The sequence below is a fragment of the Haliotis rubra genome, unplaced genomic scaffold, assembly GCF_003918875.1.
Source record: "Haliotis rubra isolate DU_JTF1 unplaced genomic scaffold, ASM391887v1 Scf2, whole genome shotgun sequence".
Classification (NCBI taxonomy): Eukaryota; Metazoa; Mollusca; class Gastropoda; order Lepetellida; family Haliotidae; genus Haliotis; species Haliotis rubra.
Window position 1 is genome coordinate 8,783,126 of NW_025766002.1, and position 72,089 is coordinate 8,855,214.

General features: G+C 38.7%; 2 protein-coding genes across 4 annotated transcripts; one reads left to right on the plus strand and one right to left on the minus strand.

The window, feature by feature from the left end:
- Nucleotides 1-24,748: 24,748 nt before the first annotated feature.
- Nucleotides 24,749-46,542, minus strand: LOC124275482. Of its 3 annotated transcripts, none has more exons than XM_046711061.1 (2): nt 46,340-46,542; nt 24,749-31,134 (listed from the first exon to the last, which is right to left on the minus strand). In XM_046711061.1, the coding sequence occupies exon 2, from the start codon at nt 31,089-31,091 to the stop codon at nt 29,472-29,474; it is 1,620 nt and encodes a 539-aa protein (XP_046567017.1). In that variant the 5' UTR covers nt 31,092-31,134; nt 46,340-46,542; the 3' UTR covers nt 24,749-29,471. The 3 variants fall into 3 exon arrangements, with proteins under 3 accessions (XP_046567017.1, XP_046567016.1, XP_046567015.1); XM_046711060.1 differs by lacking the exon at nt 46,340-46,542 and adding an exon at nt 45,793-46,030; XM_046711059.1 differs by lacking the exon at nt 46,340-46,542 and adding an exon at nt 45,649-45,753.
- A 23,423-nt stretch (nt 46,543-69,965) lies between these two features.
- Nucleotides 69,966-71,214, plus strand: LOC124275506 (putative uncharacterized protein DDB_G0288537). Its single transcript, XM_046711089.1, has 2 exons — nt 69,966-70,173; nt 70,421-71,214. Exons 1-2 carry the CDS (start codon nt 69,966-69,968, stop codon nt 71,212-71,214), a joined length of 1,002 nt encoding a protein of 333 aa, XP_046567045.1.
- Nucleotides 71,215-72,089: the final 875 nt, after the last annotated feature.

The window sequence follows — 72,089 nt, forward strand, 5'->3', positions numbered from 1 at the left end:
GTCCTGCACAATAGGTATAAATACCACTATGGGACCTACGGAGAGTTGCGTGCTGCACAATAGTAATGAATACCATTATAGGACCTACAGAGAGTTGCCTGCTGCACAATAGTAATGAATACCACTATAGGACCTACAGAGTGTTGCCTGATGAACAATAGTAATGAATACCACTATAGCACCTACAGAGAGATTCGTGCAGCACAATAATAACAAATACCACTATAGGACCTACAGAGAGTTGCATGCTGCACAATAGTACTGAATACCACTATAGGACCTACAGAGAGTTCCGTGCTGCACAATAGTAATGAATACCACTATAGGACCTACAGAGGGATGTATGCTGCACAATAATAACGAATACCACTATAGGACCTACAGAGAGTTGCCTGATGCACAATAGTAATGAATACCACTATGGGACGTACAGAGTGTTGCCTGATGCACAATAGTAGTGAATACCACTACAGGACCTACAGAGGGATGTGTGCTGCACAATAATAACGAATACCACTATAGGACCTACAGAGAGTTGCACGCTGCACAATAGTAGTGAATACCACTATAGGACCTACAGAGAGTTGCCTGATGCACTATAGTAATGAATACCACTCTAAGACCTACAGAGTGTTGCCTGATGCACAATAGTAAAGAATACCACTATGGGACCTACAGAGTGTTGCCTGATGCACAATAGTAATGAATACCACTATAGGACCTACAGAGAGTTGCCTGATGCACAATAGTAATGAATACCACCATGGGACCTACAGAGTGTTGTCTGATGCACAATAGTAATGAATACCACTATAAGACCTACAGAGGGATGCATGCTGCACAATAGTACTGAATACCACTATAGGACCTACAGAGAGTTTCCTGATGTACAATAGTAATGAATGCCACTATAGGACCTACAGAGTTTTGCCTGATGCACAATATTAATGAATACCACTATAGGACCTACAGAGGGATGTGGGCTGCACAATAATAACGAATACCACTGTAGGACCTACAGAGAGTTGCCTGATGCACAATAGTAGTGAATACCACTATAGGACCTACAGGGAGTTGCCTGATGCACAATAGTAATGAATACCACTATAGGACCTACAGAGAGTTGCGCGCTGCACAATCGTACTGAATACCACTATAGGACCTACAGAGAGTTGCCTGATGCACAATAGTAATGAATACCACTATAGGACCTACAAAGAGTTGCCTGATGCACAATAGTAATGAATACCACCATGGGACCTACAGGGAGTTGCCTTATGCACAATAGTAATGAATACAACTATAGGACCTACAGAGAGTTGCCTGATGCACAATAGTACTGAATACCACTATAGGACCTACAGAGAGTTTCCTGATGTACAATAGTAATGAATGCCACTATAGGACCTACAGAGTTTTGCCTGATGCACAATAGTAATGAATACCACTATAGGACCTACAGAGGGATGTGTGCTGCACAATAATAACGAATACCACTGTAGGACCTACAGAGAGTTGCCTGATGCACAATAGTAGTGAATACCACTATAGGACCTACAGGGAGTTGCCTGATGCACAATAGTAATGAATACCACTATAGGACCTACAGAGTGTTGCCTGATGCACAATTGTAATGAATACCACTATAGGACCTACATAGAGTTGCCTGATGCACAATAGGAATGAATACCACTATGGCACCTACAGAGTGTTGCCTGATGCACAATAGTAATGAAAACCACTATAAGACCAACAGAGAGTTGTGTGCTGCACAATAGTAATGAATGCCACTATATGACCCAGAGAGGTATGTATGCTGCACAATAGTACCGAATATCACTATAGGACCTACAGAGAGTTTCCTGATGCACAATAGTAATGAATACCACTATGGGACCTACAGGGTGTTGCCTGATGCACAATAGTAATGAATACCACTATGGGACCTACAGAGAGTTGCCTGATGCACAATAGTAATGAATACCACTATGGGACCTACAGAGGGATGTGTGCTGCACAATAATAACGAATACCACTATAGGACCTACAGAGAGTTGCACGCTGCACAATAGTACTGAATACCACTATAGGACCTACAGAGAGTTGCCTGATGCACAATAGTAATGAATACCACTATAGGACCTACAGAGTGTTGCCTGATGCACAATAGTACTGAATACCACTATAGGACCTACAGAGAGTTGCCTGATGCACAATAGTAATGAATACCGCTATAGGACCTACAGAGTGTTGCCTGATGCACAATAGTAATGAATACCACTATGGGACCTACAGAGTGTTGCCTGATGCACAATAGTAATGAATACCACTATAAGACCTACAGAGGGATGTGTGCTGCACAATAATAACGAATAACACTATAGGACCTACAGAGAGTTGCGCGCTGCACAATAGTACTGAATACCACTATAGGACCTACAGAGTGTTGCCTGATGCACAATAGTAATGAATGCCACTATGGGACCTACAGAGTGTTGCCTGATGCACAATAGTAATGAATACCACTATAGGACCTACAGAGAGTTGCCTGATGCACAATAGTAATGAATACCACTATGGGACCTACAGAGTGTTGTCTGATGCACAATAGTAATGAATACCACTATAGGACCTACAGAGGGATGTGTGCTGCACAATAATAACGAATACCACTATAGGACCTACAGAGAGTTGCGTGCTGCACAATAGTACTGAATACCACTATAGGACCTACAGAGAGTTTCCTAATGCACAATAGTACTGAATACCACTATAGGACCTACAGAGAGTTCCCTGATGCACAATAGTAATGAATACCACTATAGGACCTACAGAGAGTTGCGTGTTGCACAATAGTACTGAATACCACTATAGGACCTACAGAGAGTTGCGTGCTGCACAATAGTATTGAATACCACTCTAAGACCTATAGAGCGTTGTACGATGCAGAATAGTAATGAAAACCACTATAGTTCCTACAGATAGTTGCTTACTGCAGAATAGTACTCAATACCACTATGGGACATGGAGAGGGATGTCTGCTGCACAATAATAACGAATACCACTATAGGAGCTACAGAGGAATGTGTGATGCACACAAGTACTGAATACGACTATATTACTGAAAGAGGGATGTGTCCTTCTCAATAGTAATCAATACCACTATAGGACCTACAGTGGGATGTGTTCTGCACAATAGTAATGAATACCACTATGGGACTTACAGAGGGATGTGTACTGCACAATAGTATTGAAGACCACTATAGGACCTATAGAGCGTTGTACGATGCAGAATAGTAATGAATACCACTATGGGACTTACAGAGTGTTGTGTGGTGCACAATAGTACTATAAACCACTATAGGACCTACACGGGGATGTGTGCTGCACAATAGTAATGAATACCATCAAGGACCTACAGAGGGACGTGTGCTGCACAATAGTATTGAATACCACTATAGGACCTACAGAGTGCTGTACGATGCAGAATAGTAATGAATACCACTATGTGACTTACAGAGTGTTGTGTGCTGCACAATAGTACTATAAACCACTATAGGACCTACACGGGGATGTGTGCTGCACAATAGTAATGAATACCACTATGTCACCTACAGAGGGACGTGTGCTGCACAATAGTAATGAATACCACTATAGGACATGCAGAGAGTTGTGTGCTGCACAATAGTAATGAATACCACTATGTCACCTACAGAGGGACTAGTGCTGCACAATAGTAATGAATACCACTATAGGACCTACAGAGGGATGTGTGCTGCACAATAGTAATGAATACCACTATAGGACCTACAGAGGGATGTGTGATGCACAATAGTAATGAATACAACTATAGGACATGCAGAGAGTTGTGTGCTACGCAATATTAATGAAAACCACCGTAGAGGACTGTGTACCACACACAGAAGCTGGACCTTAGTAATGAACATCAGAACAGAAATCTGCACACCAAGTAATGAGGGAGTGAGTTTAGGTTCAGCAATTTAGACATATTCTAGCAATATCACGTAGGGGGCACCAGAAATGGGCATCACACAGTGTACCCATGTAGGGAATCGAACCCGGGTCGTCGGCGTGACGAGCGAATGCTGTAATCAGTAGCTACGCTACCCCACCGCCCAAAGTAAGTAATGAAGAACTGACTTGATATTGTCAGACACTATTGTTAATGGGGGCGATGGGTAGCCTAGTGATTAAAGCGTTCGCTCGTCACGCTGAAGACTCGGGTTCGATTCCCCACTTGGGTACAATGTGTGAAGCCCATTTCTGGTGTCCCCCTCCGTGATATTACTGGAATATTGCTAAATGCGGCGTAAAACTAAACTCACTCACTCATTGTTAAAACAGCACATGATTTATATCAATGTTGAAGTTATGCTGACTTGGTTGTTGACACAGCCCATGCGTTAATGTGGATCTCCTGCTGGCGTCTGACGTCTTGCAGATGCGATTTTCCATGTTTCTGACACCTTTGCTGTTGACACTGCTTATTAACCTGCATTTCCTTACAACATTCAGTTATGTGCATGCCAACCGTCTCCCTAACAACCTGTTCGAACAGCGTAAACACCTGCATGCGTATCTCATATACCTACATCTGCTTCAAAGATGACATATGACGACATGTATTTTCATGACGTATCCTATGTACTAACATGTACCTACATGACGTATCTCATATATCTATATGCACCTGCATGACGTATCTCATATACTGGCATCTGCCTCAAAGACATACATATCACATATGACGACATGTATTTTCATGACGTATCTCATATATCTACATGTACATGACGTATCTCATATATCTATTTGTACCTACATGACGTATCTCATATACCTACATCTGCCTCAAAGACATACATATCAAATATGACGACATGTATTTTCATGACGTATCCTATGTACCTACATGTACCTACATGACGTATCCTATATACCTACATGTACCTACATGACGTATCTCATATATCTATATGCACCTGCATGACGTATCTCATATACCTACATCTGCCTCAAAGACATACACATCACATATGACGACATGTATTTACGTGACGTATCCTATGTACCTACATGTACCTACATGACGTATCTCATATATCGATATGCACCTGCATGACGTATCTCATACACCTACATCTGCCTCAAAGACATACACATCACATATGACGACATGTATTTTCATGACGTATCCTATGTACCTACATGTACCTACATGACATATCTCATATATCTACATGTACCTAGATGACGTATCACATACACTTAAATGTTCCTGTATGACGTTTCATATAGCTCTGCATGTAAGTGCATAACTTATCTTATATACCACATGTACTTCCAAGAAGATCGATGCTCATACTGTTGATCACTGGATTGCCTGGTCCAGGCTCGATTATTTACAGACCTCCGCCATATAGCTGGAATACTGCTGATTGCGGCGTAAAACTTAACTCACTCACTCAATGACCAAGTCACTCTTTGTAAACTGAATTGATTATTCGAAATGAACAAGACGAACTGATGAAACAGCAATAATTTGATAGTTTTGACTTTAGAATTTAGTTTATTTTCTTCATGAGCAGGCGTTTGGTACAGGAACGAAATAAGCATATGAAAATAATATCCATTATTTTTGTTACAGTCAGTGTATACAATTTTCACATAGGAAGTTTACGGAACATCTAAATATTTCAGTCATTTTACAAATTGACTGACAATGATGTTCATGTTATTATCTTAACAAATCCCAAATATTTTTTGTGCTGAATATTATTACTTAGTGACTGAAAATGATCGTGTCAAAGGAAAGGCATTTGGTATTGGTTTTGGGGATATCTGTGGCTTGTAATCATAGGATTAGCGTTTAAGCTCTTATGTATTATTTTCTTTCAAATGTATAGAGAGATCTTTCAGTTAATTTGTAGAATGACTGAACTGGTAGGCATTTATCATATTGTCTAAGTAACTGACTGTATAGTGTTATGTGACAGTGTCATTCATTGTCTAGCTGTGTTTCACGGAGCGGTGGGGTAGCCTAGTGGTTCAAGTGTTTACACGTCACGCCAATGACCCGGGTTCGATTCCCAACATGGGTACAATGTTTGAAGCCATTTCTGGTGTCGAGATATTGCTGAAATATTGTTTAAAACGGTGTAAAACCATACTCACTCACTCTACATCTTTTACATTGTTTCTGTTGATATTCAGGAGAGGGCTGTGATCTGCTGGTTACTATGTTTAGACAATGAGACAAGACTGGTGCGGAAATTTCGAGTATAGGAAGAAAAGTGACATGGAAAAAAAGTCACAGATAAAAAGTCAAAATACAAATTGAATATGTATTATTAATATGTATTAGCGGGGCTGTAAAACTGAAAAAACGCTATTTAATTGTTTCTTAATTAAATCAATTACTTTGATTATGATTTGTTAATATAGCAGCTACTGGGTGGCGTCTCAAATGTTATAAAAGCACTATGACCACAATAGCTTTAATTGTGATATAGCTATATTTTTGTGTGATGATTGTCTGTATATTTACCTGATGAGAAGACATGAGACTTGGCTTCAAGAAAGAACAGGCTACAGTGAGAAACATCAGTGCTTGAATTAAGTATGTGTGATCATGATGATGTCAAATAACTTATGGAATTTAATAACATTGGTTGTTGTCACTTTTGTCCTTGACTTTTTTTCCTGTGACTTTTTTTCCCGAAATTTCCAGACTTTTCAGATTATTACATTATAGTCTGACCAGGAGAGGTTGCGAATATAAGGGTGCTAACCCTTGCCTCTCATCTCACATTACATCTCGGGTCACAAGGAGACCGGCAGTTATGTGAAGATCACTTTTCACCCGCGATACACAACCTAGGCGTAGTCTTGAAGCTTGACGATTGTTGTAGCGAGGTGAATATTACCATCACTGTCTTCACTGCTTTTACATTATACTGCCTCTGTATTTGTAGAGCCACTCTTTTTTGTACTGTCAGTGTAATACACATGTAATGGTTTGTATTGGTTTGTAACTTAATATCATTTACAATACAGCTGATCAAAAATATACCCATTTCTTTGTTATTTGTTGGTTTCACGCCGGGTTCTTTTGCAGACGTCTTTCTAGTTAACCTGTAGGTTCAACTTGTAAACCAACACGTGACAATCGTCATAACACGAATACAAAATATCTTTCTGGAAAATATGAGATCCAAGGCTATAAATTCATTATTTGCATCCTATCTATACACTTCTTAATGTTTTCACTTCCCACTTTTCTTTATCTGTGTGAACACAACACTGATTCCATCAGCTTGACTGGATGTTAACTGCCTTAGGGTGGTTTTGATATTTATAATTCCTTAAAAATATCAACGACAGTCTGTGATTATGGGTTGAATTGAAACCGGTTCATGGCACTTACCACACACAAGAAGAACTTGTATTTCTTCCAACAAGACAAATAGAACTGTCCCACTTAGTTAAAACATTTTGAAACGTCAAGCTTTTAAGGAACAGGAACTCCGTGACCACTGATACTAAAACCGGTTCATGTTGAAGATATCAAACAGTAAAATCTCGCCTGAAGCGGCGAATAGAGATGGGAGAAGAGTTTTATGGAATCAAACGAAAATGAAAACTGACTAACACAGAATCAAAGACATAATATAAAGCAATATTATCCAAATCGGCTGCCATAGAGTTATGGCCACGGATTCTGGCAGCGTTAACAATATGTCCGGAGGGACCAATCTGCTTCTCAGACATATTAGGGTCGGTTTTGCGTCACTTCTCATCCGTATTACTCGGATTTGCCTGCCCGTCAAACTTTTATAGGAATCCAGAAACGAAAATAGACTTAATTAAAGGAGAGGACAACGCAAGCCCTGAAGCTTTCGGTGACCGCGGAGAACAGACGTCTAACCAACTACATAAGGATTGGCACTAACGAGACGAAAGAATTTAACCTTTTCTGGCCAATTTATCGAGCTAGTATCGTTCTCAAAGATTACGGTCGGTCTGAAATCAATGACCAGCAACTCATTAAATCCAATAACATTTTTATCTAAGGGTTGACAAGTCAGAGGTGTCTACATGACATTTGTGTCTAGATCATATTTATACATTTGACATCTCTTCTTGATGCTTTACATTGGAGTGTCATCAGTTCTGAAGTTGATGTCTCTGCTGAACTAGACATATTTATTTAACTGAGTGACACACCTGTCTTGAACAGTATTTCACTTATGTGTAAGCGCACCAGTAAAATTGAAGAATGGCCCAATCAGATAGCTGACGTTTGCGTTTGGCGGTCTGCTCACTCATGATCATATAGGCGATATGTGACAATCATTGCAATGTGTCTACAGAGTTCTTTTCACTCATGATCATAAAGACAATGTGTGACAATCATTGTAAGGTGTCTGCATAGTACTGTTTACTCATGATCATAAAGGCGATATGTGACATCAATTGTAAGATGTCTACATAATTCTGTTCACTCATGATCATATAGGCGATGTGTGATAGTCATTGTAATGACTGCATACTTCTGTTCACTCATAATCATAAAGGCGAAGTGTGGCATTCCTTGTAAGGTGTCCCCATAGTTCTGTTCACTCATGATCATATAGACAATGTGTGACATTCCTTGTAAGATGTCTACATAATTCTCTTCACTCATAATCATAGAGGCGATGTCTCGCAATCATTGTACGGTGTCTCCCTAGTTATTTTCACTCATAATCATATAGGCGATGTGTGACAATCATTGTAAGGTGTCTGCATGGTTGTGTTCACTCATGATAATAAAGTCGATGTGTGACAATCACTGTAAGGTGTATACATAGTTCTGTTCAAACATGATCATAAAGGCAATGTGTTACAATAATTAGTTTTAGTTTAAACATATTTTATTCACAATGTGAAAAGGATCGGGGACAAGTTCTTTCAACTTATTAAACCCCTCTCCGAAGATATTTACAATAACTAATTACATCATAAGCAATTATTAGAAACAGAGACAGAGAAAGACTGAAAGATAACAGGGGGAAATGCTATAACACAAAAGGTGTATAGAGAGAAGACTACTGGAATCGTTTAGATTTGCATATATGTTGATGTACATTTTTGAATATAATTTCATTTTTATGATTTGTCAGATCTGCAATGCCGTTTAAAAAAACAGATAATGTAATCACAGAATTACTACCACATACATCTTCAATAGCTTTAAGCATGATCTTTCTATGTTGATTGTATAAAGAACATTCTAAGAAGTAGTGATGAGCATTTTCGCATGGGTTTCCACATGCGCAGGATGGATCAGTGATTAGCCCTACTCTGTACAGATCGTAACTTAATCTACTAGCTTTATGACGTAGTTGAGTATGTAATATGTTCAATTTTCTAATACCGTAAGAAAAATACAGTGGAGCTGAGTTAAATGATGTTATTATGCTCGATTTAAACTTTGATAGTGAAGTACAATTTCTTACATCTGTAGGTAAATTGTTCCACAATCTTATAGTTGATGGGAAGAACGACTCATGAGAATGTTTTATTCTTGTTCTTGGCAAGCAGATATTGCCTGATTTTCTTAGATTATATTGAATTATTTCTTTTAGGTAGATTGGACTTTTGTTGTTTTGAATATTGTAGAACAAAGACAATTTTCTTATTCTTCTACGCTCTGATAGTGCTTCCATGCCTGTTTCATAATATAGTGAATTAAAAGAAGAATATTTGGGAAGTCCTGTAATAATTCTTGCAGCTTCCATCTGGAGCCTTTCCAATTTTAAACTTAATTCTTTTCCGCAGCCATCCCAAACTTCGCATGCGTACTCAAAGTGGGGTCTTATAAAAACTGTGTAAATCTTTAGAAGTGTATTTCTGTTAAGAATATATTTAAGTTTTCTCATTGAGTAAATCATTTTAGAGGTTTTGAAACAATATTAGATACATGGGAGGACCATTTGCCGTTCGATGAAAGTATTATCCCCAAATGTTTACGATCTTCTACCGTTTTAACAATCTTATCGTCAAATAGTAAGTTAATCGAGCAAATATCATCTTTAAGTGAGAAAAGTACTGATTCTGTCTTATTTGGGTTGTATGATATCAACCACTTGTTTGGCCAGTCGTTTAACCTTCTGAGATTTATGTTTAATGAGGTTTCTATTCTGTTAAGATTTCCCGAAGCCTTGCCTAATGATGTGTCATCTGCAAATAGTCGCGTTATGCATTCTAAGTCATCAGCAATATCATTCACATAAACAATGAATAAAAACGGACCCAACACTGATCCTTGTGGGACGCCAGCTTGGAGTAACCTTGGTTTAGACAGGGCTCCATTAACAAAGACCTTTTGATAGCGATTACATATGTAATTACATAACCACTCTAACAATCTACCTTTAATACCATACATTTCCAATTTATGTATAAGCCCTCCGTGCCAAACACGATCAAAAGCCTTCGAAACATCACAAAAGACCATACAATATTGGTCCTTATCATCTAGAGCTCGGCATATTTGATGATATATTTCAATTAATTGATGGACAGGTGAACTCCCAGCTTGAAAACCAGCTTGGTATTTGTACAATAACTTGTTCTCGTTGAAATAGTTAGATATATGCTTGAATACAACTCTTTCAGACAGTTTACCGACACAACTTATAAGAGATATCGGTCCGTAGTTTGATGCTTTAGTTTTGTCACCTTTCTTGAATACAGGCATTACATGTGTTAATTTCCATTCTGATGGATACACACCTTTTCGTAATGACAATTCAAAAAGCAAACATAATGGCGCACTTATTGAATGAGCAGTTTCTTTTAAAAGCTTATGACTTATTCTGTCGGGACCCGCAGCTTTATTCAGTGGCAAACATTTAATTATATCTGTAATTTCCTGTTTAGTCACTGATATAAATTCTAAAGTGGATTTTGTACGTCTATCAAATTGAGGGGGAGCCATATTCTCGTCATTTATAATTACACAGGAGATCGAGGTAAAGTAGTTATTTAAAAATTCAGCTTTATCAATATCTGAGAAAAGCGACGGGTCATCATCATTAGGATATTGTTTGAGAGGGGGAATGCAAGTTGCTGTACCTGAATGTTTTACAACATATCGCACCATTTTCCAGTAGGAGGGTTTATTTTTAAAGTGTAATTCAGTGATTAAATCATCAAAATTGGAATAACAATTCTCTTTTGCATGGTATTTTATGTTGTTAACTTTATTTCTCTGTTTCTTATACAATCGAATATCTCTTTCACTGTTTGTTCTTTTTGCTTTCTTTCTCATTCTATCCCGTTTTCTGCATTCCCGTCTCAACTCAGTATCGAACCAAGGCTTATCATCAGGACGAATCGTTACAGTTTTAGAATGTACACATGAACTAAATTATCCTATGAAAACATCGTGAAAGATTTTACATGCATCATCAACACATTCACAGTTGTTAAAAATATCAAACCAATGAGTATTTTCGATAAGATTGTTAATTTTATCGTATTTACCAGTTTTGTAACTCCATACTTGTATAGTAAAACACATTTTGGTGGTGACATTTATGTCTAACGAAATATAAGTTCCCCTATGATCACCAACTTTCTTATCCAATTCAAAAACACCGCTGTCTCGAACAGATATGTCCTCACTTACTATCACAGGATCTATTGGCGTAGCAGTGGTTCTAGTCACTCTAGTAGGTTCTTTAATAACATTGTATAGATTTTTTCGTTCCATTAAGTCCACACTATTTAATTGTTTACTTGACAGCAAATTTTCGTTTATATCTCCAACAATCGTTATCTTACAGGATGCATCTAAGGCATCTAAACGTTGCCAGAATGTATAGTTATACTCAGGTCTGTATACAACACATAATATTAAAGGTTTTTGTGGAAGAAATAGCTTGATCCAAATCGTTTCGTCATAAATATTTTCTAAATCTACCATCCTTTCAAAGGCAAGTTGTTTACTTACATATATCATGACCCCTCCCCCCGAAAGCATTTCTATCTTTTCTGACCGGTTCGTGAAAATTATCCCATAAAAGATCAATGTTGTTTACAGTCTCATCCAGGTGTGTTTCGGTAAAACAGACAATGTGATAGTCAGAGAGAACTTCACTCAAATAATTCAACTTGTTGCGCACACTTCGTGTATTTAAGTGAAATATATCAAGTGCTTGTTCAGAGTCATGGTTCAGTGGGCCTGGATTGGACTCCACGTCCCCTGCAAGCAGTAGCAACAATAGGAGGACCATAGCTATGTTGGCATTATGTAACTGACATTGTAGAAAGCAACGAAATGTATACACACAGCACGTATTGCATTCAGTTTTGAACAAGCTTAACAACTTTCCAAATTCGTTACAAATGAACCATGGAAAAAACATTGTATGACACATTGACGGGAGTGGATTTCTTAAGTGATTACAAGAGTTACATGAAATAATACAATTGAAACTTCCTATCGCCACACGGTATTGTATTAGATCATTACCCACATGGCAAATGTTGACAACAATATGTAGTAAAGTATCCATGTGACACACATGATAGGAAGACTGGATATAAATAGAATAATTACATTTTTCTGTACACGATTCATCACTTCTATATTTTAACCGGCAATGCAGATGTGACTTCAGGTAAGAGTTAGGGTATAGCAGAAGTGTTTTGTAGACAGGATATAACATTGGAGGTACTATGGATAAACAAATAACAAGGAGCAAGAAGACAAAAGAAGTGAGTATCTATACAAGAGGAATATAAACAGATAACGACAACATCATTGGACTTAAAACATCTCCCGTTGTGTGGACAATATTTACAGATTTTGTTATGAATTGAGATATACTCATAATTGTATCAGTATAAACAGCTTATCTGGGAAACTGAATATTACAAACGTTTATACTTATCCAGGTCAGTTTCACATGTGATCACTCGGACTGTACCGTCCTTGTTACCGTCCCCCGAAGTTCACGTATGTGTATTCTCCCGTCGTGTGTCCAGGTTGAATCGATTTTGCGTTTAGTTTTCAGATCTCTTACTGTTTTAAAAAGTTTGCTTCTGTGCTGGGTTAAGACCTCGTTAATAGTTCTGTTCACTAATAATCATAAAGGTGATAGGTGACAATCATTGTAAGGTGTCCGCATAGTTCTGTTCACTCATAATCGTAACAGCAATGTGTGACAATCATTGTGAGGTGTCCGCATTGTTCTGATCAATCATGACCTTAGAGGCGATGTGTAACAATCATTGTAAGGTGTCCGCATAGTTCTGTTCACTCATGATCATCAAGGCGATGTGTGACAAATCTTTGTAAGGTGTCCGCATAGTTCTCTCCACTCATGATCATAAAGGCGATGTGTGGCAAATCATTGTAACGTGTCTATACAGTTCTGTTCACTCATGATCATAAAGGCGAATGTGTGACAAATCTTTGTAAAGTGTCCGCATAGATCTGTTCACTCATGATCATAAAGGCGATGTGTGACAATCATTGCAAGGTGACCACATAGTTCTGTTCACCCATGATCTTAAAGGTGATGGTTGACAATAATTGTAAGGTGTCAGCATAGCTCTGTTCACTCATCATCGTACAGGCGATGTGTGCCCATCATTGTAAGGTGTCCGCATATTTCTGTTCACTCATGATCGAAAACGCGGTGTGTGACAATTCTTTGTAAGGTGTCCGGATAGTTCTGTTCACTAGTGATCATAAAGGTGATGGGTGACAATCAATGTAATGTGTCCGCATAAATATTCCTTGTAAGATGTCTACAATATTCCCTTCACTCGTAATCATAGAGGCGATGTCTCGCAATCATTGTAAGGTGTCTCCCTAGGTCTTTTCACTCATGATCATAAAGGCGAATAGGTGATGTGTGACAATCTGTGTAAGGTGTCCCAAAAATTCTGTCCATTCATGATCATATAGGCGATGTGTGACAATCATTGTAAGGTGTCTGCATGGTTGTGTTCACTCATGATCATAAAGTCGAATAGGCAATGTGTAACAATCATTGTAAAGCGTCTACATAGCTATGTTCACTCATGATCATATGTGGGATGAATCTTTGTAGGTGAATAGGTGATGGTGACAAATCGATGTGTGTTCAGTCATGATCACAACTCTTTGTAAAGGGTTCGCATAGTTCTGTACACTCATGATCATAAAGGTGATGTGTGACAGTCATTGTGAGGTGTCCGCATAGTTTCTGTTCACTCATGATCACAAAGGTGATGGTTGACAATCATTGTAAGGTGTCTACATTGTTCTGTTCAATCATCATATAAAAGGCGATGTGTCACAAATCATTGTGAGGTGTCCGCATAATTCTGTTCACTCATGATCATATAGGCGATGTGTAACAATAATTCCAAGGTGTCTGCATAGTTCTTTTCACTCGTGATCATTTGTAGATGTGTGGCAATCATTGGAAGGTGTTCGCATACTTCTGTTCACTCATGATCATAAAGGCGATGTGTGACTAATCATTCTAAGGTGTCTGTATAGTTCTGTTCACTGATGATCATAAAGGCGATGTGTGACAATTCTTTGTAAAGGGTCCGCATAGTTCTGTACACTCATGATCATAAAGGTGATGTGTGACAGTCATTGTGAGGTGTCCGCATAGTTTCTGTTCACTCATCATCACAAAGGTGATGGTTGACAATCATTGTAAGGTGTCAGCATAGTTCTGTTCACTCGTCATCGTAAAGGTGATGTGTGCACATCATTGTAATGTGTCCGCATAGTTCTATTCACTCATGATCATAAAGGCCATGTGGGACAAATCTTTGTAAAGTGATCTCATAGTTCTGTTCACTTATGAACATAAAGGCCATGAGGGACAATCATTGTAAAGTGTCCGCATAGTTCTGTTCTATAATGATCCTAAAGGCGATGTGTCACAATCATTGTGAGTTGTCTTTTTCTGTTCACTCATCATCGTAAAGGCAATGTGTGACAATCATTGTATGGTGTCCGCATAGTTCTGTTCGCTCATGATCATATAGCCGATGTGTTACAAATCATTGTAAGATGTATGCATTGTTCTGTTCACTCATGATAATAAAGGCGATGTGGGACAATCATTGTAAAGTGTCCACATACTTCTGTTCACTCATGTTCATAAAGGTTATAGGTGACAACTCTTTGTAAGGTGTCCGCATAGTTCTGTTCATTCATGATCATAAGGGTGATAGGTGACAATCATTGTAATGTGTTCGCATAGTTCTGTTCATTCATGATCATATAGGCGATGTGTGACAATCATTGTTAAGTGTCTACATAGTTCTGTTCACTAATGATCACAAAGGCGGTGTGTGACAAATCTTCGCAAAGTGTCCGTATATTTCTGTTCACTCATAATCATTAAGGTAATGGGTGACAATCAATGCAATGTGTCTGCATAGTTCTGTTCACTCATGATCATATAGCCGATGTGTGACAAATCATTGTAAGAAGTCTGCATAGTTCTATACACTCATGATCATAAAGGCCATGTGTGACTAATCATTTTAATGTGTCTATACAGTTCTCTTCACTTATGATCATAAAGGCGATGTGCGAGGTGTCTTCATATTTCCCTTCACTCATGATCAAGAAGGCGATGTGTGACAAATCATTGTGAGGTGTTTCCGTAGTTCTGTTCACTCATGATCATAAAGGCGATGTTTGACAAATCATTGTAAGGTGTCTTCATAGTTCTGTTCACTCAAGATAATACAGGCGATGTGTGACAGTCATTGTAAGGTGTCCGCATAGTTCTGTTTAATCATCATCGTAAAGGTCATTTGTGACAATCATTATCAGGTGTCCGCTTAGTTCTGTTCACTCATGATCATATAGGCGATGTGTGACAATCATTGTAAGATGTCTGCATAGTTCTGTTCACTCATGATCATAAAGGGCGAAACGCGATGTGTGACAATCATTGTAAGGCGTCTAAAATGTTCTGTTCACTCATGATCATATAAGTGATGTGTGACAATCAGTGTAAGGTGTCTACATAGTTCTGTTCACACATAATCATAAAGGCAATGTGTCACAAATCATTGTAAGGTGTCTTCATGGTTCTATTCACTCATCATCATATAGGTGATGTCTGACATTCCTTCTAAGGTGTCCGCATAGTTCTGCTAACTCATCATCATATAGGTGATGTGTGACAATCATTAAAGGTGTCCGCATAGGTGTCACTCACATAGTTCTGTTCACTCATGTCCGCATTATATATAAAGGCGATGTGTGTGACAATCATTGTAAGGTGTCCGCATAGTTCTGTTCCTCTCATAATCGAGGGCGATGTCTGACAATTATGATAAGGTGTCTCCCTTGTTCTGTTGACTCATGATCATACAGGCGATGTGTGCCAATCATTGTAAGGTGTCTGCTTAGTTCTGTTCACTCATGATCATAAAGGCGATGTGGGACAACTATTGTAAGGCGTCCGCATAGTTCTGTTCACTGATGATCAAATAGCCGACGTATGACAAATCATTGTAAGATGTCTGCATAGTTCTGTGCAGTCAAGATAATAAAGACGATCTGTGACAATCATTGTAAAGCGTCCACAAAGTTTTGTTCACTCATGATCATATAGGTGATGTGTGACAATCATTGTAAGGTGTCCGCATAGTTCTGTTCACTCATGATCATAAAGGCGATGTGTGACAATCATTGTAAGGTGTCCGCATAGTTCTGTTCACTCATGATCATAAAGGCGATGTGTCACAATCATTATAATGTATCTGCATATTTCTGTTCACTCATGATCATATATGCGATGTGTGACAATCATTGTGAGGTGTCTGTACAGTTCTGTTCACTCATGATCATAAAGGCGATGTGTGACAATCATTGTAAGGTGTCCGCATAGTTCTATTCATTCATGATCATAAAGGTGATGTGTGACAATCATTGTAAGGTGTCTTCATAGTTCTGTTCACTCATGATCATAAAGGCGATGTGTGACAAATCATTGTAAGGTGTCCGGATAGTTCTGTTCACTCATGATCATAAAGGTGATGTGTGACAATCATTGTAAGGTGTCTGCATAGTTCTGTTCACTCATGATCATAAAGGCGATGTGTGACAATCATTGTAAGGTGTCCACATAGTTTTGTTCACTCATGATCATATAGGCGATGTGTCATTCAATGTTCACTCATTGATAAGGTGTCCAATCATAGTTCTGTTCACTCATGATCATAAAGGCGATGAGGGACAACCATTGTAAGGTGTCTACATAGTTCTGTTCACATATGATCATAAAGGCGATGTGTGACAAATCATTGTAAGGTGTCTTCATAGTTCTGTTCACTCATCATCATATAGGCGATGTGGGACATTCCTTGTATGGTGTACGTATAATTCTGTTCCCTCATCATCATATAGGCGATGTTTCCCAATCATTGTAAGGTGTCTGCTTGGTTCTGTTCACTCATGATCATAAAGGCGATGTGGGACAACAAATGTAAGATGTCCAAATAGTTCTGTTCACTCATAATCATAGAGGCGATGTCTGACAATCATTATAAGGTGTCTCCCTAGTTCTGTTCACTCATGATCATATAGGCGATGTGTGACTAATCATTCTAAGGTGTCTGCATAGTTCTATTCACTCATGATCATAAAGGCGATGTGGGACAACCATTGTAAGGTGTCTGCATAGTTCTGTTCACTCATGATCATAAAGTAGATGTGGGACAACCATTTTAAGATGTCCAAAGAGTTTTATTAATTCATGATCATGAAGGCGATGTGTGACAATCAATGTAAAGTGTCCACATAATTCTGTTCACTGATGATCATATTGCCGACGTGTGACAAATCATTGTAAGATGTCTGCATAGTTCTGTTCACTTATCATCATAAAGGCGATGTGGGACAATCATTGTCAGGTGTCCACATAGTTTTATTCACTCATGATGATGAAGGCGATGTGTGACAATCATTGCAAGGTGTCTTCATATTTCTATTCACTCATCATCATATAGGCGATGTGTGACATTCCTTGTAAGATGTCTGCATAGGTCTGTTCACTCATGATCATATAGGTGATGTGTGACAATCATTATAAGGTGTCTCCCTAGATCTGTTCACTCATGATCATATAGGCGATGAGTGCCAATCATTGTAAGGTGTCTGTATATTTCTATTAACTCATGATCATACAGGCGATGAGTGCCAATCATTGTAAGGTGTCTGCATAGTTCTTTTCACTCATGATCATATAGGTGATGTGGGACAATAATTGTAAGATGTCTGCATATATATGTTCACTCATGATCATAGAGGTCAAGAGGGTATGTGTGACAATCATTGTAAGGCGTCTACCTAGTTCTGTTCACTCATGATCATATAGGTGATGTGGGACAATAATTGTAAGATGTCTATGTGTTCACATGATCATCATTGTGACAATCATTGTAAGGTGTCTTCATAGTTCTGTTCACTCATGATCATCATAGGCGATGTCTGACAAATCATTGTAAGGTGTCTTCATAGTTCTGTTCACTCATTATCACATAGGCGATGTCTGACAATCCTTGTAAGGTGTCCGCATAGTTCTGTTCACTCATGATCATATAGGTGATGTGTGACAATCATTGTAAGGTGTCCGCATAGTTCTGTTCCTCATAATCATATATGCGATGTCTGACAATCATTAAATGGTGTCTCCCTTGTTCTGTTCACTCATGATCAAATAGGCGTTGTGTTATAATCATTGTAAGGTGTCTGTAAATTTCTGTTCACTCATGATCATAAAGTGCGATGTGGACAATCATTGTAAAGTTGTCCACATAGTTCTGTTCACTCATTATCATAAAGTTGATGGGTGACAATCATTGTAAGGTATCCACATAATTCTGTTCACTCATGATCATATTGGCGATGTGTGACAATCATTGTGAGGTGTCTGTACAGTTCTGTTCACTCATGATCATAAAGGCGATGTGTGACTCTCATTGCAAGGTGTCCGCATAGTTTTATTCATTCATGATCAGGAAGGTGATGTGTGACAATCATTGTAAGGTGTCTTCAGAGTTCTGTTCACTCATGATCATGAAGGCGATGTGTGACAAATCTATATATGGTGTCCGGATAGTTCTATTCATTCATGATAATAAAGGTGATGGGTGACAATCATTGTAAGGTGTCTTCATAGTTCTGTTCACTCATGATCATGAAGGCGATGTGTGACAAATCATTGTAAGGTGTCCACATAATTTTGTTCACTAACGATCATATAGGTGATGTGTGGCAATCATTCTAAGGTGTCCGCATAGTTCTGTTCAATAATGATCAAAAAGGCGATGTGACAAATCTTTGTAAGGTGTCCGTATAGTTCTGTTCACTCATGATCATAAAATGCGATGTGTGACAATCATTGTAAGTTGTCCGCATAGTTCTGTCCACTCACCATTGTAAAGGCAATGTGTCACAATCATTATAACGTGTCTGCATATTTCTGTTCACTCATAATCATAGAGGCGATGTCTGACAATCATTATAAGGTGTCTCCCTTGTTCCGTTCACTCATGATCATATAGGCGATGTTTAACAATCATTGTAAGGTGTCTGCTTGGTTCTGTTCACTCATGATCATAAAGGCGATGTGGGACAACCATTGTAAGGTGTCTCCCTAGTTCTGTTCGCTCACGGTCATACAGGCAATGTGTGGCAATCATTGTAAAGCGTCCACATAGTTCTGTTCACTCATGATCATATACGTGATGTGTGGCAATCATTGGAAGGTGTCTGCATGGTTCTGTTTACTCATGACCATAAAGGCGATGTGGGACAATCATTGTAAGATGTCCACATAGTTTTATTCACTCATGATCATAAAGGCGATGGGTGACTCTCATTGCAAGGTGTCTGTATAGTTCTGTTCTCTCATGATCATACAGGCGAAGTGTGACAATCATTGTACGATGTCTGCATATTTATCTTCATCTCATGATCATAATTGCGAATAGGCAATGTGTGACAATCATTGAAGGCGTCCACATAGTTCTGTTCACTCATGATCGTAAAGGTGATGGTTGACAATCATTCAAAGGTGTCCGCATAGTTCTGTTCACTCATGACCAATTAAACGATGTGTTACTATCATTGTAAGATGTCTGCATATTTATGTTCACTCATGATCATAAAGGCCAAGAGGCAATGTGTGACACTCATTGTAAGGCGTCTACATAGTTCTGTTCACTCATAATGATATAAGTGATGTGTGACAATCATTGTAAGGTGTCTACATAGTTCTGTTCACATATGATCATAAAGGCGATGTGTCACAAATCATTGTAAGGTGTCTTCATAGTTCTGTTCACTCATCATCATATAGGCGATGTGGGACATTCCTTGTATGGTGTACGTATAATTCTGTTCCCTCATCATCATATAGGCGATGTTTCCCAATCATTGTAAGGTGTCTGCTTGGTTCTGTTCACTCATGATCATAAAGGCGATGTGGGACAACAATTGTAACATATCCAAATAGTTTTGTTCACACATGATCATAGAGGCGATGTCTGACAATCATTATAAGGTGTCTCCCTAGTTCTGTTCACTCATGATCATATAGGCGATGTGTGACTAGTCATTCTAAGGTGTCTGCATAGTTCTATTCACTCATGATCATAAAGGAGATGTGGGACAACCATTGTAAGATGTCCAAAGAGTTTTATTAATTCATGATCATGAAGGCGATGTGTGACAATCAATGTAAAGTGTCTACATAGTTCTTTTCATTCATGATAATATCGGTGATCGGTGACAATCATTGTAAAGCGTCCACATAGTTCTGTTCACTTATCATCATAAAGGCGATGTGGGACAATCATTGTAAGGTGTCCACATAGTTTTATTCACTCATGATGATGAAGGCGATGTGTGACAATCATTGCAAGGTGTCTTCATATTTCTATTCACTCATCATCATATAGGCGATGTGTGACATTCCTTGTAAGATGTCCGCATAGGTCTGTTCACTCATGATCATATAGGTGATGTGGGACAATCATTGTAAGATGTCTGCATATTTATGTTCACTCATGATCATAGTGACAATCATTGTAGGGTGTCTGTATGTGTGACAATCATTGTAAAGGCGTCTGTCTAGTAATCATTCTGTTCACTCATGATCATATAGGTGATGTGGGACAATCATTGTAAGATGTCTGCATATTTATGTTCACTCATGATCATAGAGGTCAAGAGGGTATGTGTGACAATCATTGTAAGGCGTCTACCTAGTTCTGTTCACTCATGATCATCAAGACGATGTGTCACAAATCATTGTAAGGTGTCTTCATAGTTCTGTTCACTCATCATCACATAGGCGATGTCTGACATTCCTTGTAAGGTGTCCGCATAGTTCTGTTCACTCATGATCATATAGGTGATGTGTGACAATCATTGTAAGGTGTCCGCATAGTTCTGTTCCCTCATAATCATATATGCGATGTCTGACAATCATTAAATGGTGTCTCCCTTGTTCTGTTCACTCATGATCAAATAGACGTTGTGTTATAATCATTGTAAGGTGTCTTCATAGTTCTGTTCACTCATCATCACATAGGCGATGTGTGACAAATCTTTGTAAGGTGTCCACATAGTTCTGTTCACTCATGATCATAAAGGTGATGGTTGACAATCAATGTAAGGTGTCCGCATAGTTCTGTTCACTCATCATCATATAGGCGATGTGTGACAATCATTGTAAGATGTCTGCATAGGTCTGTTCACTCGTGATCATAAAGCGATGTGTGACAATCATTGTAAGATGTCTGCATAGGTTTATACACTTATGGGTTTTTTTGCCTAATGTAACAGCTATATATCACTATTCGTGTTGATGGTTGCTTCAGCAAATATGGTATGACTGCTGCATCTAACCACTATTGGAATTTGGTAACGGATACTTATGACAAATTCACGACATATGTTGTAATTTGTTGCGTATGATCTATACACATGACACATGAGCGATATGTATCTAGTTTGTATTGAACGTGGTTGTTAATATTCAATACTCATGACATAGCCAAGGCATGTGGCTATATTTATTAATGGCTGCATAGACCTGCACTCATCATACAACAGCGGTCGAAGTGATCATTCTAGCCGAGGCTATTCTTTCATTATGCTATTTGAGTGCGTTGAACGGGGTTTCAGATGTATTATGGTGTATGAACTCTCAGTTGGCAATCCATATATTTGAAACCCACACACGTATCCCTGTGAAGAACACCACGAGAAGGGTATGTGCACGTACACCAAAGGGACGCAACTCTGCAAATCGGTTTCTTTGAGGACATCACTGACCATCACGTGTCGTTGAAACTTGAAATCAAACTGAATGACTGTGAGACACTGTTCAAATAAAGGATAACATAAGATCTGATCCCCAGAAAAGAAATGCGCACAGCGTCATGTATTTCCCTAATCTTATTTGTTGGAAAATGATGATTCATAACGAATAGCAGTTGTGACAGTTCTGACACCCAAATCCCTTGCCACAAATCATCTTATGACGCCATGCAATATACATTGTATAGTTTTTTCCAGATTTATTTTTTAATTGGGAAAGTCTTATATTTTAGCTCCTCGATATATCTTTACTGGATAGAATATTGATCTTCAGTCACCCAAGAAGCGACTAACGGGATTGGGTGGTCAGGCTCGCTGACTTGGTTGACACATGTCATCGGTTCCCAATTGCGCAGATAGATGCTCATGCTGTTGATCACTGGCTCGTCTGGTCCAGACTCGATTATGTACAGACCGCCGCCATATAGCTGGAATATTGCTGAGTGCGGTGTAAAACTAAACTTACTCACTCACTCTTTACTGGACAGACGCATTCGCAACCACTACCATTAACAACCGTAATACACTCATCCGACCATCCATCGACCCACTCAGTCAGTGTGTCGAATCTGCCATCAGTACTAATAACTACATGTATATGAGATTGTAACTTCAGAATCAATATTACTGCTCGTAGTGTACGTGTCAAATGGGAGATTTTGCATTATGCATACATAAAGTGTTGGTTTTGGAAATTCAGCATAATGCTCCGATATATATTATTAATATCTAAAGTGTACACTGATGAATTCTTCACAAAGAGGTTGGTTAATTCAGAAACGAAATTATGTTTTGGGCAACAGGTAACAGGTTTCTAATAAAAAGTATCGAAAAGAAGATGATGTTGTGTATGCTTTTTTCCAGTGAACACTGTTCGGACAGAGACATGAAATGACTTTCTTTCACTTTTATATTTATTGTTTAGGACTTGGCAGAATCTTGTGTTGTCAACAGTCACATGTCCAGCTCTAGTCAATATCATAAATGTGTTATTATATATACATTCATCAAGGCTTCTCTGATATATTCAGCATGGTGTACTATTCGTGTAAAGGCTTCTCTGATATACTCAGCAAATGGATAGATGAGTGAGTAAACCAGGTGTCAAGACGTGTTAATGCTTCCCTGATATATTCAGCATGGTGTACATTCAAGAATAGGCTTCTCTGAATGTACTCAGTAATGGATTAGATGACTGACTACACCAGGTGTCAAGACCTGACGAGGATTCTCTCAAATAGTCAGCATGGTGTCCATTCGGTATAGGCTTCTCTGATATACTCAGCAATGGATGACTGACTACACCAGGTGTCAACACGTGTCAAGGCTTCTCTTATATAGTCAGCATGGTGTCCATTCGGGTATAGGCTTCTCTGATTTACTCAGCAATGGATGACTGACTAAACCAGGTGTCAACACGTGTCAAGGCTTCTCTTATATAGTCAGCATGGTGTCCATTCGGGTATAGGCTTCTCTGATTTACTCAGCAATGGATGACTGACTAAACCAGGTGTCAACACGTGTCAAGGCTTCTCTGACATATTCAGCAATGGAATACGGATTACATTTAGTGTCCATACGTGTTGTTGCAGAGAAGCTTGTCAGATATTTGAATAGTATTGACTGGAAGAATTGGGAACATGATGTCTTCCACACACGCATGCGCACACGCCCACACACCTTGCCCATGCAACATACGTCCGTAACAAAACAACCACGAAGTAAAGGCGGGCGTTGATGTCCAATGAATTATATGTGGCCACAGTTATGAGCAATATGTGTAAGGTTTCATAACCACATGTACACCTGTTGCTCAGTGGAGGGCACTGGCTTCACAGTGCTGTCAAACCAGGCTGTTGTTCTTCCTCCGCATTATTCGCTCAACGGCGTCGTCATTTCACGTTTACAGCCGTCAATTAACGATATTTGCAATATCACGTAGCAATCATCCCATTTGATGGCTTGTGGTTTTCGCAATGTACACACCAGTGAAGGGAACATAAATGGCAACATCTTGACATAAAACACTTCAACCTCGGCTCCGTTTTCAAGCGTTAGCTAGGTCCCACAATACACGTGTAAAATGCATTTTGTCACGTGAGTAAATTGACTCAAATACCCAAAAGAAAGGCACTTTCAAGACAATTAATGTTTCCTTATTGGTGCATGAGATGTAAGATAATAGCACGCTGAACGAATAATAACGCATTGTACTCAAATGGGGAACAAAAATAAAGTCCTCGATCTGGAAAAGACCTCATACATCACTTGTCAGCTCTTGCTCCAGAAATAAGTAAGAACAGAACAGGTACGTGGACGACAAAAATATTTTATTTGCGCGACCAAATGATGAGATGGGTAAACGCATGTGAAGTGTATTTGTACTCGAGGTAGATAGAAGACATAGCTCCCTGAAAGGGAGGGGCTTAGACAGGCAAACCCCATGTGCTCAATACACACCAGGATAAACTTACATGTTTGGACTACCTACATAAAGGTAAAGTTATATACAAACATAAAGGTAGGAATTATCTAAGATAATTGGTACACTGCTGTGAAAGGTCATCCCTAACATCAGCTGGTCACCAACACTACTTTTTAAATGTCCAAGATAACGTTGTTCGCTAACTTTGGAATGAAATCATTCTTTTTTAAATAAATTAGACCGATTTGCAGAAACAAACCAATGAGGTGATTTGTGTTACACAATGTCAATAATATCAATATTTAACAAATATTTTAGTTAATAGCAAGATTACCCGTCTCACAAATATATAATATAGATAACACAGCATGAAAATATGAATTTCCAATGAAATGAAAACAGTTGGAAAAAGGCGGCAACCTGAAACGTTGTATGATTCCAGAATATTTCCACTCGATTTCCTTATAGGAAAATCCACCTCTTCTGTGAATACAAGTAACATACCTATCAAAATATGGCAAATTCTGAACAGAGAGCACGTCTTATTCATATATGAACCCGTTTTGTAGATCATTATACATATTTACTCTACTTTGACATAAAGAAATAAACCATCAATACAGAAACTACATTCTACTGGAGATGTAATAATTCACACACGTCTAGCTGAACCTAATTACACAAATCACGACATACATGCATATGAAATATGAATGTAAATTAGGCAAAAACATCTGATCAATTATATGACAAAACACTACAACTATGCAAGCAAGTTTCTTTTCAAAGCTGACTGTTATATTACGACCGTAACGAGCTACATTTTCTATCATACATTGTCTTAGTAATTGTCCAGCATTTGTATTGTAATCTGTCAATGTAAAAATTGTTGAAAGAAGAATTCCATTGCTGACTTTGTCAAACAGGAATAAACAAAAACATAGATGGCAATTAAAACATGATATTATTTGTGGTATATTTATAAAAAATAAAAGAATTAGTTTGGATTTTTTTGTAAAAACGAACACCCGAGTAGCACTGTAGCTAAGCTAAAAACATTAACAATCAGTATGTCTCACAAATATAGTACTATTACCATGCATTTAACAATCAAATGACAAAAACCTATCAGGAAATAGTTTACTTTAACAACCATGTTCACGGAGCAAAATGTTCTAAACAATATATTTCCACTCATATTACTCCAGAAGAATGCATGACCACAATTCCATATGATATTTTGAACGAATGTTTATGTATATAGCACTTTCTAAAATGGAAACAATAAATTCGTAAAATAGTAACCGCAATCGTCACATACCACACGCAACATGATGTTAGCATCCACAATATGTCACTACCTTACTTTTCAAATCATGGTAGACAATGATAAATCTCATTGATTAAGATATCATATGGAAGAAAATAATATGACACTTGGAATTTGAACTAGGAGAACGATGCACGCTCCCATCCAGGCACTAAGAGATGACGCGATCTATGGCACCAGAGTAAAAACGAAACAGCACTTAAAATGCAAATTAAGGCAACGATAACCCAAATCATTACAGATGGAACGTATGTATATGCTAAAAGAACAAAACCTGATTTGAGGTCGTCTACCACTTCAACAACGGCATATTGAAACCCACAAGGCATTTTGTATTGAGTCGCTCATAAAGGCATGTATGTTCACATGCACAAAACATGTACGTGTTTACCAGAAAACAGAGAAACACGTCTACAGTCAATAGGAACACGCAACTGAAATTACCAGGAACTAAATATCTTGAACATAATGTGATACCACCTTCCTGGTCAGGAATTATCTAATGCATTGATGTGGAAGCTGAATAAATGTCCTGGATAGCATACATTCCAGTTTTGCAGTTTCCTTATGTGCTTACTTGATAGAAAACAAACAGAAAGGTCTCCTGATAATAACGGTCGAATGGAATAAAATCAGACTGATATTTAAGCATGGGTAGTGAATGTATATAAAACAAGCTTTCTTAAATATCAAATTCAACAATATCTGTAAAAGGAGACATTACAAATAACAAAACATTTGCTTTAAGAAGGCATAACTATGTATAAATTTGCACCACAGTTGCCAGGAGTCCTCCATACCGGAGTAAGTAAGAGGTAAAAAATAATAAAGTGAGATAATGTGCTTGCTATGTACAAATTGGCCTTCTTTGGTTCTCAACCATTCTATCTTTAGCATGACATGATACTGTGGATTAATTTCAAATATTTGCTTGAATCAAGATGTTTTGAAATTATGAATGTCCAAATCGTGATAAATAAGATTACATTTCTTGGAAATGACAACGATTGAGAACCATGAATGTCTGACCTGAACAGTGAAAAACATACAGTGAAGAAACATTTGAAACACAAATATGTTTGGGCTATGAGTTACGCAGGGGAGACGTGGAGAAATCAATATTTCAGCTTATTAACAGTTACTAACTACGTCGGGATATTTGTAGCATAGATACATGAATAATCTTTCGATATTAGTGCCAAAATAACATTGTACATACAGACGGATTGATCGGACAGACAATGGTTTATCTCTCGTAAATAATATGATTTACGTTTAATTTATGAAGAAACTGAAATGAGAACAGATAGTTCCACATACTGTCATTTAGTATTATTTTTGTAACAACTCTTCTTTTCTAATCGTTTTGTTTCGATGCTATATTTAATACTACCTCACAAATGATGTTACGTAGTTGTGGTGAACTGATTTAATGCCCGTTGATGTAAATTATGTCTACGTGTGTCTGGGACATTCTTGGTGCTCATAGGAACACTTATTTATGATACAATCGCAACTATTACTAGCTTCTCCATAATTATTAAACATGCCTTAAACTACTGGCAACTTGAGAGATCGTCCCCGATGGTATCTGCTGCTGCAGAACACTAATCTGAACGAGAACAGGTGTTTTTAGTTGGCATTGACCATAAGCTATCCATCTGCCATGCCCAGCATAACCGTAAACAGTTCCGTATATTAAATGAGGTAGTTTTTAATATGAAAACAATAACAACATATGAAAGTATCTTGAAAACAAAACAAAATATTCATCTGGGTTAGCCCTGCATTCTTTTGAATCGTGGGGATGGGAATGAATATTTTTCCAAGTTTCACTGAAATTGGAACATCATTCCTTTGTAGGTTTGTTTCTGAGATGAAACAATTGACTCGAGTGGATGATTAAATATGCTGAAATATGTTCCCTGTGCATGTACTGACGCCTTGAATATTACGTAGGTTCCTTATATTCATGCCAAAGTACTAAACCTTCCACTGAAGACGTGATGCATACGATACACACATAATTGTCCCATCATTACCAGACTATCCGACAAATACACGTTACATCAAACAGGAAACAAAAATAACCCATGGTTGTGGATTGGTCAAAACATGACACACGATACAGATATGAAACCTGAGTTATCCATACGCGAGAAATATTGTACAAAGGTTAATGCAATAGTTGCACAGACGCCACCCGTGTTTGGTAAACAATGCCTGGTGTGAAAGAGGTAGCAAAATATGTTTTAAAATGCTTTCATCTGAGATTTCTTCCGTGTGTTGTGTTCTGTTCAAGATCTTTTGAAAGATACTTTTTATGTCTGAGACACAGATTATGTAATGTCGTTTTCATTATGAATCCAATGTTGATATTGTATTGTACCACTTGGGAGGTCTCGTCTTTGATCAATAAATAACCAACTAGGCAGGCGTATTACCTGATTAATTACATATATATCGACAACCTTAAACAACGATTCCAAATGGTTATTTTGGCGATGAACCATCTACCTGAATATGATTAATTATGGCATATGAACATAAACATCTATGTATATATTTGTGCATTACCAGTTGCCATATCCTATCGACACATTTGCCAAGACACACTCAACGATGAAGGGGCAATACATAATACACTGTTTCAACTGACTACTCGCCTAGAACAAAGACAGAAAAGATGTTTAAGAATCTAGTGATCCAACCCACCAATGATACAGTCGTGTGAAAACTATCGATAAATATATTTCTAATAACCTGATTTAAGTCCAATGTCAGTGAATATTTGGATTACCCCTTCATCAAATACCGTTATTATCGCAGTGCAACATACATGTGAATACACTTCAAAGCACAATGTAGATGTAACACTTTTTTCCTGAGAAATCGGGGACCTGATTTGTGGAGCCCTGTTTTCAGGAACAGAGGACACCATAAGTTCACAAGCTTCTACACAGCTTCGTAGTTCATAACAATGTCATTGAAGTTGAGCATAACGGACCTGGGAGTGACGACACGGACATTTTCAGCTCCAGAGCACAGCTGAATTCACAGGTACTTCCAAACGGAATTTGAAGTTCGCACCTCGGACCTTTAGGATTCCAAGGAACAGGATGTTAGTCATGTCCAAGTTCAAAATACACAGACACGTTCACATACCAAAAAGGGCGTGCATACAGGAGTTGCTGGTGACAACGGCTCATGGTGCTCAGGTAGAACTGTCACAACGATTTTGAAGCGCAAGAAATGCTCAATGTTGATTGAATATAAGTTGTTTAAGAGCTTGATGAAGTGTCCGGTGGATTAGTGGGGTGTTGTTGTTTAATTACATGTTCCACCTTTTTCTTTTCAATAAGATCCCTGAGCTGTTTCACTTCTTCTGTCAATCCGTCCATTTCATCCCTGAGCTTGTTGTTTTCTCCTTCGAGGTAATCTGATTTGGCTTCACGAAGTCTTGTTAGAGCCTTTCGGTTTTCACGACATTTTCGTGCAGCTTCGTTGTTGCGGCGGCGTCTCTCCAGATATTTTGGATCAAGCATTTTAGGATCGCCATCTCCGGAAACCGATGCTCTTCGTGCCATTCTAGAACTGTAGTCGCGAGCTTTCTTAACAAGAGGTAGCGGGTTTGCTTGAGCCAGAGCTATTTCCGAAAGTTGAGCGAGGCCATCCATGTACGGATGCGTGGAATATGGTGAAGAATTGCTAGATGGCGTGTAGAACTCTTTGTGTCTAAGCTTTAAAGGTAATGTTGTCGGGGGGCTTCTGGAATCAGCAGAGTAATGCATGCGGTTGGGTAACATCATATCTTTGCCAGTCGTGTTGACTGTGAGTTGGAGAGGTTCGTCCATGGCATCATCACTTGTGTAGCTGTTGCTGTTGGAATCCATCCATGTATCGGCCTGAGAATCCTGATCATGCAAATGATGTTGATATTCCCCTCTGATCGGCATCTCTGGAGAATGTGGAGGAGCAGTAGCAGATGGACCGCTCATACAAGCATTGATGGGCCTGTCTCTTTCTTCGCCGGGCTCCTTCTTTACAGCAACCTGGTGATATAGAGAAGCTGATCGTGATGCTACTGTTGATGCTGGGACTGGATCTTGAGGCTCGGAATTCATTCGTTCATCTGACCTAGCTCTATAGGGGTTCATTTCGTGATTCATTCTACTGTGAGCTTCAGACGATGGCATGAGGTAGTAAGGGAACGCTGCACCATTGGTGTATGGTATGCCCTGTACAGGAACAGACATGGGAACTGCCCCAGCCACTGCAAGCAACGGCGGGGGCGAAGTATATATGGTTGCCTGACTCAGAGCGTCAGGATGAGGAGCATGAGGTTTGGTTGTCACATTTTCTCCGGGTCGTGCAAGAGGAACCATTCCTGGTGGTGGAGCAGACGTTACCGAGGTATCGGATTGTTCGTCATCCGACAGGGTAAAACATTTGTCCAGTGGAACCCCGAACTTCTTTTTTACTGCAATGAGTTCCTTCCTGAGTAAACGGTTCTCATCATTAAGGTCACATATCTTGTTCTCCAGTGCAAAATCGTGCAAACGGCGTTTCTCGCGAGATCGACGAGCAGCCTCGTTGTTTTTCCGACGTTTCTCCCAATAGCAGTTGTCTTTCCTATTTTCTGGAATGAACTCTCTCTGTTTCCTTGAAGGTATATAGGATTTGTCCGTGTTAGGGCTCCCAGGTGAACTCGACAAATAATCTTCACTCCTACTTTGGAAATCATTATGGTGCATGCTTGACATATGAGGTAAACTTTGACCGTTGTATTGTGAGGTAGCCGTGTCATCCGCATTCGTGTTATTACCACTGAAGTCTTGTTCTGAAGGTGAGGTAGACATTCTTGGTTGCTTGTGACGGGCTTCACCCTCCGTGTACATCATCAACCCCAGTTCAACCAGCTTTCTTTCACGAAAAGGCCCAAACCTGCAAAAACGAAACATGCCTCTTTAGGAAATAATACACCACAGCAAAAATATGTATGCCTACATCAATATTCATAACACAAAAAAGGAACTTGAATGAAGAATATTTAATCTGAGTAGAGATTTGCCATTCAACATACTCCATCATTATTACAGACCCTCTCAAACGATGCTGAAGGCATAACACGTGGGGTGTTGTTTGTGTGAGAAGATCCTTCTCTGGGTCATTTGTGATTCGTTTCTTCTAAACAAATATGTCCACTGTGTCTAAGACACTGACAGAATGAGCGATGTCAACGGATATAGGACACCCGAATTGCATTATACCAACAACCATGTAATTGTCTTTTGTTCCCCGGAGCCATATGTTTTACTCACCATAAAATACAAAGTGTTTAATGTATATAGGCTGCGGCGGGCAGTGTTACCGTCAATGTGCTACTGCAATAAGTTGCTATGCAGAAAGACAATGTATCATATGAGAACAATCCTCAACAGATGTTGCCAAAAATCAGTATATCAGATTTTTATTGTGATTTTCAGATATATTCCTTAAATAACCACGCAAAAATATAACTATTATTCGATTGGTGAGTGTGTGTGTGTGTGGTGGGGACAGTTGGGAGCTCGGATGTTTGACCTCGTGTAGTGTTATTTATCATAATAAGGCTTGCAGCCTATATATTACCTTTCAAAAGACAGACAAATGTTCTTGTTGCTCAAATGCTATACATTTTTAATAAGTTACTTTTCAAAGCCCTGTTACACCCACTCACTCACTCACTCTTGAAATGAACATAAATGCAATCCATTAAAAACCCAATGCACCACAATGATGACACTGATTTCATAATGTGTTCTCTGTTTTCTAGATGATGGCGTTGAATGAATAACAAGTTGGCTGGTCAATAACACCGTATTGAAATGCAATTTCAACATCCAGTAATAATACTACTGAGTGAACGGGATGTTTATATAACGATGTTTCGTCACAGTAGTTACATAAACTGATCCGGAATCGGAACTGCGCAGGAATTCTTAGGAGCACAATAGGCATTTACACACAATACGGGCGGCCGTCTTTCATGCTGCTTGCATTCAACTATCCATTGATTCACCTGAAGATGTGTAAAAAATGTACGTCTATGTCAAAAAGCTATATAATCCATTGTATTAACTATTGAAACCATTTACATCAAACTCCTGGTGACCAAAGCAGCGATCGTTAACTGAGGTTTGTTATTGTTCGTCAAATTCTATTCCCCGTTTCCTTGCTCGCTGGGCAGTGCGGCTATCTCACACTACCATCGATCGACCTAGCAGCGCTATCAAGGTGAAGGACATCCTGCTGTTACTCCGTTCCATAATGCCACTTTGAGGGCCTCCACCGGTAAAAAAAAATATGCATGAAGAAAGCCCCCGTAAGCTCATTAAAACGTCACGCACCAAAAACTGACGCTTTGCGGAGATATAAAAAAAACTCAAAATGTAATCATTATGCAAGCTGCAAGATGAGAAAGGTCTGATTACTAACTGGTATAAATGTCAGTTTAGGCTTCTCCCCCTCGTTTTGACCCCGCTCTTATGCGCTGTGACTCAAACTGTTTACGTCAAAAGCGGTCACGGCGACCTGTTCTGGGTTTTTATGTCACAGAGTAAGCGTTGCGAAGTACTTGGCAACGTATCAAGCCCCCTTTTGGGACGATACTGGGTAATTCTGCATTACATAAACCCATTCTGCGGTGGATATTTTGGCAATTTGTTTTATATAATAACGTCTTATCAACATGGTATGTTCCACTTTAATAAATTTGCGGATTTCGGAAACTGCGCATTATTAAACATGCCTAAGGGAAGACGTAGAGATTAAACCTAACTAACTTGACAGACAGATAACTATGGACATACCTCATCCCAATACATTATTCACAGAGAAATCGAAAAATTGTGTCCGTTTATAATAAGGCAGTGTACATATCAATTGTTTGAACGTACAATATCCTTTCGTACAACACCTACAGCATAATGCACCTAACATGGCACGGTAACCAGTTACCACTATAATTGCTTATCATAGTATTTGTAATTAAACGTTCCTATTCGAATAAATAGATATACTCATACAAATCCTTGCAAAGCAATAGTGATATAAAGGCTTCATATTCCACAACACCTTATGATCTCTAAGATTATATACAGTTTCCAGCCTCTGCCAAGACAAAATCGTATGTTGTACGTATCTTTGTAGCGTATCGGTGAGTGCATATACAGAACTACACCTACATTTAGTCCCAGAAATATAGTTATATATACAAAAAATATAGTTATATATAAAAATAAAATATGGTTATACATAAAACATATAGTTATATATAAAAATAAAATATAGTAATTCATAAATAAAATATGGTTATACATAAATAAAATATGGTTATACATAAAAAATATATATAGTTATATATAAAAATAAAAACAATATATTTGTCAACAAAACAAATCTAAATGAAGCCCAGAAAAGTGCTTATTTTCTGGAGCTGAAATAATCCAGACTTGCCAAATTATTCCAGACTTGAGCTGGACTCAAGTTCTTTTCAGTATCTAGGGTCAGGAAGACAGACTAATACAGACTTAAGGAATGAGGACACTTTTTATGGATATACAATTTCTTTCTTCTGTACAGGCGACATTTCGACATAGATTCTAATGTCGTTGCGATTCTAATGCTTGACAACGGTATAAATGTCAGTTTAGGCTTGTATTGTATTGCATTTCCATAACAGAAATTGTCCTTATTCTTCATCTTCTCAACTTCTAGAATGTAAATCAAAGAAGTAATACAGACTTACCATCAAACATTATCTCTACTCAAACATACAGTTTCACGACTCAAAGTAGTGATGTATTGAGTACCAACATTGACACATACATAAATATATCGCCTGACTTATGTTGACAATTTACATGGTATCTAATGCAAGACAGAGCTGATTTGAATGGAGATCTCAGGGTCACGTCGAGCTATTGACCACTAGTTTCCAAGTTTCACCAGATGGACCAGATTCGTGTATACACGTGGATCAAGGTGGGTCACTGTGGTGCAGCGAACATACCATTAATCGGGTGAAATTAGACGTTCTAATTTCTAGGGTTTGGTACCCGCCCCACACTAAGGAAGTGACTTTGTCCGATATAAAATAGTTTGGTTCACCCAATACAGACTGGCTGCCCAGGAGGGTGAGATATGACTATTAACTTTACAGTCAGATTGGGTTGAATACTCCTCAGTGAGTTGAGAATGAAAATCGAATTACGTTGATCCATCGGCCAGGTAATAATACTACTGCATAGTTTAGTGTGTGGATTTGGCGCATAATAAATACGTACATTATTATCCGCGCCCATCTTAATGCAGCTGTCACACATTGGCATTTATTCAATAACATAAAGTTGTTATGTTTACAACATCGCACCGGAAACTAAGATATGCGCATATCTACAACTTGTTTACAACGCTTCTGGCCTCCATTTCACACGTCCAGTATGTGTGAATGCCCCTCAGTGCGAGGCGTGTACTCGCCTTGGATGTGCGCACGGATAGGAGATATTGAATTCTGAACAACAACAAACCAACACAAGCTGAGACGTGAACGTTTCAACGCTTCAATAACATAAACAATTCAGAGGTTTCGCTGTACGTAAAGGTTATTTACACAAATTTACCCAAAGAGGTATATCTGTTGGGCTTCGAGCATATCTATTGACAGATGATGAAGACTGTCTTTTTCAGTATACTATTTCGAAGTGTGTTTTTGTTGATTTTTGTAAGATTTGTCGTGTTTGTACGTGTTTGCATCGAGAAAAACGTTAACATTAAGTGAGTGAGTTTAGTTTTACGCCTCTTTTAGCAATCTTTCAGAAATACCACGGCGGGGGACACCAGAAATGGTCTTCACACATTGTACCAGTGGTTGGGAATTGAACCCCGGTCTTCAGCAGGACGAGCGAACGGTTTAACCACTAGGCTGCCCCACCGCCCAATTGACTTCCATCATGAGCAATACATGCATACTAACACGCCTACCTTGACCCAAAGAATTATTGTTCGTAGAAAAGTGTATTCATTAGGCTATGCATCAAATACATGGGCAATATACCCCACACACCACCACCACCACCTCTTTCACCAGGGTGTACAACGTGTGTCAGCATCCGGTGACATTTAATATAGAAATGACCGGTTGTTATTTCGCAAACAGCTGTCTTAATACAGGAACCAAATTGTACTTTCCACATTGGTTAATGTGTTCATTAGAAGCGTCTATGAAAGATGACAAAGTATGCACATAACCTCTCTGATTTCAATTTGATTTGTCTACCCAAACACGACACTAATTCGGGTGATCTTATTCCAACACATTCTCGCGCTTATTGAAGCATCGTAACTACCAATGCCCATATGTAATGACACCTAGGATATTGTTAACGTGAACACAGACAGGCTTAGTTCAGCGTTGTGTGAAACCGCCTGGGTTTTGTAGGATATGAATGGCGCTTATTATCGGGGTCTGAATGATTAAATGTTCCTTAATAATCTGCCCCAACCAATAGTATATGTTGGGCTTGTTTTGAGTGATTTCTTCTCTTTTTGCATTTTTTTGCAAATAAAGTATTTCCTTTTCAAATAAGAAAGTATTTTGTATTTAATAATACGTTAGGGTCTCATTGGTCATTCATTTAGGCATTTTACACGCCCACCAGGAATATCTTTTACGTTTTATCCTGTTAAAACTATTTTCTCTACGGGTTTCCGCCAAGTATGATTTGTCTAGGATCTTATGGTTATGAAATAGCTACTTTGCTCATGACATCCCTGATATACGTATATCATTCATCCAACTTTTTGTGCTGAACATTGCCTTAACGAACTTTTTGTGCTGAACATTGCATTAACGAACTTTTTGTGCTGAACATTGCATTAACGTAACGTGTGATGCTCTGTGATCTTATCATTTCCTTAATCGAGAAATAATACTTGTCATATTGCATCTTTAGTTTCCAAAACATAACATCACAAACCATTCACCACGAAATGGAAAATGTAATCGTAAATAATGATAACTATAACGAAATAATAATCTCATAAGCAACCTTAGCTTGGATGAACAGACTTAGCATAATGGAACGGGAAGGTGCATGAAAGATAGACTTGAAGACCACATATGACAGTAATTTCATTTTGTTTCAATTTGGCAGAAAGCTGATACACGCATTGTAACGGATATAGCCTTATTAACAATAAGAATAACTATCGAAAACATTAAAAAGATTTGACATGGAGTTAACTGATTCCACGCACACATTCGCCGCGAAAAGAAAACGGGTGAACTTGTCACCTGCAGTAAGAGTTGTTCAATGATAAGATGACAGAACATACCTGGAGTAACATACAAACAGATCACATCTCACCAGGGTATTTTCAATGGATTGATCTGTTATCCCACAATAATAGACATGCCTGCCTAAACCCATACAGAGAGTAGGAGAGACAGCTCTAAGAGCAATGCAACTTTTTCTTGGGTTTGAGAATTTCATAAAACATTTCATTTCATATCATTTTCACGATAACAAGCATTCATGCAAATGAACTTTATATTTGATTAAAATGTTAACACTATTTTCACTACGTGTTTCCTCCTTGCATGACTTGTCTTATGTTCATAAGTAACTACTTTGTTCGCGATATCTCCTGTAATGCAAGACATAAGAAACAGGAAATTGTTGAAAGGATACATAAAAAAGATGACAAGTGTTTTTTAGGGTACGAGATGGGATGTTAACAATAATAAATGAGTTCTGAGCTACCGTTAGTATTTGCGAGTCGATTGCATATTGTAACATCAAAGCATATCTGTGGCATTGCTGGTCACCATTAAATTAGATATAAAATAGACAAAAAGTGTCGCGTTACATACCGACAGGTTGGTCAACATTAACCCTACGAAATATAAAAAACACTGGTTGAAAACATACAGATGATTCATCTTTTTTCACGTGTGGTACAAACAAGTATTACCTTGTCGTCCGATTACTACAACTGCGCACATCTCTACCTTGTTTTCGTAAATTGGAATTTCCAGTTTGCCACATAAACAGGATGGGTTTAACATGTTACAGAAGCTGGAGTACTTCACAGAAACTGCAGAGTTAAAGCAGTAGGATACACGAGTTTGTTCATGGTACTGACGTTTTCTATTTACAATTATTACTACAAAAGCACACGTTTTATCACATATGAATACTTCATCAGACAAAGAGACAATGATATTCATTAAACGTGTTCAATACTTATCATATATAATTAATCGTAGTAGTTTAATTAATATCAGAAGGAAAATATTATACAAAGTTCACCGAAGCATAATAATACGTACGGGAGGCACGAGTCATCAATATGCAAATGCTGATGTTGATCACATACATTTGGAGGTGTTCATAGTGTTGGATCGCTGAGCGTACATGTTTCCAGAATACTAATTGTGTAACAAGGAAACACTTGCCACATGCTGGCGGTGTAAATTTGCATTGTCATTTTGCCAGCATTTCACGTACACGTATCGTAGGTGATCATGATATATGCACTTATGGAAGATTACCTGTTGATGCCAAGCGTGAGCATATGTTTAGTTGGCGATTTAAAAGTGACATCACGTTCTGTATTTAAATACACCAAATATCCCATCCCGACCCATGCTACTCTGGCATTATATATACGTATTTTCACCCAGTCAACCTTGTTCTGACGTGACCTGTTAAGGTGACGTAAAACCATGCTCATCACTTTACGGTTCAAACTTTGTAATTATACAACACATACAATAGGCTACTGGCGACATAAGATTATATATCTAATTGTGCCATTATCATTACGATTATAATTAAGTAAATTACTGATTGAAATAAATAAATGAAGCAAAAAGAGTTCAGATGACCCTGGCAGGTAAGGTAAGGCTCATAACCACCACATGTTACCTTGTCCTCTACACCCTTTTTCAAATATTATTATTATTGTCATAATAGTATTCACCATTGTGCCCCCAGGCTTACCACAGGTGTTTCATCATCAAATAATAGATTTCAATATCTGTTTTGCAACAACATCTATTTTCGATATATTATGTGCATATTTATTCATAATAAAGTAATATATAACCGTTATAAAAGTACAGTTATCAAATAATATACACATTTGTGGAGCCTATTACACCCAATAAAACGATACACATATATCGATCGATGTGCCCAGATAGTGGATCTGGGTGATGGTGATTTATCAATGGCACAATCTAAACATGGAAGGTTAATTTACAAGTGCTCCGTAATGTTCAGCAAATAATCGAATAACAGTAACAGGTGGGTGATCAATTAGATGGCAAAGCTGTTGTCATTCATTCACCTGACAAGTTTACCAGTTTTTCCGGTTTTCGATTCTGGAATGGTGTAGATGTAATTAGGTTGTGATAACTGACTTGAGGCATGGACTGAATGGTGAGTTTAATTTTACGCCGCTTTTAGCAATATTCCAGCAATATCACGGCGGGGGGACACCAGAAATGGGCTTCACACATTGTACCCATGTGAGGAATCGAACCCGGGTCTTCGGCGTGATGGGCGAACGCATTAACCACTAGGCTACCCCATTGCCCCAATCAGCATTTAATGTTTGAACCCCGTGTTAATGTCAACATGCATATGTTAACTATCAGTAAATTGTCACTGAACTTTCTACACTCGTGACTCAATATACCTTATCACTGGGATAGAATTGTGCAATCTTGTGTAGACACCAGGCAGACCAGAGGCGACTTACTCCATCGGGTCGTCAAGCTTGGTTGATCCCAATTGCGCAGATCGATGTCCAAGATACCAATCACTAATTCACTAGGCTGCCTGGTCGATTATTAATAGTTAATATTAGTCAATTATATTAGTTTTGCAAACTAACACTGGCCCAAACCAACACAATGATCATTAGTTGGAGGCTTAATATTTCATGAAAACAGAACTTTCTCGACTGAACGATAATTCAAATTTGGAATATTTATTTGAAAAATGCATTGGTTTGAGATTTCCGCCCACGTTCTCACATTCAGGTACCTGGTATATCACTGAATACCCACGCACCGACATTTCATGAAGTGAATAATATTCCATGATGCTAATATTCTGTAACAGCTGGGCAAAAAATACAGCATCTGTGCATTGTGTATGGCTTACTTTTATATCCAACAGAACAAAAATAAGCAAAAACTGAACGGTAAAATACTCATAACGCAATAGGGAAACTAGGACGTTTTCCCAAGTATATATTTCCGGAAAAAGATACAATTTCTACAACTTGGTAGATTTCTGATGATATTCTTTACAAGTCGGCATGTATCTTCAGGCACACGGGGGAGAGATGCAACTGATCATGGCCCCGTTCCACAAGGCTTCGACTGTGTTAAACCCTTGTCAATCAGTGGGGGACACAATAGTCTTAATGCTAAAGTCACTTTGTGGAATATGGTCCCGACACCCGTTTCACAATCTTAACGCAACGGCTATCTTAAGCCAATGGTAAAGATTAGATTTACACTCATCTTACTTCTAAGATCTTTGTGGGTCACTGCCAAGGTATTCGACGTTTGTACCACTGTGATGAAACACACTAGCACGTTAAGGGCGGTGGGGTAGCCGTGTGGTTAAATCGTTCGCTCTTCACGCCGAAGACCCGGGTTCGATTCCCCACATGGGTACAATGTGTGGAGCCCATTTCTGGTGTCCCCCGCCGTGATATTACTCGAATATTGCTAAAAAGCGGCGTAAAACCCAACTCACTCACAAGCACATAATAATGCTGACAAACAGAGGATACAAACCAGAGAACATATAAGATTCGAACCACCGATCATAAGATCCTGGTACGCCAACGGGACGTTATTCTCTTGCACTCGAAAGTTTTCAAAAGCTAGTATATCAAGGAGACAGGCGGTGGTTGATATGGTTCGGTGTAGGTTGTGTCCAAACGTGGGCTTCGATGGTGTTAATACAGTGTTACACAACACCTGTTTTCGCTTATCGATATTCGAGGACAAGGGGCAGTAAAACACCATCACAATGTGAATTTCGTTCAATGAACGTAGTACACCAACGGTTAATGAACCCCGATAAACATTTTCGTTCCTTATTCCTCATGGCGTAAGGAAATAGCGCATGTATTGAAATCTCCATTTTGCTTGTTTGAACTTGAATAAGAGATGAATTGAATTTAACTTTGAAAAGAGCATACATAATATATTCAAATTGATTCGATCCTGGAGACACACATAATAGTGCATATGGGCCATATGTGGTCAGGTCAACAGCTTGGGAAGCCATAAAGTCATGAAGACTTTATCCTTATGATTTTGTTATCGATCGTGTCATGAGCATAATCTATGTTTTATGTAATCGAAACCCGGGGGACATTTAATAATAAGTCGACCTCGTTTGCATGTGGTGTTGGTGTGATTCTCCCAATCTTCGTCTTCCTTTGCTGAGTAATGCACTCTAAAAAGCTAGTTCATTCCGCATGAAAACCCCTCGTTTCTTTAGAAATATAAAGTTGAACACTGACAAAAAGAGTTATACAATAGTTTAGTTTACAAAATCAGCGTGCGTAACCGTGGGAGCGATTAGTTGCCCGTGACACGTTACGGTGTCACTAAGGCACGCATACTTATATTACAGAAACAAAATCTGCTAATATTTTATGCATTTTGTCACTAAGTACATTTTATTTGTTGTTGTACTGTTGTTGTTTTTAAGAAGGAAACATCAAATGTTTCATTTTATTGAACACAAGGTCTGAAGACCTATCAAAAATACTTTATTCCATCAGTACAAGGGATATAATGTGAGATACAGCTGTAAAATAGCACGCAAAAAAACGTTTCCATAGGTACTGATTCTAGTAATGGAAGGATAACGTTGATAGTCGGATTTGGTTCTCAAAAGGGGATTTGTCGGCGAAATCAATAGTCGTGTAGCTGGAGTAAACGCGAATCAAATGGTACTTATTGATTTTCTTAGCTAACCCCATGGCTCTGTGACAATATGTGTATGACACTATATTTATTTGATCTTATTTTCCAGTCATGCATGACAGGGTACTAAAACTTGTTCTATGATTTATTCCTCCGTTAATGCTTCATGAGGTTTCGGTAATCTCCCAACAAGGAGTCGTAATGATCTGGCCATATCCTGCCCGTTGTGTGATAGATATTGAACAGTGCAATATTAAAATGGTAGGTATGTCCATTACGCTCTAAGTATACGTACTGTTTGAACTCCTATATTCTTTTGTGCCTCATAATTCTATCATGGCCCATCCCACCATTACATCACTCTACAAAACCCCACCATCAATAAACTACATGAACCTGCGTTAGCGCTACACAGTTCATATCTAAGTACATTTCTCAGTGATTCATCTGGTTTTTTATCATTATTATTTCATGAGTACTTTTGTATCCATTACATTGTAACTAAACCACTGTGACTTCAACGTGATCAATATTAATTTACTATCCCATACTAAACGATAGAATTAAAACAAAGATGTTGATAATTAATGACAATACCTCTCGCGTATGTAAGTTTAATCCAAAATCAAGCTCGGATAACAGCGAACCTCTTATTCAAACGTCTCCACTGCCTCCATTGACGACCTTGGAACTAAACAGTACAAGAATGTACAATAATGACAATTAGTATCTATAAGTGTCATTATATTTATTATATAGGGATTATATTTTTAAAGCTTGCATTCATCACAGCGATAGCTATAGAATGTTCGCTAAATGTATAATACGTATCACCTTTGACCGTGAGGTAATTTCTGCACATTATAAAAATGGAATAACCCATAACATTTCTTTGTGTTAAGATATGCATTCATGCCATAATGTAACAGTACCGTTTACCATAATAATCTTTATCAATGTATTTTCTTAGACTCCTATGACATCGTTCTGTACATCTCTTTTCATACCATACATATTCATGAGGAAATTGTGTAAAATTATTGTTCAAAGCTTCGGGGTGGTTCTATTTAACAATTTCACACATATGGAGATCGTATATTATTTGTCAAATTGTTATCGGAATATTTCAACCAATACTAAGACAATCGGCACTCATTCAAGCGGCGTACCCAGTTTTCGTGACTAGGACAGGCATGTATTTATATCAGAATACGTTGCGTAAACACCACTTAAATAAAGATAACAAAGACAACAAACACTTAGTACCCACGCTGGGACATGAATATGTGTGCACCGTCACTGGTACGTCTTGCGAAGTGATTGGGCCATTGAAGTTGAAACTTAAGAACTGACTCTCAAGAAACAATGGTTATCGTGATTCGATTTTTCTTCACTTGTGACATGAAACGTTTTGTGAGTGTGTTACTTTCTTCCTGCGCCCGAGTAATGAGACTCTGGTTACATGTTCAAACTACACATTATACGTATTTCATATATGTTTACATATACATCACAATTAATTGTAAATGTACCTAACACGCATGAAATGGTTTATTCATGGGGGATAATGTTTTATATAATATGTGTAACATATACAGAGCTATTGATTATGCTGTACAAAAAGTAGGATACGTATATTTCAAGATACACGAGAGTGGAAGTAATGTATTATAGACATTTATCATATGCTCACTTATTTCCCCATCCGTTCATTATTTGCAGGAGTAAAGTCATCTGTGAAACATATGTTTGATTCTGTAAATTACACTCAGTAATAATTCATATATACCACGTACAATGACAGCGAAAACAAGGGTGTCCAAATGACATGCTTAATAATGTATTAGACATTTAACTGATATCGTCATGAAACAGCGATCGTATTTGTTGCGGAATGTCTAGCTTACATGCACGTGAAACCTAAAGAAATAAGTAATGATATTGGTGTTGTCGACGTCACATGCTTGTGGTGGTTCTAGTTTATCAAAGTCTTCTTAACGTGAACCAGAAACTGAGTGTATTACTTGAAAACGTAGAATCCATGTTGTATTGGTCTGGTTACAAACGCAGGAAGAGCATCATTTGATTGTGAAATGAATACTCCTCATATACTCATGCCAATAATGGTTGTCACCCCCCTCCCCACCCCAACCCAACACACACCTCACACCCCCACCCCACACACCCTCTCCAATTAAAAAGATTGAAGGGGGTGACAACCATCATTGGCATGAGTATATAATTGCCTCCTTGCTACCTCTGTACGGTTTACTGATAATAGATTACACGTGAAGATAACTGCTGACATGTGGGATTCACGCAACATTACATGAACATGATAAGGCATCCCTTATGTCTTATGAACACTATCAGCAATGGATCATGCTGGTTCTCTATTACTACATTATTACAATCGTGAATATTAATGGACATGTCGAGTAAAATGACTGTTTCCTACAATCAAAACTGAATTCGTATGTTTCGTGAAATTCAAAGCCAATCTGTTCACATCTATTTACATGGGATGTGTCCATGGTATTCACGACAAACATGACATTACATATGAAATTGAACTGAGTGTTGGCCGAGAACATAGAACCTTCTTTTATATGGACAACAAGCGTAACAGTGTTGGTTACAACTTGTTCAACTAACACATACAAGTAAACGCGCGTGATCGTTATTCTAACCAAAGTCCTTTGCATGTCCCTTTTCGTAATAAGCAAATATCAGCTTTCATGTTGTGACCAGCATATCACGCTAACCATGGCTATTGCGTATGAGAGCGCCCTATCAACAAGTCATGACATGTTTTGTAATGTTTAACTTGAGATTTACTGCGACCGATTAAATAACACGTATAAGCTTGATGGCTAGATTGAAAGGATGTAATAATATTCAGGTTGCCTGAAGTAGGGCGGACGAAGTTCCACCCAACCATGAACGTGAAAAAGGTGTGCACACATTTCTGCATGTGAGAAGATCGATTGTGCTCTTTCACTGAACCATGCCTGAACGGTTGAGGGCAACAGCCGTCGACCACAGATAATCGTTGCAGTTAGTTACCTGCCCATAAATCTATAGATGTTTACTATAATGTCATTAATGTGGTTTCTCAAACAACTATTTTTGTTTGGGTATTTTCTGTTTCTTTTTTATACAAACTGGCAGACACGTTGTCCTGGGACTAGTTTTAGACTTGGGATATTATTTGTTCAGGTATATTTTAAGATTTCATACCGATGTGACAAGTACATTCTTAATAAAGTATTTCAACAGCACACATGTCAATCTCAGTGTTTATGTGAAAGGGAGGTATTTTGCACGTTACTACTGCAGTACCTGGTGAGGTATATGGGTGTGGCAAAATATTTTACATGCCATGTATTTGAACAACAATATATCAGGGACATTACCCGAATAAGAATATCAGTAAGGTTCTGAAAGACATTGACTTCAAGTTCGTAAGTTCGGATCCAGGTTAACGCGAGCGCGGGAGTGTTGACCACGATAAAGGGGTTCCATCAATTTCCTCTTGACTGAAGCTACTCGGGGTCATTGGTAGGTCACAACTTGTTTTTTACAAGGATCACTTACATTTGACAAGCGTGTCTTACCTTTGCACGCGGTCACATGTTAGGGTTTGCCGGAAACAATATTCGTTGAAACAATCACTACTTTTCATAACCGTAATCAGAAAATAAACATCACATAGTTTCTTACATATTACATTACAAATTTCGCAGGGTGTAAGTTTATTAATACAATATTGCCAGAAAGTAAAATTTGGTGTAAAAATCATTGAAGAAGAAAGGGCACTGTAAAATTGTTAATTCGAAAATGACATCAGTTGCGTATACCCAGAAATAGGTTTCTTGAATACAAATGGCCATTTTAAAAACTAAGCTGAGAGGTAAAACTATGGAAGATAACTATTCGCGCTATGCCAGTGTCCGTGAAAATGGTATGCATTCTGTCCGCATAAAATGCGACATGTGCTCCATTGCAGTTACATAAACGCACCGTTGACAGCAACCAATAGTTGTTTGCAACCAAAACCTAATTCTTTATGAAAATACCCTTTTCTGTGATTCCCAAGGCCTCTTGTGTAACAAGTGGGGTTTTTTTCTTCTTTTTCTCATTTTGGGGCATGTTATGTTGATAAGCGTTCATTTGGGACTGTCAGAGAATAATTTCATCGGTCATTACAAACGTAATATGTGAATACTTCTTTACATGTTCTAATTTCTACCAACACCATTGTTTACATCCATAATGTATTGGTATATTAAAGTCGAAACTTTCAAAACATAAAACCAAAAACAGATAATGAAGAAAATTTTCAAAAAACACGAGTGAAAATCAACAAAACAACAAATACAACAAAAGGAACGAGGTATGCAATCATCAACCAAAAAACATCGAATCAACTGAGTATAATGTATACATACCCCACATCAACAGGAACCAGTTTACGTGGTTTAGCGTTTTTCCGCTTTAAAACGGGCATTTCAATCAAGATTAACTGTGAGGAAACTGGTAAACGTTCTTGAAAACAACCATTCACAAGGCGACGGTACTACTAACTGACTTACCGATGGTGTTGCGTAAGACGGAGACACCCCCAGTCCAGCATACTTGAGTGGTTGCGTAATTGTAAGCCAAGCCTTGTGTAAGGGTGATGATAAACAAACTAAATATGTGGCAGTGCACTTATGCAACAAAAAGTGCAAGAGTGTTGCCTCATATATGTAATCACATCAACAAGATGAAGAGATGTCCACTATGCTTCGGCTACAGCAACAGTCAGTACATGTTCAATGTCCAAGCACTACTGGTTGGTGTGAGCCCCGCACGCTAATGTCTATCACTAGCTCTCAAGCTTGTGTGACCCCGATATGCGGCCATACTAAAAATAGGCCATGAGCGGGTTACGGTTAATACATGCAATCGCAGCTAATGGACACATGCTGAAACCAATAAACGTTTAGAAAGACTAAACAGACTATATAAGTAACATACCAAATGAAACTAGGGTTGAGTTTGGTCAGAAACAGGCCTTAGCCGTGATCACAGCCTATCGCGGAGGTCGATCGTGCCAATGGACACAAAGGATATCTCTGTGAAAAAAACTCTACTCACGTTTATCTTTGCCACAAGCTTATGCCGGTTGATGGACATTGTCTTGTGCATACCGAGCCTGGACAAGGACTTCAGTTACATCATTTTGACTTCATTTTGTGTCGGCCACTCGAGGTCATACTGAAAATAGTGAGTTATGTAACATGCCCGCACATATAGGCCCCGGTATACTTCAAGCCTGGTCACGTGGTACCATGAACTCACATGACCTGATAGTGCTGTATGGTGGCAACACGGGGACTGTTCAGAGAGCAACTGTATTCAAATTACCCTAGGTAATGTCCAAGGCAGCTGTGGTCAGTGATTCTCACGCTTAGATGGTCATCCGTGAGGGCTTTGTGGTAAAAATAGCCCTTGACCTGAGCGTGTCCTCAGAATACCAGGTGCTTTCGGCCACCGGTGGCTATTATTTGCTAGGTCGCTGTATGTTATATAACACGTAGTAATACTACACATGAAGCCATGATAACAAGGTTACCGGGGCTAAACAGGGTCAGCTCTTGCAAGTAGCTGATCAGTCATTAGTCCTTACAGAGCTTGTTATATGGCATGTGGTAATGCAGATAAGTTACTTAAATAAACGGAAAACAAATTACGTATGGAGAGAATTGTGATGACGCGCACAGATAATTTATAATAGCATTTGCTTTATTATTGAAGATTATCTCTTGATTGCAAATATGTTTTGCAACGATAATATATATGCAAAAATATCAATTTAAAAATCTTTATGTATACCTTTTTAAAAGAAACATGCATGCCAGATGTCACCCCCGTCAGCTGCATTGATGGTTGTGCTTTAAGTCAACTTACAATTTATGGAGTGCATCATGATACAATGAATGTGTGCGGAAAAAAATATGGCCTTGGTGATGCAATCACATACTTTTTCCTCTATATCTCGATATATGACAAAACTATAAACCATGTGATATGTTACTATCTCAATAAACAAAAGATTCAGCGAAACACGCCCACATCAGTCCCAAGACTCTTTGTTTTGCTTCTCAGCTTAGATACATTGTGCACGTTGCGATAGCACTGTAACAATTCGGTCAACAGAGGTCGTGGTGGATTTTACCATTGACCTCGTGACGTCATCACTCGTGTGAGCATGCGTGAAACTGCCGCGTTGAACTGCCATCTTGTGTCCAACAACATTGATCGAGGTTGAGTCACGAGAGCTTCACAAGCTGTGTAAAGCTCGACTGCTTCCAGAAGACTCTAAGTTTGGTTCAGTCGTATTTCTTTTTCAATCCATTTCATGCGAGCGCTGTACTTCTCTTGGCCAGGCAAATTTTGTTTACGCTCTAAAGCTCATTGAGTTTACTCGTTTAGAGGCAATTGACCTGTTACTATGGGTAACGTACCGCAGATACGGATGGGTAAAAGAGGATATGGACCAAATAGAAATATCACTGTTAAATACATAAGTCAGAATACTGCGGCTGAATGGAAATAGCTTGTGTGTTTGTCACAGCAGTAGAGAACGAATAGGTCAACGATTTTACACATTCAGCGTGTTGTTTTTCACGACTGTGTTAAGGTTTGTTTACTCAGAAAATTTACTCTGGCCGGCTGCTTGAATTTTCATACCATATGATTAACTTGTTGCAGCATGAATGTTAGACTAAGGCTTAGTCTCTGAATAAATATAATTTTGATAGTAACAAACAAGCCCATTTATATTGAAAAGGAGCCCTAGGGAGACCAGAGATTCAGGAACCTGAGGAAATCTAGACTTGCTTCATTTAGGGCTTTAGCACTGCAGAGAAGGGCTTGGTAGTAGGGAAATTAATGTGGTTCAGGGACTGTGAGACAGACTACATGAATGTGAGCAAGCGGAGTATCACTGTAATCATAACTAGTTGCATCATAAAAAACTAACAAATGTGTAGGTTGTAGTCTGTATGTCCAAACGCTATATTGTCTGCCAGATTAAATACTCTAACTAGTTCTTAGTCCGAATATTTCATATCTTAAACAACAAGAAAAAATGAAACATACAACTTTATGGATGACAACTTCTTGTTTATTGCATCTGCTCTATGCAATAATCAATAAGTTATCATTCATAAAGTTGTATGTTAAGACATACAACTTTATGGATGACAACTTATTTGTTTATTGCATATGCTCTATGCAATAATCAATAAGCTGTCATTCATAAAGTTGTATGCATCATTATTTACGCACCGACCTCCAGAATCACTATCAAACAATTAAGAAACAAATAAATCGAACCGCGATATGGCATACCGTGAATACATTGCCACAGGTGAATATACATTTGCGCAACAGTGTTAATAGAATTACCCACGCTGAATGATGGTATGAAATTATGTGCTTATTTGATGCTTAATGCGACCAACGTATTGACGAATCTGATCGCATAATATGACAGTCATAATAAATATGCCAATATGTTCGTTTAATTTCTTGTTTATAATCTCCATAACTGATGACGCAGCTGTCGGGAAGCACGTTATATCTGATATTGTACATCAAGTGCAAACCATATTTATTGTTACTTAACAAAATCATGTCCGTTTATGCAATATACATATATATGGAGTTGCATCACAATACGTGAGTGAGTATGGTTTTACGCCGCTTTTAGCATATTCCAGCAATATCACAGTGGGAGATACCAAAAATGGGCTTCATACATTGTACTCATATGGGGATTCGAACCCCGGTCTTCAGCGTGACGAGCGGGCGCTTTAACCCCTGCAGCACAATACGAGTCGCAGTAATATAGTAAACCTGTTTACAACTATACAGAAATATGTACGTCATTTCATATATATGAGGGCTGTAAGAAAAAGACGTTCCGTTTTCAGGTATTGTCCTGTAAAAATATTCTCAGATGATAGAATTAATAGTTTAACGGAGATCACAAATTGTACATTAGTATTTATAACTCAATGCATGTCGGTGGTGCACATTATTATTTTTTCGATATGTATGATTAAAGAAAAGGGATATATGTAATTATATCTACATAAATGGAATATTCTTGGGCTGACTGACTGACTGACTGAGTTTGGTTTTACGCCGCTTTTAGCAATATTCCAGCTACATCACGGTGGAGGACACCAGAAATGGGCTTCACACGGAATATTCTTGGAACAATTTGTTGACACGAAACAGCCTCCAGAGCTTAGATTATTTCTGTTTCTTTAAGGCACTGATTCAAAGTTTAAAACAACTCAATGTGCTTAAAACAGGATTTCCTATGTGAGTGAGATAAAACATATGTTCGTTTTTGATAATATATGAATGCACATTATCGATATATGAGTTTCGTGACCTTTTGCGTTTAATAGTTATTTGGGGCTGATAAAGTGAATTGCTTTATCGTATGGTTGGATCAGGATTATATCGCCTATAAATTTATCATACGTGATGACACGAATAACCTCACTGCAGACTCTCTGCTGAAACGGCCGAAGAACTGCCGTCCACTTTGGCAGAAACGAATAATTATCACTGAAGTAAGCTTTGAACAAGATTTGACGACGAACACAAAAAAATCACATTTAACGATATTTACCTTTAAAAAACGTAACCTGTATAAAATATGGCCGTGATAATATTATCCCCATACGAAGTAACCCCATATATAACTGACCTTAGAGTAAATTTCACAGCGTTGACATCAATGAACACTTTCTGTTGGAAATCATATTATCTCCTTTATGTCAGAATGACTCGAAAACTGCCACACTTTATAGACTGGATGCATATGCAAATTTGATACAGTGATAGTTTATCTGAAGAGTTAAATTTATGTAATTCACTAAATGCATGTGAAACAATTAAATGTAGCTTCTTGTAATACAATCCTCTAATAACGCAAAACAGTTGATGTAACTTACGTCCGCTGTGCCAAAGTGGGCCTGTTGCTTGCAGTGAAATTCTGTGCCGTGATTCTGTAAACTCCCAATGTTGACTGAAGAGTTTTCTTCATTTCTCGGTTTATATGCACATAGAGATACGACTTTGACGCAGTTAAGAGTTACGTGTGATCAAGTATCACTGCGTGTATAGTTTTCCTGGTGTTCTTTGTTGTTCACACCTTCTGCCCTGTTCACTGTGAAAACACTGTAGACAAACTATTAGAAAGTCATACAAATTGTCCTTAAAGTCATTTGGTAAAAGCGAGAGCCAACCATGTGAAATTGAAATCAACACATTATATAACCATTTTAAAAACGTGAATACTGATGTACATAATGACAATAGAGACATGAGTGATGTAAGTCCAATTGACATGTCCGTGTTATTTAACCTTGTTCAAAATAAGCAAGGTCAGATGATTACATAAAGCCTTTTTGAAAAAAACAAAGGTAGCCAAGTCGACCCCGATAACTACTGGGAAATGTCCATTGTCAAGTGACTTACAGCTGGCTTTCGGAAATAATATTCCACAATAGATAATATATATATTTTTAATTTCTGATAGATATCTTCCAAAATACGAAGGGGAAACTGTTTTTCATCGATTTTAGTAAATCATTTTATACTGTTTTGCGTAGTCTATGTTTAGCGCAATGGCCTCTGGCAAAGTATGATTAGGAATAATATTAGTGGAAAATTATCGTATTATCTATGACATGTTTAAAAATATATTGCATTGTACATGATGGGATTGAATCCCTTTCTTTTCTTGTGATATTGGTGTGAGACAGGGTGAAAATATGTCACCGTTACTATTTGATCTGTATCTGAATGACCTGGAATCTTTGTTTGCGGAACATAAATTTCTTAGCTTGAAGTCCACTAAAAGTATGTTTGGAGATCATATAGGGTTGTACATTAAGTTGTTTTTATTGTTGTTTGCAGAAGTTATTGTAATATTTGCCGAAACAAATGATGATGTTCAGCATGCATTGAATATTTTCTCAGAATACTGCAAAAAATGGAAGCTGAAAACTAAGGCTGTAATATTTTCTGGAGGAAGTTGTAAAACATCTTCCCTTTTCAAACTTGATCATTAAAATATTGAGGTTGTAAAAGAATGCATTTATCTTGGTATTTTGTTTATCAATAATGGACGTTTTTGTAAAGGTATTAAACGATTACATGTCCAAGCATCCAGAGCCATGTATGCAGTATTGAGAAAAATAAGAATGTTAGAGGTGCCACTAAACTGCCAGTTAAAACTGTTTGATCAGCTTGTACAACCCATATTACCGTATGCTTCAGAAGTTTGGGAATATGAAAATATGCAATTCATAGAACGTATACCCTGAAGTCAACCTGTCCTAATTAGAGGTTTAGCCTACTTACGGCAATAGAAAATATCCTACGGGATACTGGCTTATATCATGTGTGGATGTCACAGTATATTGTTTCTCCAAATGCTATAAAAGCCACTGTTAAAATGATTCTTATTGATCAGTTTTATCAATCTTGGAATGCAACAGTAAATGCTTCCTCAAAAGGTAAATATTACAAACTTTGTAAAGAAAAACCACATCTAGATTCTTATTTTCTGGAACTATCTCCAAACCTTAGAATATGGTACACCCGCTGTAGAACAGTTAGTCATACAGTACCCATACAAACTGGAAAATGGACTGGAGTTGTCAGATCTGACAGCCATTATGTAATTAAGCAGAGGGTGACGAATACCACTTCCTTTTAACATGCCCAAGTTGAGCAACCCTAAGAAAAACATATCTACCTAACTCTTTCTGTAATAATCACATCATACCTCCATTCGTGGATTTCACAAATGTTGCAAAATCTGAGAGTTGCTTAACTTAGGGTTTTCCTCCCACATTAAGTGAGTGAGTGGGTTGGGTTTAAACGCCGCTTTTAGCCATATTCCAGCAATATCACGGCGGTGGACACCAGAAATGGGCTTAACACGTTGTACCCATGTGGGAAATCGAACCTGGGCCTTCGGCGTGACGAGCGAACGCTTTAACCACCAGGCTACCCCACCGCCCGTGACGCGTACTGAGATGCAATAATGTTTCCATTCAGTCGAAAAGCATGTCCAAATCCACTGACCCAAACAATAATAGATTTTCATTCAGATTTTTTAAAATGACGATACAAAGGTTTATGGACCTTTTTGTCAGTGGTTTCATACAATGGATGAATTGTTTCATACAGCATATACCTGGTTCCAATGCTTAACTGTGGCATAAAGTAAACATACTGAAATTCATTTCATTTTGCAATCCCGAAGTCAAGCAAACTCAAGTCAGTGTATGTTATTATTGGCGATTCTCATAAATATGGAAGCTTATATCTTTCTCATATATTTTTGGAAGGGGCTTCAAAAGATATGGGGGTGGGGAATTGCCACCCGTGACCCCCCGGATCTTCCGCCTATGGTTTTATATTGAGTCCTGGGATCGTTGATGTGCACAGCTGAAGGTATGACACTGTAAATAGTTGAAGAGTGTGACGCAGTTTTTGTATACATAATCAATAAGATTCATCAATCTTTGACGTTTGATCGAGAGACAATGCACCGGAAACGATATATCCAGTCTATAGATTGTATCACAGGACACTTATCGCCAAGCCATAATAGCTATAAGGTCATGACCATTTGGACAGGCAGATGGTCCGTATTTTCGTCTTTCTGTCACCATTTCCACATAGTCCATCTGCAGTGATTGTAGAACGAGGCGCGAGATACAGATGCATGCTGTTTGTCCTTTGCCCCACCTGCGCATCTCATCCGTCGTGAAACATGATCATGCTCATCCGCCATAAAAAATAAACCCCAGCGCAAGGTCATGCTTGGGTCAAGCATTCATCAGCGCGGTCAGCCGCCCCAGAGAAAAAGTGTTTTATTACACTGTGGCAGATCTGCAGATCTGACCTCGATGACAGGTTTTAGGATATTTCGCTTGTATCTCCAATAGTTTACTGGCTGCCATCCTTACTGTCCACACAGCTTGTTTTTTTCAACGAAATTAGTCACATGACAAACTCAAAGGAATTGACAAAAACTATCAGTTACCATGGCAACATTATCTGATTTCATTCTGATTTCATTATATTTCACAAACGCCAGAGTCTTCCCTGAGCAACACAAGATTTATGACCTTGAAATGAGAGCAGTTTAATAAACGCTGTCTCATTTCTTTGTATTAAGAACTGTTCCAGATAAACTTTTGCTCTTCATTTATAAGAGTAGAATATTGATGTAAAACACAATCTTGTCTGATTTTATTTTCTTTCGTTATATTTATCAAACGACGCAGTCTCTTCTGCTAAACACAAGATTTATTACCTTGAAAATTATACTGTCCCGTATCATCGCATAAAAGGGTAAAAAAAATAAAGTTTTGTTCTTCAATAACCAGACCAAGACGGTTGATGTAAATGTACTCTGTACTGATATAACCAATGTTACCTCAAACATGCAACTGTACATGTGCAATACAATATACAAGATATTCATTGCGTAAACGTTCCATATAGAAACAGTGACAATATTGTATAAACCACATAAATGAGATTCATAATAAGTAAGGGCAACAATACATTTACTAATACAAATATATAATGACCAAGGATTACCTAGGGATCTAGATTTGTTTGAAGTTGTATATATAATATCAGATTATTTCAATGTTATCCAGGTCACTATTTGTAAAAAGGAGGCCAAATTTGTCTGTTTTGGCCAGGTTTTGAATGCAATTAATTTGAGAGAAAGGGAATGAAATAAGGTCTGTCTTACATTTGAACATTTACAACACGACATGAAATATTGTTCTTAATCTTCAAGGTCTGAGCATTGATCACAGGGACGGTATTCCAAAGGTTAGGTGGTTTTGTTCTTCTACCCAGGTCATTTATAGTGTGTACATTTTGATTGGAGGTCTTTAATTACATAGAAGGAAGTTAGATCACTTTCCTCGCTGTTAATCTTAGGAGGCCACTGTGTTCATAGTATCATCCAATTTTATGTTTGGCAATAGTTATTGATTCATTGAAAGCTTGTTTTAAAACAGTAGTGGGAGATTATAAAATATGTTTGTAGGATTGAACAATGGATATATTTTCTTTAAATAATAGCGGAAACAATCCAAGCTTTGCCCTCCATGCGTTGCAGAGAAACCCCCAGAATGCGGTTGCAAATTTGTTTGTAAATTTTCAGGAGAAAGAGTATCTAAGCGTAGAACTTATCAGAACAGAGTCAATTAAGTGGCAGTGTGTCAGGAGAGCCCCAATGGCTTCGAATCACTGAATTAAAAAAATGAAATATTAGAAATAATACCAAATATGCATGATGCAAGACGAATTATAAACCGAAAGTCAACACAAGTTACAGTTGCATTAAACGTTATACCCTGAATAAAATCTTTGCTCACCCACAGAGTCGGTTCCACAATAGTCCCTACGAAATCAACGTCACGGTACATTTGATACCTTTTGTTAACCAAACAACATTCGTGCTGCATTCAAATTTAAAATATTTTTCTGTTTAAATATGCACCTTCAAAAAACACTTTTTTGCTACGGAGCTGAAAAGAGAATACGCCGAAGAAACACCATTAACTCACAAAGATGTAAAAAGACCAGCATTTGTCAAAGATGGTATGGTTGCTATTAACAATTAATTGTCCTTCTTAATGGTCTCCTGTGATAAAATGTCAAACTTGCCCACCAGACTTCCAAAACAGAAATCAATATAACCTTTTTCAAAATTGATAAGTTTGTCTTTCCTTTAATAGTTTTTATCCAGTTCAAGTATGTCAGGTTTAAACTAATCATGATGTCTAGGGCCCAGCCAACCTAAGAAATTTCCATATCATATTTCATATTTATGCCATGTATGAGTTCTATCAACACGTGACACACGCGGGTAATGAAACACTCGCAATAAATCATGAACGAAAGACTTTGCAAATAACGTGTTCTGCATTGCATTGGCAGAAGATGTTGCTTAATGATTTTTTTCCACGTCATATTGTCGAATAACCTTAGCCCAGTAGCGTTCAGATGCTATGAATTCTTGTTTTATTCATTCCAGATAATATCGAAACGACAATTGCTAACAATCACACATGAAGGTTATATATGTTACAGTCAGATTGTGAAATCAGTCATTTCGTGAAATGACTATAACTTTCAGTCATTTCGTGAAATAACTAAGAGGGTCAGCCATTCATCTATCCCTACTGCTCGTTCTCTTTTTTCCTGGGTTATCCTTGGCATGGTCTCTGTGTGACTTTATGTGCAGTGATATTGCAGTGTTGGACAGGCCATTTATACTGATTTTTCGCACGATCTTTCCCATGTATCCCACTAAGACATCTGTTTCGTGTTTCTGAGAGTCGGGGCCACAAAATGCGTTTTGGCGATTTGTTTCGTGCATCACGAACATTGGCAATCGTCATCAAGCACATTTACATCAAATTTGATGGAAACGTCCAAACCTATTTATATAGCCAATAGCGAAATGGCTGATCCTCTTAGTCATTTCACGAAATGACTGATTTCACAATCTGACTGTAACATATACATTAATGACATATATGCTACTCAACTGAATGTATACATATAAAGTCATTACTGATATACCGGGTATGAAATACCATTATATTCTCAGAATGTAGGCTTCCAGAATGTACCTCACTACAAGATGTTAATTTTCACATGATGGTAGATTGTTCCGCATATTTCTCCTCCATTACTGATACTGCAACATAAAACTATATCTCGCGACAATATAACAGATACACCAAGCACATTGTTTTTCAATATGTTAGTTTATTCGTTTTATTACAATTAATCGATTTCAATTGTTTTTTGTAATGCGTATGCCTTGTCGTAATAACTTCACAGAAGCATTGCTCCGATGATACTTCAGAACATTTAAACAAGAAGGTGTGAGGAGAGAAATTAATTTTAAGAATTCACGACTCGAAATATGTCTGATGGCATCAAAGCATATAAGGAAATGCCTCTGAGAACGTAATGTGTTGATTCGACTTCGTAACAAACTGAAATACCGATAAGCCATCATCAAACTGTGTGTCTAAACATCTGGAGGACTGAAGCTATGTAGTCTCACAGTCCCTGAACCACATTATTTTCCCTACAGCCTAGCCCTCCCTGCAGTGCTAAAGCTCTAAATGAAGCAAGTCTGGCTTTGTCCAGGTTCTGAATCTCTGGTCTCCCTGGGGCTCCTTTTCAATTTAAATGGGTTTATTTGTTGCAATCAAAATGATATATATTCAGAGACTAAGCGTTAGTCTGGAAGTTACATTGTAGTACTCTGTGTGCACATATGCTACCGGTAGGACAGTGTATGTTCGGCCTTTTCGTGAACACCCGGTGTCATTGATTTTTAAAGATCCATTCATATAAATTTCATAGCTATTTTCCCTTTACACCAAACGAAATTTGTTTCTGTAGATCGTCAAGACCGGGTACCCTTTGGCACGGGCATTCGATTCTATTTTACAATTACACAGCACTATGACGAGGGAATATTAGCTTGTTATTATATACTGAAATTGGCATTCTTTGGTGATTGTATGCATTATTTATTATTCCGCGGGATATTATTGTAACGTGATGCGCGCTTTTGAACACTGTAGACAAGTTCAGTAGACGATTCTTATCACTACATAGCCAGAAAAAATGTCAACGTCACAGAACTGTACGCCGAAACCAATAAATAAAGGAGAATAATAGTTTCTATTATTATATTCTGGGAGAGTATAAGGATACAAGATGATCTTTCTCTTCCGTTGTGAAATTTTTATTAACTTCCTTTATCTACTTTTAGCTGAGAATGTATAAATAAAATAGAACAAAAAATCCCTTGTCCAAATAGTACTGCATGGAACAAGCAGTTGTTTAAGTCTCCGACTGTACTATAAATCTCCAAATTTCGAATTCAGAATCATGATGTCATTAGAACAACATCAAGCGCTGGGACATATATCCGAATTTTGCGCTTATATACACGTTTACGCTAAAGGTAAATATGTTGTCATGACAAGTCCGAATAATCATTAGGTAGACCATTTTTCTAGTTTTTGAATCCTGATTACTGCTGCATCGCTGGTATTGGCACCTAAACTGACTAACCTGTAAATGCAGCTGCCAATATATGTTAGGCAGCAGAGACGACGACGTCGTATTACAAGAAATACCTTCGAATACATAAGGCCTTTCCACAGCCACAAGACCAGCATTTATATTTTATGTGTTTCTCATCGCCCGAACGATCCTTCTAATTTTATTCCCGACCCCACAATTTATTTTTCCCATCCAACACCGCCGACTCGAACCTAAAACGTACCGCCTCGTCATATAAAATGTTTATCTTATAACCAGTCGCTGCCACAAGTCCAAAGAACGGGAGAATTTCGAATATGAATTACCATAGATGAGAATCAAGAACATTATTGAGATAATTTTGTCTTTATTACGGTTTTTTTGGTGCTTTTTTTCCCCGACCGACCGACCGGCCGACCCATGTTCATAATTTGGTGGCTACGTGAAACACATACAAAAAAAAGATGCCCTAAGGAACTTCACTTCATTTTCACCCGTTTTCAATGGTCATTTAATAAACAATGGAAATGTCTTCTACGTATATACCATGAAACCCTTTTAAATGCTTTACTGTGGTCTAAATGCTACACTGAGACGTTATGACCGACAGAGATCATTTTGTTGCAATGTGACTATTGCAGGCATAAACTATACACTTCTATTTAGCTTCATTATGGTTACAATACATTGAATCGTGTTTCTCAAGCATGAAGGGTCAATGACACCTAACTGTAGGGAAACATCAAGGTCTTTCGTGTGACTTTACCAAGATAGAAGACACGTGTTTTCCGATCTTACATCCTCATGTCTATATTCTTGCCCACTGGTATAAACTGAGATGATGTTAGTCATGGATTCATGGCATTATAGCAGGAGACTGTTTATGAGTTCTCAAGCTGAGATGTGCATATTGTTGCACCGATACATTTTGACTTGAAAACCTTAGCCCTATGTTATGTATGTTAGTATGAAGATCAAATACATAAGAACTAAAATGGAGGCCATCCTACATCTATGAAAAAGCCGTTCGTCGCTTGCCTTTGATATTTTACAGAGACGGTTGATTGTATTGTAATATGCTGCAGTTTATTAGATATGGTTACATGGCTATAGATGCAATATTATTGTGGTTTGCATGATAGGGCGGTTTATACCTATGGTGCATGTATTACTCCGCAGAAGTATCTCTCAAACTCAAAAATATTATACCAAATGTACAAAATGTTAAAATGCACTCTGAGGTGCACCATGTATCATCTGCTTATGAAGAATGGAATATGTGTGTGTGTGTGTGTGTGTGTGTGTGTGTGTGTGTGTGTGTGTGCATTTTTATCAACCCTGCTAAATGATCAAAGGAAACCTTTTTCCAAGAACTCCAATATTATATACTCCATTTACGTTGAAAATGTCAATTTCGCCCATGACAGATGTACAGACTACCACGTCTGGAACCCGACATTTCCGGACCAATAAAAACCACCTTTATTAAGGAAATGTAACACCAGGGATTGAGTTCCATTACAACGTATCCAGACAGGATATGATGTGTCTTGGCGACATGTTCATGATACGATGGGAAACAATTTGTTGATCTGTTGATCTCGAACCTGTTGCGTCTCAAATGTTTCAGTGATAATTGCAATTCGTTTTGTGTACATGTGTCATGTAAGCGCCATGTTGTGTCATTTATGTGCAAATTGATTTGGAAGAACAGTGTTTTAGCTGGAAAATGTTGCATTTATAGTGCAAGATGAAAAGAATGGGTTCGCAAAAATGCAGCATGCGCTACCGAGGCAGACAAACAGGCGACCACCTGAGGTAAAAGCGTTTTCCTGTCAATAATGACCAGTCACGTGATACCAGCTGCTGGCTAACACAAGCAAAGGCTATCCCGAGATGACCCGCGATAACCTCTGCGATTGCGGCTGGGGGTTGTAACCGATTGCGCATGATCAGAAATCATCATGACAAGGGAGGTAACAGCTGCTGTGTTCAATATCTGGACCCACTCTCCCATGACCTTAACTGACCGCCGGTCAGCGGCAAGCAGCGTGTCTATTTCAACACCGTGGTCAAACGGTGAGCCACGAATAAAGGTTCCCTTGTGTTATTTCTGGTACATCCCCGCTTGGCGAAGGCGGGATTGTGAAAGTCGGCGGTCGCTAATTTGAGAAACGACCAATTAACGTTGAATTATTGATCACAGTGACTGACCATCTTTGAGATGTTTCTGCAAAGGACAAAGGTAGCAATTCCTCAGATGTACATGCCTCTTGTCAACATTTACTGCCAATGGCAAGTTATTGACATAAAAATTGACGCGGGGTGCATTTGTAACAATGCACATCCGGGAAATTGTTTGGGAAAACACAGAACTATGACACTAGTGATAGATAATGGGACTGAATGTATACAGATGTCAACGACAAAACGTTCGTGTTTATATCTAAAGTTAAAGATGAAGGTACTATACTGCCGTTGTGCAACCATACAACTAGTTGTTAATACAAAGCTGATGGTTTACTACAGCCAATTTTCACATCAATTTTAGATAAATTACTTCCGGATGTAAACGAGTTTAATTTCACTCCAGAAAAGGGAAGAATGAGCGAGGGAGTTTAGTTTTACGCCGCATCCTTCGATATTCCAGCAATATGGCGGCGGTCTGTAAATAATTTAATCTGGACCAGACAATCCAGTGATCAAAAGCATGAGCATCTACAACTCAATTGGGAGACGATGACATATCAGCGAGCCTGATCACCCCATCCCGTTAGTCGCCTCTTAAGACAAGCATGGGTTACTGAAGATCAAGTCTACCCCGGATCTTCACGGATCAGAAAATGGAAGAAGCAATCAAAGTACTTAAAAAATAAGTATAAGATGTTTTTACATGTGTTGGTTTACAGATCCATTGACGGTAAAAATCAGACAAGTAGAATTCTCAATTGAGTTTCTTTTTCTATCATTTTTCTGCTTCCCTATTTAGCAACAACATATTGCTCTCCTGTATGTCTCGACACAAGATAATTAACTCAAAATGATGTCATGTTTATACAATTGTTTATAATCTTCATTGAATCAAAAGCTTTCCATATCTTGCGGCCACTTGTTTGCACACAAAATAAAATAAAATTTGAAAATGTTTCTTCTAGTTATTATTTTTCTTTGTATCACATATCAATTTCTGAAGACCCGTGAAGATCCGGGGTAGAATAGGTCTTCAGCAACCCAAGCTTGCCACAAAAGGCGACTATACTTGTCGTAAGAGGCGACTAACGGGATCCGGTGGTCAGGCTCGCTGACTTGGTTGACACATGTCATCGGTTCCCAATTTTGCAGATTGATGTTCATGCTGTTGATCACTGGATTGTCTTGTCCAGACTCGATTATTTACAGACCGCCGTCATATAGCTGGAATATTGCTGAGTGCGGCGTAAAACTAAACTCACTCACTCACTCACTTTCTGAATGTATACGCTGTTTGTGTTCTTACATGTTCTGTGTATATGGTACAACTGAACATTTGAATTACTTATGAATACCTGTACCACGTATATGCAGCTTCGAAATGTATGATGATTGTATGATGCACACATACCTTTGGAAATAATATCATATAAAAAAAAAATTCTTCTCTCGAACAATTGTCAGAGATAAAAAGTCCGTAAACAAATTTGAGATTTCTCAGCTCATCGAAACTCTCCAAACACTCCAAGACAACGTCACCTTGTCAGGAAACAGGTTGTGCTTGCGTCCAAGTGTTGTTTTGTAGGTTTGTGTGAGGGTGAGTTGGGCGTTATCAACACTCAAGCTATGAAACTTCTTCTCACACAATGTTCCCATAAGGCGAAGCAAACTACGAGGTTAAACATCCACGCCCCACACACTAACACCACACACACACACACACACACACTAACACACGCCCACCCCCACCCCCACCCAAGGCACCCCCACGTCCCCTCCCCAACGCAGACCACCACCACCACTACCCCCACCCACCAACGTTGGCCACCACGACCACACACACACACTTCACCACCACTACCAAACACATCCCGACACGTCCCAAAATGGCTGTCCAGATTCCAGGAGCCAAATGGCTTCCGTCGTGTAGCAAATGTTCTCCTTGTTTTATTTTCATAGGATCCATCGATTGTGTCCATGCACTGATCCAGCGATTGTGTCCATGTACTGGTCGATCGATTGTGGTTATGTACTGATCTGTAGATTGTGTCCATGTACTGATCTGTAGATTGTGTCAATGTACTGATCTGTAGATTGTGTCCATGTACTGATCCATCCATTGTGGCCGTGTACTGATCCATCGATTGTGTCCATGTACTGATCTGTAGATTGTGGCCATGTACTGAACTGTAGATTTTTGCCATGTACTGATACATCAATTGTGTCCATCTACTGATCTATAGATTGTGTCCATGTTCTGATCTATAGATTGTGTCCATGTACTGAGCTATAGATTGTGTCCATGTACTGATCTGTAGATTGTGTCAATGTACTGATCTGTAGATTGTGTCCATGTACTGATCCATCCATTGTGGCCGTGTACTGATCCATCGATTGTGCCCATGTACTGATCTGTAGATTGTGTCCATGTACTGATCTGTAGATTGTGTCCATGTACTGATCTGTAGATTGTGTCCATGTACTGATCCATCCATTGTGGCCGTGTACTGATCTATAGATTGTGTCCATGTACTGAGCTATAGATTGTGGCCATGTACTGAACTGTAGACTGTGGCCATGTATTGATCCATCAATTGTGTCCATCTCCTGATCTATAGATTGAGTCTATGTACTGATCCATCGATTGTGGCCATGTACTGATACATCGATTGTGGCCATGTACTGATCTGTACATTGTATCTATGTACTGATCTATAAATTGTGGTAATGTACTAAACTGTAGATTATGTCCATGTACTGATCGATCGATTGTGTCCATGTACTGATCTATAAATTGTGTCTATGCACTGATCTGTAGATTGTGGCCATGTACTGATCCATCAATTGTGTCCATCTACTGATCTATAGATTGTGTCCATGTACTGATCTGTAGATTGTGGCCGTGTACTGATCAATAGATTGTGTCCATATACTGAACTGTAGATTGTGGCCATGTACTGATCCATCAATTGTGTCCATGTACTGACACCCACGCCCACACACTAACACCACACACACACTAACACTAACACCACCCACTACTACCCCCACACACACACACGCCCACCCCACCCCAAGGCACCCCCACGTCCCCTCCCCAACGCAGACCACCACCACCACTACCCCCCACCCACCAACGTTGGCCACCACGACCACACACACACACTTCACCACCACTACCAAACACATCCCGACACGTCCCAAAATGGTTGTCCAGATTCCAGGAGCCAAATGGCTTCCGTCGTGTAGCAAATGTTCTCCTTGTTTTATTTTCATAGGATCCATCGATTGTGTCCATGCACTGATCCAGCGATTGTGGTCATGTACTGAACTGTAGATTGTTTCCATGTAATGATCGATCGATTGTGTCCATGCACTGATCAAGCGATTGTGTCCATGTACTGGTCGATCGATTGTGGTTATGTACTGATCATTAGATTGTGTCAATGTACTGATCCATCCATTGTGGCCGCGTACTGATCCATCGATTGTGTCCATGTACTGATCTATCGATTGTGTCCATGTACTGATCCATCAATTGTGTCCATCTACTGATCTATAGATTGTGTCCATGTTCTGATCTATAGATTGTGTCCATGTACTGGTCTGTAGATTGTGGCCATGTACTGAACTGTAGATTGTGGCCATGTACTGTTCCATCAATTGTGCCCATCTACTGATCTATAGATTGTGTCCATGTTCTGATCTGTAGATTGTGTCCATGTACTGATCTGTAGATTGTGTCCATGAACTGATCTATAAATTGTGTCTATGTACTGATCTGTAGATTGTGTCCATGTACTGATCTGTAGATTGCGTCCATGTACTGATCTATAAATTGTGTCCATGTACTGAGCTATAGATTGTGGCCATGTACTGAACTGTAGACTGTGGCCATGTATTGATCCATCAATTGTGTCCATCTCCTGATCTATAGATTGTGTCTATGTACTGATCCATCGATTGTGGCCATGTACTGATACATCGATTGTGGCCATGTACTGATGTGTACATTGTATCTATGTACTGATCTATAAATTGTGGTAATGTACTAAACTGTAGATTGTGTCCATGTACTGATCTATAAATTGTGTCTATGCACTGATCTGTAGTTTGTGGCCATGTACTGATCCATCAGTTGTGTCCATCTACTGATCTATAGATTGTGTCCATGTACTGATCAATAGATTGTGTCCATATACGGAACTGTAGATTGTGTCCATGTACTGATTCATCAATTGTGTCCATGTACTGATCTATAGATTGTGGCCATGTGCTGATCTGTAGATCGTGTCCATGTTCTGATCTTCAGATTGTGTCTATGTACTGATCCATAGATTGTGGCCATGTACTAGTCTACAGATTGTGTCGACGTACTGATCTGTTGATTGTGGCCATCTACTGATCCATCGATTGTGGCCATGTACTGATCTATAGATTGTGGCCATGTACTGATCTGTAGATTGTGTCCACGTACTGATCCGTAGATTGTGTCCATGTACTGATCTGTAGATTGTGTCCATGTACTGATCTATAAATTGTGTCTATGTACTGATCTATAGATTGTGGCCATGTACTGATCTGTAGATTGCGTCCATGTACTGATCTATAAATTGTGTCCATGTACTGAGCTATAGATTGTGGCCATGTACTGAACTGTAGACTGTGGCCATGTATTGATCCATCAATTGTGTCCATCTCCTGATCTATAGATTGTGTCTATGTACTGATCCATCGATTGTGGCCATGTACTGATACATCGATTGTGGCCATGTACTGATCTGTACATTGTATCTATGTACTGATCTATAAATTGTGGTAATGTACTAAACTGTAGATTGTGTCCATGTACTGATCGATCGATTGTGTCCATGTACTGATCTATAAATTGTGTCTATGTACTGATCTGTAGATTGTGGCCATGTACTGATCCATCAATTGTGTCCATCTACTGATCTATAGATTGTGTCCATGTACTGATCTGTAGATTGTGGCCGTGTACTGATCAATAGATTGTGTCCATATACTGAACTGTAGATTGTGGCCATGTACTGATCCATCAATTGTGTCCATGTACTGATATATAGATTGTGTCCATGTACTGATCTATCGATTGTGTCCATGTACTGATCCATCAATTGTGTCCATCTACTGATCTATAGATTGTGTCCATGTTCTGATCTATAGATTGTGTCCATGTACTGGTCTGTAGATTGTGGCCATGTACTGAACTGTAGATTGTGGCCATGTACTGTTCCATCAATTGTGCCCATCTACTGATCTATAGATTGTGTCCATGTTCTGATCTGTAGATTGTGTCCATGTACTGATCTGTAGATTGTGTCCATGAACTGATCTATAAATTGTGTCTATGTACTGATCTGTAGATTGTGTCCATGTACTGATCTGTAGATTGCGTCCATGTACTGATCTATAAATTGTGTCCATGTACTGAGCTATAGATTGTGGCCATGTACTGAACTGTAGACTGTGGCCATGTATTGATCCATCAATTGTGTCCATCTCCTGATCTATAGATTGTGTCTATGTACTGATCCATCGATTGTGGCCATGTACTGATACATCGATTGTGGCCATGTACTGATGTGTACATTGTATCTATGTACTGATCTATAAATTGTGGTAATGTACTAAACTGTAGATTGTGTCCATGTACTGATCTATAAATTGTGTCTATGCACTGATCTGTAGATTGTGGCCATGTACTGATCCATCAGTTGTGTCCATCTACTGATCTATAGATTGTGTCCATGTACTGATCAATAGATTGTGTCCATATACGGAACTGTAGATTGTGTCCATGTACTGATTCATCAATTGTGTCCATGTACTGATCTATAGATTGTGGCAATGTGCTGATCTGTAGATCGTGTCCATGTTCTGATCTTCAGATTGTGTCTATGTACTGATCCATAGATTGTGGCCATGTACTAGTCTACAGATTGTGTCCACGTACTGATCTGTTGATTGTGGCCATCTACTGATCCATCGATTGTGTCCATCTACTGATCTATAGATTGTGTCCATGTACTGATCTGTAGATTGTGGCCGTGTACTGATCAATAGATTGTGTCCATATACTGAACTGTAGATTGTGGCCATGTACTGATCCATCAATTGTGTCCATGTACTGATATATAGATTGTGTCCATGTACTGATCTGTAGATTGTGGCCGTGTACTGATCAAGAGATTCTGTCCATGTACGGATCCATCGATTGTGTCCATGTACTGATCTATAAATTGTGTCCATGTACTGATCTGTAGATTGCGTCTATACACTGTTCTATAGATTGTGTCCATGTACTGATCTATAAATTTTGTCTATGTACTGATCTGTAGATTGTGTCCATGTACTGATCTGTACATTGCGTCTATGTACTGATCTATAGATTGTGTCTATGTACTGAACTGTAGATTGTGGCCATGTACTGATCCATCAATTGTGTCTATGTACTGATACATCGATTGTGACCATGTACTGATCTATAGATTCTGAGTATATACTGATCTGTAGATTGTGGCCGTGTACTGATCCATCGATGGTGGCCATGTACTGATCTATAGATTGTGTCTATGTACTGATCTGTAGATCGTGTCCATGTTCTGATCTGTAGATTGTGTCTATATACTGATCCATCGATTGTGGCCATGTACTAGTCTATAGATTGTGGCCATGTACTGAACTGTAGATTGTTGCCATGTACTGTTCCATCGATTGCGGCCAAGTACTGATCTATAGATTGTGGCCATGTACTGATCTGTATATTGTGTCCATATACTGATCCATCGATTGTGTCCATGTACTGATCTGTAGATTGTGGCCATGTGCTGATCCGTCGATGGTGGCCATGTACTGATCTATAGATTGTGTCTATGTACTGATCTGTAGATCGTGTCCATGTTCTGATCTTCAGATTGTGTCCATGTTCTGATCTTCAGATTGTGTCTATGTACTGATCCATCGATTGTGGCAATGTACTAGTCTACAGATTGTGTCCACGTACTGATCTGTTGATTGTGGCCATCTACTGATCCATCGATTGCGGCCATGTACTGATCTATAGATTGTGGCCATGTACTGATCTGTAGATTGTGTCCACGTACTGATCCGTAGATTGTGGCCATGTACTGATCTATAGATTGTGGCCATGTACTGATTTACAGATTGTGGCCATGTACTGATCTATAAATTGTGGCCATGTACTGATCTGTAGATGGTGTCCATGTATTCACAAACCGATGTTAATGTGAACCGCGTTCTCAATAGTTTCGAACAGTTTTTAACGGGATTAGCAAAACGTGTCTCTACTTTTCACGTCGTACGAATATCAGTCAATAAATAGCTAACATTACCAAAAAAACGTTGCATCAGAAATGGTAATATGAATATCATAGTTTCTATATATTCCGTTTCATGAATATTTTTAAAAAAAAGCTCTGCTTCAGTTCCAGTTGTTATTCCTCCTGTTTAACATGTTTCGGCTGCCATGGCAATGACGACATGCTTACGTCTGCTGCGTCTGTAGCCTGTAACATAATGTGTTACAAACGATGTTACCTATGATGTATGTTTATATTATGTATGTATATTATGAAGCGGTGTGCTTCTCTAAAACAATGACATGTGTTGACCACAAGCCTACATGTCATTACCTTTAAAAATGAGTGTCAGCCTACATGACCTAAGATCATCCAACTATGTATGTATGTATTGTTATGAGAGTGTGTGTTTTGTAATGTGTAATATAACATTGATTAAGTGATAGTTATTATGGATCACAATGTTTAAAGTGTTGAGTGTAGGGCAATAGTATTTCTAGCAGTACGTATGTTTTAGATAGCGCTTCAGAATTACCTGCCCTTGGCAATCTTTTGTTTTGACTTCCGGCTTTCATCATGTCGTGTGTTCAAGAAAGTCGTTCTGAGAGAATAATGAGGGAGTCTAGCTTTGCTAGAATGCTCGAGACCTGTGTAAGAGCTATATAAAGGCTGGTTGGTGAGTGGTGCGGATGGGTGTTTTCACATGACTGGATTTATACACATCTGTCTGCCATCGTCAAGTTGTTCAACATTTCAAGACCGACCGTGCTTGTCTATTCAACCGCTGTCATTGTAAACAACCGTCAATCTATATATCTGTTCCGACTTTAAATGTCAAGACTCTTGTGAGTTGATATTTTATATTTGGGACCCAATATTTTAGATTTGTGACTCAATTGCATTGTACTAGAAATCTGTATTGGCATTCATTGTAGCTTGCCCAATGTATTATTAATATTTTAGACTTGTCTGTGTTCTATTCTGCAGGTTCAAAGGGGACTTTTAAACTTGTTGTCACCGCAAATTATTAACCGTAACAAAATGTATGGATGTATGGATGGATGTATAGATGCTTGCATGTGCGTGTATGTGTATGTATGTGTGCATGTGTGCATGTATGTATGTATGTATGTATGTATGTATGTGTGCATGTATGTATGTATGTATGTATGTATGTATGGATGGATGGATGGATGGATGGATGGATGGATAGATGGATGCCTGCATGCATGCGTGTATGTTGTGTATGTGTATGTATGTATGTATGTATGTGTCTGTCTGTCTGTCTGTATGTGTGTATATATGTGTGTATGTAAGTGTGTATGTATGTATGTTTTTATGTGTTTATTTATTTATATTTGTACAGCACCAATATCCAGCTCAGTTCACGTAGGTAATGTTCATTAGACGATGTGGGCATTCATGCCTCACTTCCTCAAGTGGAACAAGAGCCTTTGCACGAGCTGCTAGCCTATGAAAGTCAGGGTCTTAAAATTCCTTGCACAGTGAAACAAGTCCAAGAGTCTGAATTCTTCTCCAAACAGCTTGAGCACAGTGAAAGAAGTAGTCTGTCTCACAGTCCCTGAACCACATTATTTTCCCTACTGCCAAGCCCTATCTCCAGTGCTAAAGCCCTAAATAAAGCAAGTCTATATTTCCTGAGGTTCAGGCAAGTCTAGATTTCTCCAGGTTCTGAATATCTGGTCTCCCTGGGTCTCCTTTTCAATTTAATTTGGCTTGTTTGTTACTATCAATATTATATATATTTAGAGACTAAGCGTTAGTCTATGAAAGAAGCTTCATTCCCCTGAACACAGTATGAGAAAATTATTCACAGTGTAAAATCTGAGATTGTCTTTCTTTACATTTTAAAAAAAGTGGTCCTCTCCCAGCTCGGTACCTGTTATATCTAACTAGATTACTATTTCACTTAGACACTTGGTGTTGATGACAAAGACCATTTGTCATTTTATTTATACGTATTTTCAAACTGCAACGTCATCACAGCGTGGAACTGACCACATAGCTAGCTGACAGCCAGAACCACACCAAAACATGCACCACGTGAAATCGGTCTAATAAGATCTAAAAACGTCATTAGTTTATCAGCTGGGCACCAATGACGTCATGTCCAAGGGACGTAACAGATGGTGTATTTCTTGTGGACATAGAACTCTTAGTTAATGTGGATAATATGAATAAGACATAACGCAAATAATACATTAGTTACTTCTGGTAACTGTACTGTTTTGGCTATAAAACTACGTGACAAACACGTTTTATGATGAAAAAGTGCAAGACAAAAAGGTTAATATCCGTAGAAACTTGCCCTTTACTTAACTCCCGCCCACTGATGAGTGATCATGCCCCATTTACCTCATTAATGATGTTATGTGGGCAGACCTTATACCCCCATTTCACTGGGCTGCGGCATAATTGCGGAAGCAAAAATGGTCACATCCGCAAATTGTCCGAAAATATTCTCCCATCTTCCGCGGCTTTCCTCCAGGGAAGGCAGTTATTACGCAAGTGTTCTTCATGTTCCGTAATGTTCCGGCAGGCCACAATTTTCCCCAAACGTGCTTTTGAACAGACGGAATAAAAATCTGTCTTTGTTCCGCGGGGTCAAAGGTCAATCCGTAAGTATTCCGCCCTTTCCGCAAGTTGTCCGTATTCATTCCTTATATAAAAGCACATACCACAAGTCTTCCGCGAGTATTCCGCTAACTTTCCTTCCCTTTCCATGCGATGTAATTTGGCCATGGATTAATTGCGTTCACGCACGGATGAAAACGGAATACTCTCGCTCACACAAGGAAGGCACAGAATACACACGGAACACCGTGGAAGAATTACGGACGGAACGAGGAACATGGAGGAATGGTCACGGAACGTTCACGGAACTATTATGGAATGGTCGCAGAACAAAATGAACATTTGCGGAATACTATAGGAAAGTACGGAACACTTATGAAATAATTGCTCCTGGTGGCGAGGTTGACTGTCTGCCATTCATTTGCAAGACATCTCTGCTGCAAATCACTATGCCAAGAGCCCAGAAGAAGGGTACCAAGAGAAGGAGGTCACCCCCACCAGAACCCTCACAAGATCCAGAACCTGCTCCTGATCCACATGACATTGATGCAGAATCAGATGTTGCTCGTGTTGTTGAAACTGATGCCGCCACTGCCCCTAGCAAGAAGCCCCGAATTTACATTAAGTTGAAAAATGGTCATGGTGGACTTCATCAGGGTTAACCAATGTCTGTACAACAAGAAACTCCGATCCGTGAGTGACAAGCACCAGAAAGCAAAAGTATGGTCAGACTAGGCCGATCGTATGGGGAAGACCGAAGATGAACTGAAGCAATGGTTCCACAGTGTCCGGACTCGATTGGGGAAATTGCGACGTTGGAAATCTGGACAAGTTGATATACAGATGTCCGAAAGGGACAGGTAGATTTATGACAGGTTCAGCTTCCTCTGCCCACACATCGTAGAGGTGCAGAGGAGGAACGTTGTGGCCCTCAAAGCGAAGATCGCTGCTGCAGCTGGGTCTGGCGCTTCCACGTCCTCAACCACTGAAGAATCACCACTGCCATCCACATCACAAGAGACAGAGGACATACCACTCGACATAGAGATGCCAGCAGTTAAACAGCCAACGCCCACCACCACCACCGTCTGTACAACGCCCGTGACACCGGTATCCACATCAACATTAAGTCAGGGCAGCCTTGGGAAACACAAGTCTGGTGGATCCGATTCATGTATATCCAGCCTTGACGATAGAGCTGATAGGATACTATCATCAATGGAGCAGCTGGTGAAGCAGAGACAAGAGGTTCTGTCAGCCGACCAGTCAGAGAGAGTGACATTCATAAGCTGGGTGGGAGATATCCTAAAGAATCTGCCAAAACCTGTGTACGGGGACGCCAAGATAAAGATTCAGCAACTGATGAACGACTGTTTGGACAGAGCTGAAGTCATGCAACCTCCTCAGCAAGTGCAGCAGCTTCATCATCATCAGTTTCAAGAGCAACAGTTCCATCATCGACAGTCTCAGCAGCAACAGCAAGTTCGACCTGTTCAGCAACAGCATAACCAGCATCAGTCGCAGCAACAACAGCAACAACACTACTGGCAGCCCCCACCGTCCTCAGCAGCAGAGCAACAGGAACAACCGCCAAGACTAATGAGTTGTCCCCCCGTGACCTGTACGTCAACGCCGACATCCACCCCTGTTGCCAGAGACATCACAAGTGGGAGTGAGCCAAGCCTCTCCAACATTTGAAGTGTACTGAGACGCTGCTGTGAGGAGTTGGATGATTCCAGTTCTCCGTAGTGAACTGTGTGACACTAGTGCTTTGTTTATTGTTCGTTTTGGTTTTTATTTATGTTTCATTAAATTTTGACAATGCAATTCGTGATTGTTTGTTCTCTGTGCATGGACAATGAAATGGTACCCCAGACATGAGGTTATTGGAACATAGTAATAAGAATCTGTGACATACAGACATTATGCAATATAAATACAGTGTGGTGCAGGACAAGGGTTAATTGGTATCAATACTGCCGAACAAAAGGATGTGAACATCAATACACAGGGCATACTATACTACCTGATAATAGTTTAGAATCGCTTGCATAAGTTTCTTAAAGATATAGAAAATATCATTTTGCTGTTTGTTCCAGTAATGTGTATGAACTTTTGATTGGTTTGGCTTGTTTTACAGAAAAGTTATAAATTATTACGATGACTATTCCCGTTGTTATAACTGTTTCAATACATTTTCAATGGTCATTCTAAGCTTTTGTTGGGTTGTATAAATCAAATTATCTCTTGCCCTTAAATGTGTTCACACCCTTTTGTCCGGTACTGAATTGTGAAAGTGAACAACATTACACATTACATACAAAATTAAACTCTCTTTTATTGTGTTCACATTCTTTTGTGCGGCACTGAAGGGTGATGATGTCCAGCTATCAATACAAGCTTCAAAACCCGACATAACTGTAACTTGTAAGAAAAACATGACAGAGGAAACATTTAACAACATTTTAATGCAAGAATGAGTAAATGACAAAAGACATAGCAATGTCAATGACATAGCATACACAAAGAGTCCACTGAGTGAGGTGATACTGCGTCAAGAGTCTAGAGTGTAT

Bases quoted from the DNA above. Each gene is read 5' to 3' on its own strand.
- LOC124275482 (XM_046711059.1), bottom strand. From the start codon at position 45,707: ATGCCCGTTTTAAAGCGGAAAAACGCTAAACCACGTAAACTGGTTCCT. The intron at 31,135-45,648 runs GTATGTATACAT...TCGTTTTTGCAG, and splicing joins CTGGTTCCTGTTGATGTGGG to GTTTGGGCCTTTTCGTGAAA.
- LOC124275506 (XM_046711089.1), top strand. From the start codon at position 69,966: ATGCCAAGAGCCCAGAAGAAGGGTACCAAGAGAAGGAGGTCACCCCCA. The intron at 70,174-70,420 runs GTTAACCAATGT...CACACATCGTAG, and splicing joins TCATGGTGGACTTCATCAGG to AGGTGCAGAGGAGGAACGTT.